This window comes from Monodon monoceros, unplaced genomic scaffold (genome assembly GCF_005190385.1).
Source record: "Monodon monoceros isolate NGI ecotype Baffin Bay Population unplaced genomic scaffold, NGI_Narwhal_1 Super_Scaffold_15, whole genome shotgun sequence".
NCBI lineage: Eukaryota > Metazoa > Chordata > Mammalia > Artiodactyla > Monodontidae > Monodon > Monodon monoceros.
In genome coordinates this window covers 30406004-30478092 of record NW_021703771.1, presented here as the reverse complement: position 1 = coordinate 30478092, position 72089 = coordinate 30406004, and the positions used below count along the sequence as shown (strand labels likewise).

The window sequence follows — 72089 nt, the reverse complement described above, 5'->3', positions numbered from 1 at the left end:
GCCTTCGGAATGTTGGGAGGGAGATGAGCCTGCAGGAAGGACTTGTATCTGGGACAGAAGAGGTTTGCAAACTTGGTGAATTATGCCTTTAGGAGCGCCTATAACTTTTGTTCCACTTTTCCTCTGAGAACCTTAACATCAGTAATCCCTGTGCATCCCCTGACCCAACAACTCTGGACTGGGGAAGTCCTAGCAGGCTGATGAGAGGAAGAGATTATTTCCGCAGTACATTTGCAACCGCTGCCTTCTGGGGAGTAACAGGCAATTTGTAGGGTACGACTCCGGCAAGGAAAGCAGTAGGAAGCTCCTCCCCTCGGCCTCGGAGGGGCGTTCCAGACGCCGCCGTGGCCCCGCCCCGCCCCTGACCACGCCCCTCCGCGAAGCCTGCTTCTCTTCCTTCCGGGTCGTGCTCGGCCAGGCGCGCCGGCTTTGCGCCGCTGAGCGGAGCCTGGGAGTCGCCCCCGCGCCCCGGCCTCCCTGCGCCGGCTGGTCGCTGGTGGAGCCTACGGCGCGCGCCTCTACCGGACCCTGCAGGGTACGGCCCTTCCATTACTTCTCCCTCCTGCGGGTCTCCGTCTTCCTCTTTCGGCTCTGGGGCTGGGCCGGGCCCGGGCGGAGCCGCGCTTCGGGGAGCCCGGGCGTCCGGCAGAGGTCCCCTCCCCGGCCTTACCGGCCCCGCCGCCCGCCTGCGCTTGCGGGACTTGCTGGTGACCCTGCAAACAGCTTACTTGCCTCGGGCGCTGCTTCTCTGCTCGACTGTCCGCCGGGCGTGAGGCGTCGCCCAGTGCGCGCGGCGCAGGGTTGTTTACACCGCGGGGTTGGCGGGTAGTGCTGACCCTGCAGCCCTGAGTCGGCCACCTGCCCGCCTGTGTACTTGCTGCCTCCTGCGCGTGCTTCCTTGATTTCTTTTTGGCACCCGATGGTTTTTACCTAACCAGGCCCATGTCTTAATTCAGGACTGCCACGAGATACCCGGCAGCAGCCCAGTTTCTGTGTTTTAGGGATATCCTTAGAATACAGTGTGATGATGAACATCCACTTGGCCTCCTTGTCAGCATGTTTGCAATGGGAGTGGTTTTGGATTTCCTTGATGGTTTCCCAAATGCTCGTTGCCACAGAGCCTCGCTTGCAGTCACTAATTAAAATATACAAATAACTAGAAAGTCAAGATGCTATAAACCTGTGGTCAGGTAGTTGCGTTGGCAAGGATGCTGTGTCTGGCTTTATGCCCCGGAGGACTCACGGCAGGTGTGGGGATCTTGCTTGCTTTGATCTGTTGGAGGACACAAGCTGCCTTTACTGCTTCTTGGTATTCTTAAGTTCAGAATATAAGTACATTTTTTTCCACTTAAAGCTCACTTCATTGCTTCTGTTGTCCTATATTACATATTGTACCTGTTGGTTGAGTAGAGGGAGATTTTCCTGAGACATCAGTGCTTCTCTAGCGCTTTATTAGATACTAAGTTCTTGGGGGAAAGGGACATGTACTTATTTTTCTAGTGACAGTATGCATGACCCCGTAGTAGGTGCTCTACTCGTTCACTGAATTGGATCCTTCTTTCCACACTTCCTTTCTGAGTACCATATCTTTTCTTTCTCTCTTTTTTTCTTTTTACTACTGTCCCAAATTTTGGCTTCTCTGAGTCCTGCATTTTCATACTCTTCCCTTCTGTTATGGACTTGAAAATCAGAGAGGTCATCAGCTCAATGTAAGATGGTTAATTCCTTTTTACTAGCGCCGTGATCCAGTAATGCAATTATAGTCCTCTGTACAGTGACATCGTAAAATGTTGCTGTTATCTTTTACTTCTAATTATGGCCAGTTAACAAAAACCGCCCTTTCTTTCTTTACTGGGTTAGTCTCATTGCCTCATCCTCTTAAATTTTGCTGTGAGCAACATAATCGGTTTTAACTTCATAGATCTAACTCTGGTATCCTCTGAAGAAAGACCTTTTGCCACGTGAATTGTATATAAGTATCCTCCTCTCTTTTCTTCTAGTACTTTTAATGGTCTTATTCTTCATATTGAAATCTTTAACCTACCTCAATTATATTTTAGTATAAGGACGGAATTAAGGCCCTTTACTTCCTCTCTTGTAGTTGTTAGTCATTGTCCCCATCATCATTTGTTGAATTCTGTTTTTCCCTACTGATGGCAAGCACTGTATTTATCTGAGGCCCTAATTCTTGTATATTCTTGGGACTTTTTCTGAATTAATGTTTAGCAATCTCTGGCTTCCTGTACTGACACCATACTGGTCTTATTACTTTAGCTTTATAAGGTGTTTTAGTGTCTAGTGATTCAAACAGTGCCTAAATATTTTTGGAATGGACACATTTAGTGAGGGTAAGTTGATTTCCTTTTTTATCCCTTCCTCCCTGCTCCACCCCCTCCTTAAAGTTTCTTGCCTCTTGTTGAAATTATTTTTTAGCTTGCCTTTCTCATGGTCAGTTGAATCATTAACCATTGTTAAATAAATCCCTTCTCTTGCTAACTCACAACTTGCCATGTTAGAGTTGCTCCTCAGAGATGTACCTAGAAAAGCAGCTTGATTAAAAATCTGCATGTCTTTTGACTTTGCATTGTGTACTAGTAAGTGGAGTGTGTCTCTCCTCATCAGCTGTGACTCAGGATGTTCTGTACCTGGTTTCAGTAGCTCTAAGGGATAAATGCCTATAGAAGTGATCCCTGGGACTGCACCATGCCCATTTGTATTTTACTATCCCAGTTGAACATCTTAAATGTAATGATTTTCAAGTGTTGCTATAATAGATACTTACAAATGTTATTAGATCATAAAATAAATGTATACGTTCTTTAAAAAAAAGTCAAGTAATACAGAAATAGCCAAAGGGGAAAGTGAAAGTGTGGTGTGCCCACCTATCTGGTAACCCCATTCCCCAGAGATCATCACTGTTTAATCACTTGTTCTCTTTCCTTCCAGACATTAAAAATACATGTGTATAAGCCTATGTGTGTTTAATAACTGGCAGTATACTACATATAATTTTCAGTAACTGCCAGTTGGTAATAATTGATGAACATCTTTCTGTGTCAGTGCATATAACATTATCTTTTTAAAGTATTTTGATATTTCATTGTAGGAATAACCCAAAATTTATTTAACCAATCCTCTGGTGATATTTAGGCTATTCCAAATTTATTTCTGTTAGAAACAAAGCCTCAGGGATTACTTTTATGTGCACATATTTGCACATTTACTTAGTTCCTTAGTGTGAATGTTTAGACGTGGAATTGCTGGGTCAAAGGCTATATACGTTTTGAAATTATGATAGATTGTTCCATATTTCTCTTCAAAAGGTTGCCATAAGAGTAAATTCATACAATTTCTGAGAATGCTGCCTGCTGTTGCTGTATCATTGCCAGGAATTGTCAAGGCTGAGTTTTACCCTACTTGCAAGCTCATAGTTTCATGGTTGCTGGTAGAAGACTTGAGATCCTGGGTCAGAGACAAAGCACAGCAATTACAGTAGCCAGAGGATCATCATTGTCTTGTGCCATTTCCTTGAACCCTAATTTCCACAGGGTGATGTGATGAGGGTCAGATGATTCTAGCACATGCAATAGATTGCATTACAAGAGAGGAACCCTGAGCTTAGGGAACCTGACTCGTTCATAATAGGCTGCAAGTAAACCTGCCTAACCTTTGCCCTAGAGAGAGACATTATCTTTATTATGCTGGATAGTAAAAAAAAAAAAAAAAAAAACCTTCCCTCTACTCCAGAGGGAGACCTCTCTTTATCTGCCAACGTTTGCTGTATAAATACCCTTGAAAGGATAGTTTGGAACAGAGATTATCAGTGACCCTGCTTATAGGATATGCAGAAATGTGAGAGACATGTGAAGAATTTTCCTGAAAACAAAATCACTGCTAAAATGATACCATTTTTTACATTTTAGTAATTTTATGGATGAAAAGTAGTATTTTTACTGTTTCAATTTTGCATTTGTCTGCTTATTGATGAAGTCGAATATCTGTAAATGTTTTGTTACTTACCTGTTCATATTCTTTGCTTAGTTTTCTGTTGAAGTGTTCCTCTTTTTCTTACTGATTTGTAATAGCTCTTTACATGCCATGCTATCAATGACCTGGTACACCATTTCTAGTATTTTTTCATAGTTTATTCTTTAAATGCTGTTTCTGGGATCTTTTGCCATGTAGAAATCTTTAATATGTATGTTGTCAGTTCTGTGTTCTCTTCCTTTATGGCCTCCTGAGTTTCCGTTCCAAGGTTTTTAAAATATTCTTTGTACATATTCTCTTATTGGATATTTTGTATTATATATTTAGATTTTTAAAAAATGGTTGCTCTGGTGCTTCCCTGGTGGCTCAGTGGTTGAGAGTCCACCTGCCGATGCAGGGGACACGGGTTCGTGCCCCGGTCGGGGAAGATCCCACATGCTGCGGAGCGGCTGGGCCCGTGAGCCATGGCCGCTGAGCCTGCGTGTCCGGAGCCTGTGCTCCGCAAAGGGAGAGGCCACAACAGTGAGAGGCCCGCGTACCACAAAAAAAAAAAAGGTTGCTTTGATAATATAGTTGACCAGTGAATAACATGGGTTTGAATTGCATTTGCTAGTATGACGTGGATTTTTTTCAATAGTAAATGCTCAGTACTACACAGTCCACTGTTGGTTGAATCTGCAGATGCAAATCTGAGGATGAAGAGGAACTGTGTATATGCAGGGCTAACTATAAGTTATACATGGATTTTCAGCTGCACAGAGGTCCCATGCACCTAACCCCTGCGTTGTTCAAGGATCAACTGTATTCTAAATTTACTTTTCTAAATGTATGGACATTTTCCCAAAGCATTTTTGATAAGCTGTCCTTTCCCTGTTTTTGGTTTGACACATTCATTGTACTATATCCTTATTTACTGTTTTCTCAAAACTGACAAATCAGTAAGCAAAATATATTAGTCTCTTACTGTGACTGTGAATTTGGTTGGATTCATCCTTAAAGATGTTTGTTCTTAGTGGATTTTAATCTTATAAAATATAAATTTTTTGTTTCTGTTTAATGATTTCTGATATTACTGTTGCCATCTCTGTCAGTTTTGTGTATACTGGATAGATCTTTATTGCCCATATGTTTCTTTCAGTTATTCTGCATCATTTTGCTTTACTTGCCTCTCTTTAAATGTAAAACATCATCTAGCTAGACTTTCATTTTTCCTTAAAACCTTCCCCCCTCCCAAATTGAAAATTTGTCTTTATTTATTATTTATTTTGCATTGTTAGAAAACTTTTTAAAAAAGATAATTATAGATTCACAAGCACTTAAAAGAAATTATACAGGAAGATCTTGTGTATATACTTCACCCAGTTTCTTCCTGTGGTAACATTGTGCTATAGCACAATAGTACATGCAGGAAATTGACATTGACACAATCTGCACACTTTACTCAGATTTCATCAGTTTTATCACTACAGGCACTTGTGTGTGTATGTGTGTTCTCTGACATTTTATGTAGATCTTGTCACCACCACCATAGTCAAAATACAGAATCACTCCATTACAAGGATCGCTTGCAAAAGGGCTTACTTCTTAATAGGAAAATTTAACCTATTCATATTTACATTTTTTCTCCCCTGCAAGTTTGGAAATTCTAAAACCATGTAGAATTGACTTTCTGTTGCCCTCACACCTCCATTTAATAAGGTGAGACCTTGACTCCTTGCCTTCCCCACATTCTTGGTTCAATTGATTTGATTTCCTTTTTAAATCACTTATCTTCTGTATTTTTTCCCTAACCATCCTTTTCAACTTTACCACTACTGCATCTGTAATGATTTAGACTTAACTATAAGGTCACTGGTTACTTGAATATTATGTCTTCCCTTTTTAAAAATTATTTACTTTAGTTCATTTGTTTTTTGACTGGAATACTTTCTTGAGTAATGTTTTTAAGAAGAGTTATGGGAAGTATACTTGCATGTCCAGAAACAGTTTTCTGTTTGTTGTTTGTTTATCTATGTGTATAAGAGTTTGAGTCAGTTCTTTTTCCTTAAGAATTTCTAAAATATTACAGTATCTTCTAGCATTTTTTTGAATTTTCATCAGCTTCAATCTCTTCTTGAATTCACTTTATATAGATATTAGGTTTCTTGCATCTGTGTTCCAGGTTACTTATTATTTTTTTCATTTAGATTTTCAATTTATTTTGAACACCATGACTTTAATTTCCACGAACTTAAAAAAATGTTTTTTCTAAATTCGCATGTACTTATTTTATGGATCCTATGCCCTATTAATTCACACTAAAGATAATAGTTATTATTTTTAAACTCTTCTATTTTTTGCATTAACTTTTGTCGGAGACCATTTGCTCTAATTACCCAAGTTATTTCTGTGTCTTTAAGATGGATAATTCTACTCATATATATAAATTCAGATCTGTAGTGACTGATTTGTTCCTGGTCGGGAATCTCTCAGAAGTCATGAAGGTCTCTTTTCTGGGCAGGTGGTCCCCAAAGGCCAGGTGAGTGGCTGGGGCTCTGAGATCAGGCTTTGCCCTGCGCATAATGAATGGGCAGGACATGCCAACTAGTAGATATCTTTCAGGGTGTGCTGGTCAAAAACAGACTAATAAGCTAGGATGCCCATAAACAAGCCAATTCTGGGATACCAAATCTCCAACTTGACTGTCTTGGTCCACAGCAAAGACTGAAAACAGAAGCATACAGAAGGGTTTCATTGCTGTAAAAATTCTTTTGCGTGGCCCCTTTGTAGTCATTGGAAGCAACCCTGTAGTCATTGGAAGCACCCCTAACTCCCTGGTGACCACTGATCTGCTTTCCTTCCCTATAATTTTGCCTTTTCCAGAGTATCATGTACATGAAATTAAACAATTAGGTAGCCTTTGTGTGTCTTCTTTCAGTCAAAAATTGCATTTTAAGAGTCATCTCTGCTATTGCCTGAATCCGTGACTCATTCCTTGTTATTACTGAGTAGTATTTCATTGGATAGGTGTACCACTGTTTATCCATTTGCCTGTTGAAGGACATCTTGGATATTTCCAGATTGGAATGATGATGAATAAATCTGCTATAAACATTTGTGTACAGGTTTTTTGTTTAAATATAGGTTTTAATACACTTGGGTGAATACCTAAGAGTGGGATTGCTGGATGGTTTGGAAAGAGTATGTAAACTTTATAATAAACTGTCAGACTTTCCCAAAGTGGCTGTACCATTTTGTATTCCCACTGGAAGTGTTTGTAGCATCCAGTTTGATATCTTAAAATTTGAATGATCTGTATTTAACTGTTCCCAGATTTAAGATATTAAACACTATCTGTCTTAGGGTTTATTCTTTTGAAACTGCTCTTAAGTAAAGCATTTGCTAGGACACACAAAAATATGTCATAAAAGACAAATGATAAATTGCCCTTAAAAATTGAAAACTTTTCTCTTTAAAAGATACTATCAAATAGATGAAAAGGCAAGGGCTTCCCTGGTGGCACAGTGGTTAAGAATCCGCCTGCCAATGCAGGGGACACAGGTTCAAGCCCTGCTCTGGCAAGATCCCACATGCCGTGGAGCAGCTAAGCCCATGAGCCACAACTACTGAACACGCGTGCCACAACTACTGAAGCCCACGAGCCTAGAGCCCGTGCTCCGCAGTAAGAGAAGCCACCACAATGAGAAGTCTGCGCGCCGCAGTGAAGAGGAGCCCCTGCTCGCCGCAACTAGAGAAAGCCCGCTCACAGCAACGAAGACCCAGTGCAGTCAAAAATAAATAAATAAAATAAATTTATAGGAAAAAAAGAAAAAAAAGGGAAGCACAGACTGGGAGAAACTATTTGCAAAAGATATATCTGATAAAGATTGTATCTAGAATGTATAAAGAACTCTTACAACTCAATAAATAATAAGAAAACAAAAAAAACAATGAAAATGGGCAAAATAGACATTTCACTGAAGAAGATACGTATGGGAAATAAGAACATGAAAAGATGCTCCACATCATTACTAGTCCATTGAGAAATGCAGACTAAAACCGTAGGGTATCACCACCCACCCACTGGAATGTCCAAAGACTGACAATATTAACTGTTGATGAAGATGTGGAGCAGCTAGAACTCTCACTTATTGCTGGTGGGAATGTAAAATGTTACAGCCATTTTGGAAACATTTTGGTCCTAGAAACAACCCAAATGTCTATGAGCAGGTGAATGAATATGTCTGTATAATAGATATGATTTAGCAAGAAAGGAACAAACTGTTACATGTAACAACAGGGAAAAATCTCAGTTATGCTGAGCAAAATAAATTAGACACAAAAGTACATACATATTTCACTTATATGTTAACTCTAGAATAAAGGACAATCTGATTTATAGTGACAGCAAGAAGATCAGTTTATTCCTGGCACAGGGAGTGGATGGGTGATTGGGAGAATAGAGATATTCTATATCTCGGTCCTGGTGGTGGTTGCATTGGTATATGTCTTTGTCAAAACTCGTTGAACTGTACACTTAAAATGGAGTACATGTTTTGGAATGTAAGTTATACCCCAAAGTTAATTTAACAGTATTACACCATTTTAACTAATGGCTCTTTTAGCTTGAATGGCTAGCAGTGACATACCTATGATCTTGTACTTGGATTTTTGTTAGGAAGGCCAAATAAATTCAGTATATTTTTATTAGGTAAAATGCTCTTTATTTTAATGTACAAATGTATAGTTAGTATTTGGCTAAAATAACTTCACATTTACTTTGTGGTTTTAATAGCTAGAGAGAGATTTTTTCCTCTTTAGTGTGTCCATTAAAATTATCTGCCACCAGATATTCCTAATTTTTAATACTGTAGGTTTTAGTTAAATATACATTGTGTGTCGGCTAGAGGTTTAGGGTTATTATAATTCTTCCCATTCAGATGGTTTATTCTTATTCATCATTAAACAATTAAGAAACATGTAAAATAGAGATAATATAGCATTAGTGACATTTGTAAGTAAGGTACTTTATAGTGTCATACCTGTGTAATTAGAAATATGTCCCTCTTTGTCACTTGTGAGATAGTATCTTGGGTAGGAAGAGGGTTTCCAGATCTATTGTATCAGAAAATCACCATTCATTTATCCTACAGTTGTGTGTGTGTGTGTTTTTAACATTGACTCCTTAATTCCTTTTTCGTGCTACTAAAGATTGCTTATGAAATATTTCGTAAGTTTAGATATGCTTGTTAAAGTCTAGGAAAGAAAGAGGAGAAATAAGACATTCTGTAGAACTAACCATTGTCAATTCCTAGTTTAAATTGATTCTAAACCTCCTTTGTTTTCTGACAAGTGTATTCCTAGTTTCACTGGTTAGGCACTTCCTGCTTAGTCCTGGCCATTTGCTCATTAACTCAGCAGAAATTTTGAAGAGCCCACTGTGTTCCATACTTTTTGTATTTTCAAAACTGACCTTGATTCCTGGAAGAGAAATGGATACTGTTTACCTCTTTGGTTTTCAAGATTTTTCCCTGGCCTTTAGGTTTTTCTTCCTGGTTGGTTCCCTTGCCTTCTCCTTCTGCTTTATATGCCTGGATTTTCAAAAAGCCTTGAAGCTGGATGGGAGGCTCTCTTCTCTCTGTTCGTCCACATGGTTCAGTTAAGAACTCAACCTGTTTATTCTATATTGGGGCCTTGTTGATTACAAACTATAGTCATAATAAAAATGTTTCAACTGGAGGAGAATTTACTTAGAGGAAGAGAGAGAAACGTGAAGTTATAATATTCAACCCCCCATAGTCTCCTCCCTGACACTGTCATATTTTTTCAATATAGTACATTGTAAGTAATTAAGGGATGCTTTTGTTTAGACTTTGCTCCTCCCTATAGCACATCTAATACCTGAACAATATGAACCTGTCTTTTTACCCTTACTCTTATATTATTGCCTCTCTTGGCCTGTCTCTTTTCTTTTGCTTGAGGTTATCCCTTTTTTGTTTAAGAACTTCTTTTTCATCCACAGTTTTTCCAGTTCTCCATAATCACCGTATGGTCTTAACATAGATTTGGAGTGTTAAAAAAAAATCATCATATTTGAGAGAATAGCTTTCTTTTACTTCTCTAATCATCTCTTTCATGAATTTTTCTTTAATTTCAATCAGAGTTTCTTTGTGGCCAAGGTCAGGTCTTTTTACGTATTCAAAGCTGCTTTTGTACTAATAGAAATTAGTACAAAAAGTTACCACTGTTTTACATTCCCTTTGAACAGTAAAATTTCAATATATATATACTATTCCTTATTGGAGGGCTTCAAGGAAGGTCATACATTTGATTCTTACCTATTGTGTTTCCGTTTTCCTTATCCATTTCCCCCCTCTTTTTCTCTATATCAAGATCTGGAACTTTTTTTGCTTCTTTTTTTGGTCTACATGTGCCTTGTATTGAAGGGTTTTATTTCTGTGTCTATTTTAAACTTATATATTTTAATTCTTTTCTGCCATCTACTCTGCCAGTCTCCCCAAAAATGAATAAATGTTTATTGAGTATATATTGGCATGTGCTAAGCCCTAAAGATGTAGTTCTAATTAAGACACATTCTTAGAACTTGAGGTGTTCGTAGTCTATTAAGGTAGAAAAAATATCTCAGCATGTAAGAAATGGCACACGAAATGTAAGAGCAAGGAAAAAGTGGGTAGTGGATAAGGTCTGAACCTTAAAAGATGAGTAAGAGGGTGCCAAGCAGAGGAAGAGCAAGGGAATTCCAGAGCCACACAGCCTCAGTGGGAGACTTCAAGATGCGGAGGTGTGAAAGCACAAGTGCAGTTGAGGCCGTGGTAGAGGTTCTGGTGGGTCTACAGGAAGGGTGGGGTGTTTAGAAGTGGAAGGGACAGGGAGAAGACTGGTCCAAGGTAGGTGGGAGGTTCTCATGTATCATGTTATCAAGAAGACAGCCTTCCTTTAATGGGACCTCTGTATATTTTAGAAGAATGAGGAGGGAGAAGGCCCAGAGAGGAGACTGAGAAGTTACCAGAGGGGTGGGAGGAGATAGGAGAGCATGTGGTGGCGTAGAAGCCTACAGGGGGCAGGCCAGGGAAGGGGGCTGGTTATGTCAGCTGCTGCACCAAGTTCAAGTGTAATTCCATTCTTTTCTTGATTGATATTTTCCTCCATTCCCTCGTGTCTTGATGTCTAGACTCAACCAGAAAAGTCCTTTCCTTAAAGCAGTGTCTCTTGATCAGTTTCATCAGGATTCAGAAATGACAGCATTTAAAGTTCAGCCATTTTTTCTTGATCTGTTACCACATTACGCCTTCTGTGACATTTTGGTAACATCCTGCGAGGCTGCCGAAACCCTCGTTTTTTTCTGTCACTTCATTGACACATCTCTGTGGGCTATTTTACAAGTAAGTATTGTGTTATGACTTGCCTTCAGTGTAGGACTCTGCCTTTTTGCCTGGCCTTTTTATCTTTCCCATATCTTTTGACTTTAATATAAGTTGAGAATCCTCTTTGGAGTTTTAAACTTGTTTTCCAGGTTATTCCATCACACCATGAACCTAGGCTTTCGAGTTCATCCCAACTGCCTCCTTTTGTTGATTTCATGAAAAGCCCTTTTCCTTCCTCCTCTTTCCTCTGCCGTCTTCTCTGCAGTTCCTGCCATCCTGCTTCTCTCCGCCTCATCGACTCCCCATCTCACTTCAAATCTCAGCAGTAAACATATGTTCTCCCTTGTCTATACCTCTTAATTTCTCTTTTCCACTGTTATTGCTTTCTCTGTAATTGTATTGTTTAACTTCGTTAAGCATTTTATAATATGAAAGATGTGGTTGAAAATAAACTTGTATTAAAATGATATCATGTCGCATAAAGCAAGTTGTTTCCCAAGGTGTATGAAAGTCTCCTGATGCAGGTTAAAATGGCTGTTGTTTTGTATTCCTTGATTGTGCTAGTATAAAATTTCAGTGAGTTGTGGGGAATTTCTTACTTCGTAATCATTGTTGACAACTGATTAGATAAAATAACTTGTAAAATAAAGATCACCCTATTTCTATTTCAGACTTTTTGTTAAATGGAAAATAATATTTTTTATGTATTGTGAGAATCCTTAAAATTAATGTAGCTTTTTTTTGTTTTGCTCAAATGTTTTATTATAGTCAAAATTATTTGAAAAGCACATTTAATATATTACAGACATTTCACTGTAAAAATGATCCTTGTATAACGTAGCTTTTTGAATGAACTGGAAAAGAAAGGTATATACCTCCCAAAAGGTATATCTTATAGTCACCCTCTTGGACAAATTTAGTGTACCAGACTAATATTTGTTTATTTGCACCAGGTGGGAAAAATCATTTTGTCTTTGAATTCCATTCTCCTCCTAAAGGGGAGTTATTGTATCTTTTGCTTTTGGTTCAGTGCCCATTGGGATATTCACTGGTTATCACAAATTGCCTCAATGCCTTGGCAAAAGTCCAGATAGTACATGGACAACTTAAACTTCTGCGTTGGTCGTTGCTGCCCACATGAGTCCTGAAACTGCAGCTCTCTTCCCTTTTTCAGCTTCATTTCCCAGGGAAAAGTAGAGTGAGCTATCCTTTCTTCTCCATATGTTCGTCCCCACCCCCCAAATACTTTTATGTGTCATCTTAGTTGACTGGAAAGGACTTTAGAATCAAGAAGGATGTTAACAATGGGTTTACACATTTCCCTTTTTTATTTCCATGCCGTGTTTGTTTTCAAAAACAGGTTTTAACTTCATTACATTTTTGCAAATAGTATGGCTGGAAAAAGAATAAATGTATTTGCTTTTCCAGTGCTTTTTATCCAGTGCTTTTTTTTTTTTTACACCGCTTTTCCTTCTTTTAAAATTTTTTGTCATTTTAGCTTTATCTCACAAAAAATTAACTCTAAAGATTATTGTTATCCATAGTTGGAAAAAATCAAGCATCCATTTACATTTCTCCACTGAGAAGTTTGAACTTCTTCATATGTAAATGTGAAAATGTAAACTTCATGTGTAAATGTAAACTTCTTTATATGTTATAAAGTTATAACTCACTTGTACATATGTTACTTCAGTGCAGAATTTTACTTAACTTTAACAACAGCTTAAAAATGATATTGCCCACACGACAGTCTTGCTGTTTTTGATATTATCCCATAATCTATGATGGTAAAAGCTAGCTGGGAAACAGTTGTAAAGTTCATGGCTTGGTAGGTCAAATAGAATTTGTCTTTCACAATTTGTCTCAACCTTTTTGCCAGGAATGATTGTGAATGTTCACATGAATGATGATATCTTATTTTGCAGGTGTTTCTTTGGTTTTATAAACTATTACTTTCTGATAAATGCAGTTTTATAAAGAAAGTAAAAGGAGCTCGGTTGCAGCAATTTATAGACTGTGGAGAGAGAGGTGATGTCCATCGATTATACAGTCAGACTCATCCATCCACCTTGGCAGATGGGTTTCTGTCCTTCCCTTGAAGATTTCCAGGAATAAAACATCCACAGTCTTCCAAATTAGCTGAGCTGTCAATTGAGTTGGATACTTGTACATTATTCTTTATTTCATAAATTTCATTTTTGCAGTTTAAATTTGTTTCATTAATTTTCTTTTAAGAAAGAGTTGGGCCAAGTAACTTCTTTAGAAAATTACACTTCTTAATTTACCTGGGGGCCTATTTTGAAATAAAGTGTATGTGGTAAAAGAAAGAGCTATTTCATTTCAGGTTTTGGTGTTAAAGATTTGATATTTGTGCATTTGTAAATTTTTTTATTTGACATATTTATACTTGTGGTAGGTGAAATGTTTGAATAAAGAGGTGATATTCTAGATAATTATTTTCCCCACATTTATAACCTGTCCTATACTTCAGCACTTGGTGTTGTATGTCCTGAGGTGAATCTGATTTGTCAACTCATGATATGTCAGCATTAGAGCATGTGCTGCAGAAACTCATTTATTTTAATACATGCTTTGTTAGTCTTTTCAGGAAAAGTCTTGTTCAGAGTGTTCTCTTATTTCTTGTTTTTAGGGTGCAAGTTCTTCCATTTAGTGTGTCTGCCTACTGACTGTCCGTCCCTGTGGTTCATTTTCTTTTACGGTCTGCAAGTTTGTACTGTGTTAGTAAGGGTTTAGTCAGTCTCGTGTTGTGGAAGCATCCCCGCAAAGAGGTTCACATCTGCCCCTACCAGTTCAGGACCACTCTTTCTTTTTAGATCTTTTGGCTTAGGGATGGTGTAGGGATTCTCAGCCATGAAGACAGTGTGAATTTAGGCCCACACTCTGCGTGGTACACGCCTAACAGGGTTCTGATTTCCCTCCGGTGACTTTCCGCCACTGCCTAGGTTGACGTCAAGTGTACTTTGGCTTCCTGGCCGATGAATTAAGTTTTCGCGTTCCTGGCTTTACAGATAGGGTGATTTTTCCTGAATTTGGCTTTATGAAGTTTCTTCGAAATGTGACCCGTGGCTTGAAATAACCTCTCTGCATGTGTGTTAGAAAGTCCCCTTATTACAACCACTAAGACCCATAATTGGTTCCCTGACTCATACTAGCTTCAGCTCCTGCTCTCCGCCCTTTGACTTTCCTCTCTGTTTCTCACAACTGTGGGTTTTCCTCACATGTTTCTAACTCAGCTCTTTATTTACTGTTTTGCCGGTTATATTTTTGTCAGGCGTTTCAGTGTGGATCTGACTGGGATTGAGAGGAAGAGGATGCTGTTATCTAATTTTAAATTATTTTAGATTTGTATAATTTTTTTGTTTGTTCATCATCTTTCTGTCAACACGTGACATATTTTGTGCCTACTGTGTACTGAGTACTTTGATAAATGAAATCTTTGGCTAGATTACTTCTTTCAAGAAACTTGGTCCTAATGTAGGCCCTTGTGGAACAAGGGTATATATCTGATACAAAGGTGGTACCAGATAATAAGCCTACTTATGGAATAAAGTGGCTGGAAAAGGAATGTAGAGGTAGAGTTAAAGTAAAATAGGAAGGGTGTTTAGAAAGTGAAAGAGTTTACTGCATTAGACAAAAAGAAATGGGTCTGGCTTGAGGAGAGCCTTGAAATGTCAAACCAAGGGATTTAGATTATATCTTGTATGTAAGAACAAAAAGCTGTTAGAGGTTTTGGGTTGGAGAGGCGTTTAATGTTTTATAATCTTAGTGTTAAGGTTTTGCTCTACTGAAGAAAAGTTGTTTTATTTTCCTTCTTTTACTTAGGAGAAATTAAACTCAAGACTTTACAGGTAGAAAAATGAATATGCTTGATTTCCCTGTTTGTGTAGACAAGAGATTACTAGTCAGTGCAGACAGGGGCCAGGCCTGTGTTGTAAACTAGTAGAGCTGGCTGGGAACAGGAGCGGCCACCAGGCCTCTTCTCAACAGGGTTTTCTGGATTGTTAAAGGTTGCAAACTCATCCAAATTTTAAAAATCACCAAATATATTTGGACCTAATATATTTGCTGGCATGGTTTGACCCATAAGCTATGGGTTTGCAACCTCTATATAAAAAGGGTTCATTAATAATATTTTTATTACATTCTGTCATAAAATTTTAAAAATATATTATTCAAAATTGTCCACACAATTCAGAAAGATGTGATGTGTTCAGTTTGAATGTTCTGTATCTAGTAAGTAGCTATTTATCTATGATAATAAACTTGTTGGGATATTTGACTTCCTAAGTCAGAAATAAAAATATTTTCTAAAACTCTTGTCTTACAGGTAAAAGAATGTCATATTTCAACATTGGTACCTGAAATCAGAGTGTAATTGCCAGGCCACATGGATGAGTGCCAACCTTTGCATTTCTGGTGTGTATCCTGTGACCATTCTATCTGGGGTGAGTGATTTCTAAGAGTAGCTGGCAACAAACCAGATGCCAGCCAGCCATGGACTACCCTCACAAATGATGCTAGGGGTTATAAATTAAACACTGTCTGGTGATCTGTGATGTGTAAGGCAGTTAATATAGTTGGTCTGGATTAACTGTCAGCTCCAGAAATCTATATTCCCATAATGTGAAACCTGTACTTAGCATGTTCGGAAGTGAGTCATAATTAACAATAGGGAATCATTTGTTTAAATGTGAAGTTATAAAATGCCTAAGATCCTTTTGGATTTACAGCAGTATTTTAGTGGTTCCCCATATATTTTAAATAATTTTAATTTTAAAAGTTCAAGGACTTAGTATTTCTTGAAGGATAGTTATAATTTTGCATAAAATAGGTTTTTTTTGGGTCATACATCTGCCATTGCCTTATAATATCAGTTTTGCTTCCCATATCGCATAAAATTATATACATTTTCAGTATTCAGTTTTCTTAAAAGTACATTAGATAAATTATACCAGAGAGTCTCATTTACGTGAATGTTGTTTTTCTCAGTTTCGTTCTGGGAAATTGCATTGGGTAAAAAGCCGTTTATTACCTTATCCATGCATTTTTCTGTTTATTTAAATTATTTTACTTCAACAAGCCATTCATTTTTTTAGAACATCCTTCGAAGAGTTCGCGCGTCTTACCGAGGACACCTGACCTTTTGAAGCTTCATAATTCACACCTAGATGCCACCAGTCTTTCCCATGTTAACAGTTCTGACTATGTTTTATTATATGTGCCTTCGGCGCCGAGCCAGGACAGCTACAAGAGGAGAAATGATGAACAGCCACAGAACTATAGAAGCAAACAGCCGGACTTCCCCTCTCAATGCAGAGGTGGTCCAGTATGCCAAAGAAGTAGTGGATTTCAGCTCCCATTATGGGAGTGAGAATAGCATGTCCTATACCATGTGGAACTTAGCAGGTGTACCAAATGTATTCCCGAGTTCTGGTGACTTCACTCAGACAGCTGTGTTTCGAACTTACGGAACATGGTGGGATCAGTGTCCCAGCGCTCCTGTGCCATTTAAGAGGACGCCGCCTAATTTCCAGAGCCAAGACTATGTGGAACTTGCTTTTGAACAACAGGTGTATCCTACAGCCGTTCACGTTCTGGAAACCTATCATCCTGGAGCAGTCATTAGAATTCTAGCTTGTTCTGCAAATCCCTATTCCCCAAGTCCACCAGCTGAAGTCAGGTAAGACTCATTTTTTAATGACCATGTTCTATGCCTGAAAGGTTGTGGTAGTTTTAATACTGGAGGTCTTTTTTCACTGGAAGCATTCTCTTAAGTCATTTAAACAAATTTGATTTTTAAAATTTTCCTTAGTTTTCTGATAGGGAAAGAAAGATCAGACATATGAAATGTAATGCATTCTTTATACCTATAAAACCTCACACCATAATAATCATGGATTGTGAGATTTGTGTGTGAATTTACTATAAATGAAAAGCACGATTTGAACTAATTGGGACATGGGCCAATCTGAGAAGTTAGTTGGAAATATGATTTCTAACAGATTTTCAAACAGACATCATATTACTGCTTTTAAATACTTTGAATAACTCAAAGTCGACCTACAGAGTGACACTTTAGAGGAAGTCTGTAGAGGATTAGATTTAATCTTAGGTGGATGTTTTCGTAACAAGTATATTCATTTAAAAATAAATGCTGGGGACTTCCCTGGTGGCGCAGTGGTTAAGAATCTGCCTGCCAATGCAGGGGACACGGGTTCAAGCCCTGGTCCAGGAAGATCTCACATGCCACGGAGCAACTAAGCCTGTGCGCCACAACTACTGAGCCTGCGCTCTAGAGCCCACAAGCCACACCTGTTGAAGCCCACGTGCTACAGTTACTGAGCCCGTGTGCCGAGAGCCTGTGCTCCACAACAAGAGAAGCCACTGCAATGAGAAGCTCGCGCACCGCAAGGAAGAGTAGCCCCTGCTCGCCGTAACTAGAGAAAGCCCGCGTGCAGCAATGGAGACCCAGTGCAGCCAAAAATAAATAAATAAATAAATTAAAATAAATACATATTGCCTTAAGTATTCATGCATTCTCCCTAAAGGCGCTCTCTCTCTATCTTTCTCTCTCTCTCGTTTCTGTAGTTCAGCCTCCTGATTTTTTAAAATATAATTATTTGACTAGGTAATATATTCACATGGTTCAAAAATCTAAAAATTACATAATGCAGTCTTGCATGTACCCTGTTCTCCATGTGCCTAGGATCCACCCCTCCCTCAAAGAAACCACTTTTATCCACTTCTTTGCATTGTTCCAGAGTTTCTTTATGCAAATATAAGCAAATACAAATGTATTTATTTTATTTTTCTTTATACACAAAAATAAGCACACTATTTGCATTGTTCTGTACCTCATTTGTTTCACTTACTGGTGTATATTGTATCTTTTCATGTAAGTGCAAAGAGAGCTTCATTATTCTTTTCTACAGTTGCAAGTAATGCAGTGTATGTGTACCCCAACTTATTAACAACTCCCCTATTGATGGGTTCTTAGTTGTTTCGATACTTTTGCTATTATTAATATTAATGCAGTGAATAACCTTGCCATGAGTCACTTCGCATGTGTGCAAGTATATCTGTGGGATAAGTTGCCAGAAAGATTGCTGGGCCAAGGGTCTATGTATTTGTAATTTTAATAAGTAGTGCCAAACTTCCCTCCAAAGAGGCTCTCCTATTTCTGTTCCCACCAGCAATGTATATGCATGCATGTTTTCCCGAAGCCTCACCTACAGAGTGTTTTAATAAATTTTAGCATTTTTGTCAATTTGTTAGGGGAAAAATGTTATCTCATGTTAACTTTCATTTGAAATGCTTTTATCATCTCTGAGGCTGAATATCTTCTCATGTTTAAGAGCCATTTATATTTCCTTCTCCTTGAACTGTCTGTCATGGTATTTGTCCATTTTTCGAGTACTTATTGATCTTATCAGTTTTTAACCTTTATATTGCTTGATTCATTCATTAAGTATTTGAGTGTCTACTATGTGCTAAAGCACTGTTCTGGGTATTGAGGATACATTAGTGAACAATGAACAAAATAGACAAAAATCTCTGCCCTTATGAGCTTATTCTAGCCCAAGGGCAGTCGGTGACACCTGTTAAACTGTAGGAGCCCAGCTGGCTGTGGAGGAGGAGTGAGGGCCCAGATCACATTGCACGTTGCATCTAACACACTGCTTCCTTGAAGTTCCTGTCCCCTCAACTCCCAGGGAGCGCCTCCCAGTCTACCAGGAAGCAAATGCAGAGTACAACTCAACTCAAGCTGGAGACTGCTGGTATAATCTTTATGTGTTCTTATCAGAACGATTTTGATAATTCACTGTGAACAATATTATTAATGGGTCAGTTTTTTTTAAAAACAGGAAACCAGCATCCTTTAATATACGGGCTTTTTTTCCTGAGAGGAAAAAAAAAGTACTTTGAGTAGGATCCTTTCTTATGTGAGAATTGTTTCATTGGACTCTGTCATTTTTTGCCTCTTTCCTACAAAGCTATCTAGTTTTTTTCTAAAAAGATGAACCAATATGGGGATAAGATCTATGCAACATGTAATGTCTTTCCTCTGATCTAAAACTTAATGTCTGCATAACTGATTTTGAGTATGAATCATGCTCTTGGGTTCCTAGCTGAGAGCTGTAGTGCGTGATTGTGATCAAAGTGACAGCTTTATTTATAGATGTATCTCTACTTTGCCTAACTGATTTTTAGCCTTATTCCACAGAAAATACCATTAACTTTTAAGAGAAAAAGAAGCTAACCAATATATATTATTGCAGAATAAAAAAGGGCCTTTTAAATTTTACTGATTATGAAATCAGTTTCAGTGTTTAAAAAAACTTGTTAGAAAATACCAAAAAAGAAAATATATATAAAAAACCCCCACAGTTCTTCTGCCCAGATTCAGTAACTGTTAACGTTTTGGTGAATTTCTTTAGACAATCAGAAACATTGATTGAACACCTTCTCTGCTCACTCACTGCCAGGAACAAAACAGAGCCAGACAGATGTGGGTCTTGTTCTTTGAGTTTTACAGGCAAGCCTGGAAGAGGGCCGTGAGATTGCAGGTTGCATGTGCGGGCAGAGGGGAATGCCTAACCTGTGGGGCTCCGAGAGGTCCTCCCAGAGGAAGTGACTTAACTGGGACCTGAGGGTTGAGTGAAGCTTTAGTTTGGGTAGGAATGGTGGAGAGAGAATACTACGTGCAAAGGTGAAACCGTGAGGTGAGATCTTGGTGTTCTAAGAAGTGAGAAAAGCCCCAGAGTGGAGAGAACAAGCTGTTGAAGGGCCACAAGCTTTGGGATTTCATAGAGCTCTTGGATCCAGTTTCCCAAAAGCAGACCTTGAGAGGACTGTTCCTCTACCAAAGGTTTGTTAAGGAAGTGCTCCTGAAGAAACTGGTAAGGAGTGGGGAAGATAAGGGAGTGGGGAAAGCACTGTAGGGAAGGGAAGAAATCAGGCAAGGATGCAAAGTCCTGTGAAATCCCAGTCAGCCTGGAGGCACAGTTGCCCGGGAGCTGGGCTCTTATGCTCCTGCCTGTCTGTCTTGGGCTGTGGGCTGGGGGAGTAGGAAGGGGAGATGGAAGTCTTCCAGGCACATGCCACTCTCAGGATGAAGAGGAGGCTCTGGGAGCCTATGTAGTTCTCTGTAGAAGGCTGCAGGTGGGAGCCCTTAGGAGCAAGCCCGCACATCTGGGACATGGGCACCAGACCTACCAGGAGATCTAAGCAGAGCACAGGTAGAGAAAGTCAACTCCAATAAACTGGCAAACATAATGGTATAAACATAATGGTATTAATAATAAAAGTTAGAGAACTGATATAGGGTTGTCAGATTATTTACTTTGCTACCAACATCATTTTTCATCACTATCATTTCATAAAAGAAACCCCAGTTTATACTGAGAAATTAGCATGCTCAAAATCTTGAATAAAGAGCAGTTGGCAGCTTACGTGTATATGTGTGCATGTCTTTATATATACCAATGTATTCTTTATTTTTTCACATTTAATCATGGAAAGCTCTATCACACACTGTGGTTTAGGAACCACTGGACTGTACTGCCTATTACTTTAATTAATTGCATACAGTTTTATTTCTCCCTTAGGAGTTAGCAAATAAGAGAGTGTGTTGGAGTAGCTCAGGAATTTATGGGAAATGAACTTGTCCCAGAACATTTAAAATTTAAAAGCAATCTTTCTCCATTTTGTCTGATTGCATTTCTTTGTTCAGTGAGTGAGGTAGGAAAGTTACAGGTAGTTCTGTAAGATCTCAGAGTGTTCTGACTTTGGGCCTAGCACTCTACTAAGAGAAAAGAAAAACGGTAATATAGAGTGTCCTGGTTCTGAGTATAAGATCTTAACAGATGCTTGTGTAAGAGTCAGAAAAAAGGCTAGTGCAGGGTTACACATGGGAAAGAGACGGAAAAGAGGAGGAAGAGAATGACAAATTGAGGTCATATTAAGGAAGCTGACTGGAATGAAGCTATTTGGGGATAAAATTTAGTGGTATGGATTTTTTTTTTTTTTTGAGTGTTGAAAGCATTTTCACTACAGAATATTGAAGTTAAGAAGGCAGGGAGAAAGAAAGTGGCCATCACAGAAAGAATTTGTTGCCAAAGGAAGTTGCTTAAGCAATGATTTCACGAATTGGTCATAGTCTGGTCCCCTTGACTTTGTGAGTCAAGAAGCATGATTTTGTCATTTAAGTCAGAAATGATCAGACCCTTTATCGGTTAGTTCTTTTTAAAGCAGATGCCACTTTGTTAGTTACAATTAGAGACAGGCTGGGAAGCAGGGAGTGAGTAGGTATACCTATTAGAGTACTTAATTTTATTCTAGTTTGTTTTCCTATTCTATCCCTTCACTTTCAGCAGGTAACATGGAACAGTGTTGGCAAGAGAACTTTCTTTTTGCTGGTTACTAGTTGTGCTTACTAACCAGGAGGAATTTTGGTTATAGGGAAGCTCTTTGCATCCATGTGCCTGGCTTCCAACCTGAATATGTTAGAAAACTTGCATTCTCCGGTTTCCATTGATGAACATCTCTCTCCCTCTCTTGTCTACCTGCTGCTTCCTGGGAGCCCTAGAGAGATGTTCTCAGTGAGTAACAACAGGTCAGCAGTTACAGAGACAGAGTGCTTTGTGTCCAAGCACTGGACATATAGTAGGCATTCAGTGCAATCAACAGAAGGAGAAATAAGTGGGCTGGTAAAGAGAATGCTGGTTACCAACCCAGAATTAAGGGCTCCAAGTGCAGACAAAGCGCAGCCTGATAGGGATTCCATGCCGAATTTTGCACATGATACTGTAGATTTAAAATACTTACAAAGGACATTAGTGTTTGTCAGATTTGTCCAGTAGATGAATACAGTGTGTGGGCATATATAGTCAGCACGTAAACGTGCAGACTACAAAGGCCATGACTTAAAGCAGTTTAATCTCATCAACACTGTTCTGGGTCTAGAGGATTAAGAGTCAGGCTATCTCATGGAAAATTGTGTGTGTGTGTGTACACACATGCATGCACACGTGCATTTGCTTGTATTTGCTTATTTTCACTGACTAGCTTTTTAAATTCTGGCATTAATTTTCTAGAATAAAAAGAGATTGGCATAGGAAATATAGCCATTATTTTATAATAAACTTAAGTGGCATCTAATCTGTAAAAATACTGAATCACTATGTCACACACCTGAAACTATTATAATATTGTAAATCAACCATACTATAATTAAAAATTAAAAGATTGACATATTCTCTTGTTGGATAAAGTAGATATCTTTCTCTTTCTAACTTTAAAATAATATATTCTAGTTCTATTAGAATTTTAAACAAAAACACCTAAATACACATACCCCCAAATCAATTTGTATTGGTCTCAGAGTTAATGTTAATTTAATTCAACTGGCCACAGATCTATAAAATAATTTTTCCATCTTTTTACCACTTTTCTTTATTACTTCTTAGGCTATCAAGAAAAATCAATGATGAATCAATGATGAATATAAATAACCTAATGATACTTGAATTTTTTTTATGTTTAGACATTTAAAAATATTTCTAGGGCTTCCCTGGTGGCGCAGTGGTTGAGAGTCCGCCTGCTGATGCAGGGGACACGGGTTCGTGCCCTGGTCCGGGAAGATCCCACGTGCAGCGGAGCGGCTGGGCCCGTGAGCCATGGCCGCTGAGCCTGCATGTCCGGAGCCTGTGCTCCACAATGGGAGGGGCCACAACAGTGAGAGGCCCACGTACAGCAAAAAAAAAAAATATTTCTAATAACTGATAAGGTTTGATATTTTTCAACTTTAAGTATGCTCTGATATTTAAACTTATATGTATAACTAAATATATAATGTTTATGCTATATAAAGTCAGAAGCAAAAATGATGCTAACATAGCATTAAGCATTTAAACATGCTAGAAATGTTAAGGAAGTCATTTTAAAGCATCATCTTAACCTTGTCCATTATGCAAGGTAGAGAGAGAGAGAGGACTTTAGTAGGTTAATACATTATTACAGTAGAATATTTCTGCTCTAATCAGTGCTTGGCAAGGGACCTGGCAGAGGAGATTTCTGTATTACATTTTCAGTTTCTGTTAAGGCTCATAAAAACTTCTAATTGAAGCTAAACAATAAAATAGGCTGCTTTAGAGTCCGCATGTGTTGTGAACCAGTACAGGCAGTTATTTCACAGGGTCCTGAGTGGTCCTTGTTTCTTGGACATGAGACATTCCTCCAGCATCATTTCATGTCATTTTTCAGCAGCAACAAAAGGATGAGTAAAACCACAGTTTGAATTTTCTAATACCTTCCACCATTTACCCCAGGATTCTTGGAAATGTACTGTTCAAAATTAGGAGTGCGTTTTCCCACGAACATTGTTTTAAATGTTTCGTACTTCTGTTCTTGTATGGCTAGCTCTATTTAACGGTGTGGATTTTCAGTAGAGTGTTCAAATCAATTCCACTGTTAGAAACCCTAAAGATTTTTGCATTTAGGCTTTAGGGGCACTTCTTAGGTCTAGGCTGGCATTCTAAATTTGCTTTTCTGCCTTGTCACAGAAAGTGAGAAGATGCCCAGCTAGCTTTCCTTTCCTCCTCAAATCTGCCGCAACTTGCTCTGTTCCTTAGAACTCTTCCCCTGCCTCCCAAGATTGGATGTAGAGAGGGACCAGTCTCTCCATTCCTACTTTCAGGTTGTCTCTGAATACAAATACTCACAGGTTCTTTATACGTTTGATGGGTTTTATTCCTAGTTTTCAGGAGAGAAGTAGCAAATCTAACAAATATGGGGTGATTATAAGGGTTCTGTTAACTGCAAAATCCTACTGGTATGGTTAGTGATATGTTTACTGGAATCTCATTGAGTTTCTGCCTTGTGTTTTTATTCCTAAACGTAGATATTAACCAAACTTCCCTTCTCCTGAGAGTGGTGCTATATGCCGTTCTTGCCCCCATCTTGGCCTAAAGACCATTATGGTACTTGTATGTCGATGACTTCTATAGTCTCAGCTCAGATTTCTCCCCTGAGTTTCATACTCTTCTGTCTATTTCAGTTCCCTAAATGCCTTGCTGTAATCAGTTTTTACCTGGATCTCAGTAGGCCATTGGCTTATCAAGAAAAAGAGGGAGAGGACTCAAATCAATAAAATTAGAAACGAAAACGAAGAAGTTACAATGGACACTGCAGAAATAAAAAGCATCCCAAGAGACTACTACAAGCAATTGTATGCCAATCAAATGGACAACCTGGAAGAAATGGACAAATTCTTAGAAAGGTATAACCTTCCAAGACTGAACCAGGAAGAAATAGAAAATATGAACAGACCAATCACAAGTAATGAAATTGAAACTGTGATTAAAAATATTACAACAAACAAAAGATCAGGACCAGATGGCTTCACAGGCTAATTCTATCAAACATTTAGAGAAGAGCTAACACCCATCCTTCTCAAAGTCTTCCAAAAAATTGTGGAGGAAGGAACACTCCCAAACTCTATGAGGCCACCATCACCCTGATACCAAAACCAGGCAAAGATGCTACAAAAAAACAAAATTACAGACCAATATCACTGATGAATATAGATGCAAAAATCCTCAACAAATACTAACAAAGAGAATCCAACAACACATTAAAAGGATAATACACCATGATCAAGTGGGATTTATCCCAGGGATGCAAGGATTCTTCAATATACGCAAATCAGTCAATGTGATACACAATATTAACAAATTGAAGAATAAAAAACATATGATCATCTCAATAGATGCAGAAAAAGCTTTTGACAAAATTCAATACCCATTTATGATAAAAACTCTCCAGAAAGTGGGCACAGAGGGAACCTACCTCAACATAATAAAGGCCATATACGACAAACCCACAGCAAACATCATTCTCAATGGTGAAAAACTGAAAGCTTTCCTCTAAGATCAGGAACAAGACAAGGATGTCCACTCTCGCCACTGTTATTAAACATAGTTTGGGAAGTCCTAGCCACGGCAGTCAGAGAAGAAAAAGAAATAATAGGAATACAAATTGGAAAAGAAGAAGTAAAACTGTCACTGTTTGCAGATGACATGATAGTATACACAGATAATCCTAAAGATGCCACCAGAAAACTACTAGAGCTAATAAATGAATTTGGTAAAGTAGCAGGATACAAAATTAATGCACAGACATCTCTTGCATTCCTATACACTAACAACGAAATATCAGAAAGAGAAATGAAGGAAACAGTCCCATTCACCATTGCAATGAAAAGAATAAAGTACCTAGGAATAAACCTACCTAAGGAGGGAGAAGACCTGTACTCAGAAAACCATAAGACACTGATGAAAGAAATCAAAGATGACACAAATGGAGAGATATACCTTGTTCTTGGATTGGAAGAATCAGTATTGTGAAAATGACTATAGTACCCAAAGCAATCTACAGATTCAGTGCAATCCCTATCAAATTACCAATGGCATTTTTTACAGAACTAGAACAAAAAAATCTTAAAATTTGTATGGAGACACAGAAGACGCTGAATAGCCAAAGCAATCTTGAGGGAAAAAAATGGAGCTGGAGGAATCAGACTCCCTGACTTCAGATTATACTACAAAGCTACAGTAATCAAGACAATATGGTACTGGCACAAACACAGAAATATAGATCAGTGGAACAGGATAGAAAGCCCAGAGATAAACCCACACAGCTATGGTCAACTAATCTATGACAAAGGAGGCAGGGATATACAATGGAGAAAAGACAGCCTCTTCAGTAAGTGGTGCTGGGAAAACTGTGGACAGCTACATGTAAAAGAATGAAATTAGAACGCTCCCTAACACCATACACAAAAATAAACTCAAAATGGATTAAAGACCTGAATGTAAGACTGGACACTATAAAACTCTTAGAGGAAAACATAGGAAGAACACTCTTTGTCATAAATCACAGCAAGATCTTTTTGGATCCACCTCCTAGAGTAATGGAAATAAAAACAAAAATAAACAAATGGGACTTAATGAAACTTAAAACCTTCTGTAAAGCAAAGGAAACTACAAACAAGACCAAAAGACAACCCTCAGAATGGGAGAAAATATTTGCAAAGGAATCAACAGACAAAGGATTAATCTCCAAAATATCTAAACAGCTCATGCAGCTCAATATTAAAAAAACAAACAACCCAATCCAAAAATGGGCAGAAGACCTAAATAGACATTTCTCCAAAGAAGACATACAGATGGCCAAGAAGCATATGAAAAGCTACTCAACATCATTAATTATTGGAGAAATGCAAATCAAAACTACAATGAGGTTATCACCTCACACCGATTAGTATGGGCATCATCAGAAAATCTTCAAACAACAAATGCTGGAGAGGGTGTGGAGAAAAGGGAACCCTCTTGCACTGGTGGTGGGAATGTAAAATTGATACAGCCACTGTGGCGAACAGTATGGAGGTTCCTTAAAAAACTGAAAACAGAATTACCATATGACCCAGCAATCCCACTACTGGGCATATACCCAGAGAAAACCATAATTCAGAAAGACCCATGCACCCCAATGTTCATTGCAGCAGTGTTTACAATAGCCAGGTCCTGGAAGCAACCTAAATGCCCATCGACAGATGAACGGATAAAGAAGATGTGGTGCATATATACAACAGAATATTACTCAGCCATAAAAAGGAATGAAATTGGGTCATTTGTAGAGACGTGGATGGACCTAGAGACTGTCATACAGAGTGAAGTAAGTTAGAAAGAGAAAAACAAATGTATATTAACGCATATATGTGGAATCTAGGAAAATGGTACAGATGAACCGGTTTGCAAGGCAGAAATAGAGACACAGACGTAGAGAACAAACATATGGACACCAAGGGGGAGAAGCAGGGAGGAGAGGGGGTGGTGGTGGTGGGATGAATTGGGCGATTGGGATTGACATATATACACTAATATGTATAAAGTAGATAACTAATAAGAACCTGCTGTATCAAAAAAATAAAATTCATAAAAAGTAAATAGACCATTTGGGCAATGAAATGAACTGACAATATATTGGAGGGGAAAAATTTGATATGATTAATAAGCATATGAAAACATTTTAAGTGTTATTAGTAGTCAGCGAATTATAAATTGTGTCACAGAGACCTGGGTCACTGTGGAATTAGAGATTATTTTTAAAAATAAAGAGTGCTTTCAGTGATCATTCTTATATATTGTTGGCATAAGCTTCTTTGAAAGCAGTTTGTAGTATGTATTGGGAGACTTAAAAATGTTCTTAATCTCTGACATAAAATCTTTATGTAAAAGTTCTGCTAGCTAAAGTAAATAAATAGAAATAGAAGTATTTATTGAAGTATTTTTGTCTGTTTTTAACTTTCTCTGTTATATTAGAAAACAATATTAGAGAAATGGTTATTTATGCCATATATTGGAGAATATTATATATCTAATGATGCTATGTTACAAAGAATCTTTAAATAATTTTGGAAACTAATTTTTTAAGAAGACCTATATAAAGACATGGAATATGAGTTAGGCCTTGAAGAAAAGATGGGCAGATAATTGTAGGTTAGGCATTTCATTGGGAGGGGAGGACAGCATGAGCAAACACCTTCGTGTGGAAATAAGTTTATTATCTGGAAAGTAATGATTAACCTGGCTGAAAAGTAGAAGTTCATTTTGAAGGAATAGGAGAAAATGTTACTCACCTGTTACGTGTTAGCTACTTGCTATGTACTGAGGATACAAGGATGACTAAAAGATGACAATAATGGAAACTTAGGAGAAGGGCATATATGAGACAATTTCATGAAAACTCTGATAAAATTTAATGACTAGATAAAAGAAAATCAAAGAAAATGATAGTTTTGGGACTTCCCTGGTGATCCAGTGGTTAAGACTCCGCACGCTTCCAGCGCAGGGGACATGGGTTTGATCCCTGGTGGGGGGATCTAGGATTCCACATGCCATGTGCTGTGGCCAAAGAAAAATATAATGAAAGTTTTGAATTTGTATGGCACCAGTAACAGAAACAGAGAAGGAGACCTTCGTGAGGCAAGGTGAGCAGTTTAGTTTCCACAGTTGGTTTAGGGCATGCACACGGGAGTGCTTTCTACTGTGTGCGTTAATACTTCGTGTTTACTTTACCTGTAAAACTGAGTGTTGTTCATGTACCGCTGACTACCTATTCCAGTTTTTAACTTACCAAAGTGAAATCTGCCAAAAAGGACTTTCTAGGGAGTTGTAAAAATAATTTAAGTAGTAAAAATATTTTAAGTAATAAGGTCTATGTCATTTAGGTTTAAAGTTTATTTCATGTCCTGGAAACAATTCTTGGTTTGATCCTATCCACCTTGTTTAATGCTTTTGCTTCACACTGTAACGTATTGGGCTGGGCCCCTAACATTAAGGTAACAGTAAATCTCATTCTAAACTGTATTATAGGGAAGTTTCTTTCTTTGGCAGATGGGAGATTCTTTGGTCAGAGAAACCTACGAAGGTGAATGCTTCCCAGGCTCGCCAGTTTAAACCTTGTATTAAGCAGATAAATTTTCCCACAAATCTTATACGGCTGGAAGTAAATAGTTCTCTTCTGGATTATTACACTGAATTAGATGCCGTTGTATTACATGGTACAAAGGACAAGCCAGTGCTTTCTCTCAAGACTTCACTTATTGATATGAATGATCTAGAAGATGACTATGAAGAAAAGAATGGATGTGGAATGGACAATCTGAACAAAAAGTTTAGCAGTATTGCCCTCAGGGAAGGGACAAGTAATGGATATTTTGATAAACTACCTTATGAGGTAAGCCAAAGATATTCAGTAGCATTATTGGACATACTATCATTTTAAAATGTTTAGATGTTAATGTTTATTTTGCTAGATGTCAGAGAAATCGGAGCATTAGCAAGGTATACATAATCTGATGTATTGTGTATTTTGATTTTGGAAAGACTAGACAAAATTGTGTTCAGTAACTTCACCACCTTTGTTTTGGATTGACTTTAGTGATTCTGGATAAGCTATTAAATATATGTTATTTTATCACTGATTAACAATAACCAAAATACATAAAGCAATGATAAATTACAGTCCACTTTAATTCATAATTACACAGTGTTAATATGAGCAATATGTGCTTAACTTGATACCGGTTATATTAAAGATGATTTGCTATGAAAAATAAGAGTATTAATTAGACTGTGAGAGAAATGCTAATTCTGTTTAATAGTGCGCAGTTTCTCCAAGTGTCATATACTCTTCTATACTAACTCTATTCTATATTCTAACTAGCTATGATTTTTGGTCTAGGCAGGTGTAGAGTGCCTTTTACCTAAAGTCTTGTTTTCAGTGTGTCACTGCAGGGGTGTTTCCAGGGTATATTTAGCACTCCTGGCTCCCAGGCATCGAATGCCATTAGCACACCCCCTGGGGTGGGAGTAGGGCCAGGCATTCCTTCCCCTGCTGAGAAGAGCTGTGTGTGGTTAAAAATAATATAATCAGATCTTTTAAAGAAAAATTTTATAAATTTAAACTTTAACCAGTTCAACTATCCCCCTTCCACACTGGTGGGTATTTCAGGTTTCATTGTAATAATACAAGTAGCTTAACTTGCATGGAACAATAAGGTAGCCTCTTGAGTGCCTAACAGGAGCTATAATGCCTGTTCAACATTTCACAATTCAAATGCTATGGTACATCCTGTGAAGTAGCTAAAGTTGCCACATAAAGATGAATTTAAGGATCTAAGGTAATTCAGTCAGTAAGCCATGGAACCAGGATCCAGCCCAGGCCTTCTAGGTCAAGTCTTGTGTTATGGAAGGAAGCTTCATAGGTGGACAAGACACCCTGGCCCTTAGAGGGAGGAGGGAGGAAAGATGGAGGAGCAGCTGAGCTGGGAGAGAGGAGCGTGGGATGTTGACGGTGTTGTTCCCTGGGGCTTCAAGGAGGGTCTGTCCTGGCAGCAGTGGCAGCAGCTCATCTGGAGGAAGCTCACTTCCTTGATTCTTACCCGTTTCCTAAAACTACAGTATAGAGATTTAAATTCAGGAAATGTATTTTAAAGAGTTTGTTGAATTTTATCCAGACCTGGTAAAATGCTTAACATGTCACATTCAAATGAATAACGGGAACTTCAGGCAAAGGGAAGAGAGTGTCCAAAGGTGAGAAGAAGTGAAACTGTGTGACCTGTTTGGGAACTCCAGTATTTCACTGTGGCTGGAATAGGATTTGATAGCAGAAGCTGCAAGAGATGAACTTGGACACAGGCTCAGGGCTTGCCTCGGTGCATCACTCCATAGGCCACCATCCACACAGATGACAGTGATTGGGACATCCCAGCCGTGGCAGTGCACAGCCCACCCTGCCACGTTGTAGAGGGCTCTGTGGGTTTTACCAAGAGGTTTGCATTTTCTCTCTTCAGCCAGTGGTCCTCAGGCTGCTGTGTCTCTCCTGTACACCGCAGAATCATTTGAGGGGAGTCATAGAGACCTTAGATTTTATAAATCATGTACTTTTGGTAAAAAAATTAGAACAAATCCAAGATTATACCTGTAATAATTTCACACTCACTTTCTTGTGTTCTCTGAATTCTTCATATGCTTTTTTTAGTGGGAGAAAAAGATGTGGAATAATAGCTAGCATTCCAGAAATTATCCATAACATGCAGGCATTTTTGCACATGCTTTGGCCCACAGTTAGAATGATTGCCCAGGTGTTTGGCCTCATGTAAAGTTTGTTTTTCGTATGTGTCATGGTATGAAGAAGATTGTGAACCTTTTCTGTAGCCAGTAGGGAAACATTGAAAGTTTTATTTACTTTAAAAGAAGAATAACAAAATGAGGTTTCCTTCTTAGATTATTCTGTTGGTAAATGAAGAATAGACCAAAAGGAGGTCAGGGTGAGAAGCAGAGATACCAGTCGGGGAGCTACTGCAGAAATGTAGGCAAGAAGTTATGAAGCTCTGGGTACTGGAAAGTTTGGAAAGGAGGTAAGCCGGAGAAGTATTCTAGAGATGCAGAAGGTAGAAATCAAAGTAACTATTGAATGTGGACATGAAGCAGAGCATCACAAGGACTTTTAGGCTTCTGGTTGAAATGACCTGGTGGATGGATATGCCATTAATCATATACCAGTGGGTGAAGGTGGAAGGGTGCATTGACTTGGAGGTGCCTGTGATTCATCAAAGCCAACTTCTCTGATTGAGAAGTTGACAGTAGGCAGTTGCTATTTGAGTTTGAAACGCAGGAGGAAGGTCTGAGTTTACATTTGTGTGAGTCTTCTCAGACGAGGAGAGGGCTACCATGGTAGATGAAACTGACCAGGAAAACTCTGAGGGTGTGAATAAAGGGCCAAGAATAGAATTCTGGGATTACTGACATCTAAGAGTCCAGGAGAGGAAGACAAGTCAGAAAAGGCACTTGGGACAAGGATGAGATTGTCTTAAAAACAACGATAGGAAGCTAAAGAGGTATAGAGAACAGAAAATGGGTGTGGTTGGCCACACCGCTGCAGAGAGCTCAGTGACGAGTGCCCACTGGTTTTGCTCATTGGGAGATCTCTGATAATCCTTTACCATTATCGGTTCAATGGAACTATGACCATAGGGTGAGAGATGAGAAAAACCTTACCATATCTGGTTAAGGCATCAAGGAGCGGGGGAGAAGCAGAGACAAAAAGTGTTTGCTCTCTGAGCGTAAGCAGAAAAATATTTCTATTAAATATACACCAATCATGGGCAAGACTGTCCACCAATAGTGAATAATACTTGGCATCCTAACACTCCACCCCTTCATGTCACACTCAATAAGGCATATCAAAATGAGGAAGAGTATGAAATTATTATAGATATTATTTGCTCTAATTTATCTTTTAAAAGGAGAAGAGACGAGTGGCAGAAGATGTAGCAGGGTGGGAAGGTTTCTCTTTGTGATGCAAGCTGGGAGAGATTTCAGTATGCTTTTATGCTGTAGGGAAGGAGCCAATAAGGAGTAAAAGCTTCCAGTACATGCAAGGGGTTTAATCAATACAACAAAATCACATAGACGAAACCGAGAGATAGAATCAGTCGTCCTGAAGGACATTAATTAGCCATGATGAAAGCAGTACAATGCATAAAGAGTTGATGCTGCAAAACACTGAATGATCTCACAGTGAGTAAAAAGAGAAACTCTTTTTTTAAAAGTTGCCCAAATTATATAATCCAAGTTATTTAAAGGAAAAAAAAACCCCACATTTAAATATGTCAAGTGACATAATGTTTCCTTAGTTGAAAATAATTGTATTATGAGTAGAGTGGGTTTTGAGGGCAGATCAGCTGTGTTTTGAGACATACAACATCCTACATACAACATCTTACTTTCAGCGTGGTGTCAAATGGTACTTTAGGCTAGGATACCCCCATATAAAAACATCTTTTGACAGACACTAGATACTAGATGAGTAATAATTAATAGGTATTATCTTGTGGGCCTGAAGCCTGTTATCTTTTGCTTAATCACAATCCAAAAGTGCTTTTACACATGCCAATGTCATGGTCTCAATAACTTCATTATTCTTTTTCTACTTGGATATTTGCTTAAAATATAATATTAAGGATCAGAAAATGTTTTCACACAATATACATCTTTTAATATTGGTGACTTTGGAATGATGCCAGCAATTGCTGGGAGTTATTTAAATTATAAATCATCTGGAAAAAAGTAAATTATTTATCCTCTGATACATGGATATATTTAACTGTTAATGCCTCTTTGCACTAACTGCTTAAAAATTTTACTGAAATACCTTTTAATATTGTAGTTAAAACAACAAATTTTAAATTCATTCTACAACTATTTAAGGTCCTACGGTTGCCAAGCCCAGATGGCTCATAGGTTCTTTCAGACATTTAAGAAGTGATCAAATCCTGTATTATTTAAACTCTTTCAAGGCATAAAGAAAAAGGAAAGTTTTTAACTTCTTAGTGAAGCTGTTATAATACTCTAGCACATAAAAATAAAATTACAGACCAATTTTACTTCTGCAAACAAAATATAGTGAATAGAATTATTTTAAAATATAATACAGGGGCTTCCCTGGTGGCGCAGTGGTTGAGAGTCCGCCTGCCGATGCAGGGGACATGGGTTCGTGCCCTGGTCCGGGAGGATCCCACATGCCGCGGAGCGGCTGGGCCCGTGAGCCATGGCCGCTGAGCCTGCGCGTCCGGAGCCTGTGCTCCGCAATGGGAGAGGCCACAACAGTGAGAGGCCCGCGTACCGCAAAAACAAAAAAAAAACTCAACCTTCTCTCTCATCTAAAGATTTTTTTACCATTTAGCAAATATTTGATATTTTTTCTTAGTATTTCTTGGTTCAGAATAGACTATTTAGCAGTGATTCTTTGAAAATTAGTTTAGGAGCCCCGACTGTTCACCATTAAGAAAAAACAAATCTTGAACTAGTTCAAAGAAACTATTTTAATTAGAGATAAAAATCTTTTTGATTCCTCCTCCTTAATACTTTTTTGTATCTGTTAGCTACTCCCTAGTCACTGCCAGTTGCCTTAAGCAGGCCCCTGATTCCTCTTCCTTGGAATCTACAGTAGCCGCCAGGCGGGTTTCCCTTCCTGCCTCCGGTAGTGCCCCCTGCAATGATCTTTCTAAACCATAAATATGACTCTGTCACTCTGCAGTTACATAAATCCCTTCAAGACTCCTCATTGCTTTCAGAATAAATCCAGGCTCCTCGGTGAGGCTCTCTGTGATCCAGTCCTTACCACTAACTAATCTTTCCTCTCCCCAGTTTTGCCTCTCACTCTTTAAAGCTGAGCCTTGCTGGTCCAAGTCCGCTTTCACTGAGGTTAGGCCTGTGTCTTGTGTCAGGCTCTAGTAGCAGTCTATGCGTCTATCCAAGCTATTAAAACATATCATCGTACTTACCAGTCCCCACTGGACTCTGGAAACCCTGAAAGTGGGAGCTCTTCTCACCAGTGTTTGACGTGTAGTTGATGTTTAGTATATGTTAAGTATGTGAAAAATTGTATTATTCAATAGATTACCAAAATATATCTTTGCACTGTAAAAAAAAAAATAGTCGACATGAATTGAATATACTTTGAATGCTCTTGAAATGTAATATATATTGCCTTATGTATGTATGGTTACTACTGATTTGGATAATTCTGTTGAATTATTTAGTATGTGAAAGTATTGTTATAAAATGTATGATACTATTGTTCTTTATTAGATCATATCATATGCTTCAAAAAGTGATATTGTTTTTTCAGTCTGGGTGATCTTGGTTTCTCTGTTTTATGTAGCTCATTCAACTGATTCTGAATCATCTGACACTACCAGACCTGTGTAGATTAGCACAGACTTGCAAACTACTGAACCAGCATTGCTGTGATCCTCTGCAGTACATCCACCTCAATCTGCAACCATACTGGGCAAAACTAAATGACACCTCTCTGGAATTTCTGCAGCCTCGCTGTACTCTCGTCCAGTGGCTTAATTTATCTTGGACTGGCAATAGGGGCTTCATCTCTGTTTCAGGATTTAGCAGGTCAGTGCCAAGCCTTGTTGAGGTTATTTAAATCAGCAGGCTATACTTACTATGTGGTAGTTTCGATAATAAAAGTTTGAAATTATATATCGTGTACTTTAGATCATGTTCAGAGTGCTTCTGCTTACAGAAGTGGATGAGTTAGTTTCACCATCCTCTTCAGCTAGACTTCACAAGATGGAGGGAAATTATGCCCTTTACCTCATATTTTTTAAATCCCAAGGAACTTTCAACAGAGCTCCTTTTTTTCTCATATTTTCAGCACAGATGATTAACACATTCTAGAAACTATTTCCAAATCAAAATCTACCTCCCTAATGTGATTTGTCAGAAATGGAAAACAATTTATTATAGAACATTTTTAATTAAATCTTAATTACATGTGCAATACATCACCCAAATTTAGAAGCTCATTTAAACTAATTATGTTGAAAATGCAATTGCATGTTAAATAGGCGACCACACTTGCAGACCTGCCCAGGTGTTTCTGCTCCTTTCTATTTAAGCATTTAGTTTCCTTACTATTAAATTGTCACCTGTTAAACATTTGAAAGCTTGCACGAGTACATATTCATTTAGTAATGCCATAGTCATTTTTCTTGTGAAACAAACAGGTGTTTTTCTCCTAACCTTGATGGTTATTCTCATTGTATGTTACAATATAATCCGTTTCATTAAGTTAAACAACGAAGAAGTAGACACTTTGGGGAAATTACCTGTTTGTTTGTTTGTTTGTTTGTTTTTTGCGGTACGCGGGCCTCTCACTGTTGTGGCCTCTCCCGTTGCGGAGCACAGGCTCCGGACGCGCAGGCTCAGCGGCCAAGGCTCACGGGCCTAGCCGCTCCGTGGCATGTGGGATCTTCCCGGACCGGGGCTTGAACCCATGTCCCCTGCATCGGCAGGTGGACTCTCAACCACTGTGCCACCAGGGAAGCCCTACCTGTTATTTTTGATAAACGAATAATCTCCTATCCTGTTTTTAGAAGTAAGAATGAACTACAGCCCTCCCTACACGTATCCCCAGTGGATACATTCCTGAACAGTGGTTTATGAATTAGAAATCTGTATTTTGAGCTTTGTTCCCCTTGACTTAAAGTATAAAAATAAAGATGCAGTTCCAGAAATAAATATTTGATACCATTAGATTCAGATGAAGTCATGTTTGAAATAGCACCAATGTGTTCAAAATGCTAATATTGATAGTTTATGCATCAAAGTAAAAAATAAACACAAGCAGTAATGGCTTATAGCACATGTTGAAACCATGGATGCACTGAGTTTCTTTCTTTTCTGCCAGAAATAGAGCCAGGGGAAGGGGTTCTTAGATAAAACATGATGGGATCGTGGGTCAGAGTCTAAAGATTTTACAACAGGCTATGTATACAAAATTCTTTTTTATTATGTAAATTTGCTTAAAAGGGGATATATATATTATATATATATATATATATATATAGTAGAAAAATTAGGCATTTCTTTTTGGCAGTGTGATTTTGGTAAATTTTTATAGAATCCACATTTTGAAAATTGCTGGATCTTTGACAGCTCTCCAGTGGAACACAAGCTTAGTCCTTTCTACTTCCTTTTGCTGCAGACACACACACTTCATTGGCTAATTTTCCTCGCTATTAATGGGACCAAGAAGAACTGAAGCTAATGATGACTGTGGGTATTGAGAGCATGCACTATAGATCATAAACCAAGACTAACTGACTCTGAGAGCAGATAGAACCATTGGTATCAGTAAGCATTATTTTACGTTGTAAGGACTTTTGGGTGTTTTAATCCCTCATAGCTCTTTTTTCAATGTTTCCCACCATTAGGAACTTACTGTTTGTTTTCACTCTTGGTGTGTAAGGCATTATGGTGAGTGTCGTGGGCCATGTAAAGAGATAGATAAATAGTTCCTGCTACAGAAAAGATAAAGATATAAGAATAAACATTTAAACATATCCTTCCTGTATTTTATAAATAAAATAACAGGGAGGCAACTAATGAGTTAAAGAAAATATTGGTAATGAATGGCTGAAGTCCAGCTTCTTTGGCAAAATGTTGCATATAACCATGGTATAATGAATAAAATGTAGAGATAGTATTAAATCAGTTTTTAAAAACTTTACGTAGCTTCTTCAGGTGCATGAGCAGAAACATAAGTTGTGAGAAGAAAACTTCGCAATGCTATTGTTAACATTTTAGACACGTGATGGATAAAGATCTTCTTTTATGAGGTTAAAGCTCCAATCTACTTTCTCACCAGCAATTTCTCTTCCATTTTCAATTCAGCCATTTAGTTGCCATGGGGCTGTTTAAATAATCACAAAAGTACATACATTAATTTAAGTTTTCCATATTTCACAGGAATATTTCAGCCAGTAAAACCATAAATAAATCTTGATAGCATTCCTTTAAGTATAGTCATTGTTCTCATTAAGAAAATAAAAAGGTTAAATAACAGGGAGAGAGACTCTTTTTTGGGTGGGAGATACTGGAGTTTTGCCTACTGATTGCTGTTGGCCCCCTTGACCTGACTGCTGAATTGGTAGTCATTATGGCTTATAGGCAGCATTCCCAGAATAAACAATAAATATTCATGGCTTGATTATTAATGAATAATCTATGAGTAAGTATGGTCTATTTATGCTCATTACTGTGAAGAAGACTTACTTGTAATACTTTAAAGAGAAAAAGTACATTTTTAAAATAGAGACCAATGATGATGAGCTTGCTTTTTTTTTTTTTTTTTTTAAAGAAGATGTTGGGGGTAGGGGTTTATTAATTAATTTATTTATTTTTGGCTGTGTTGGGTCTTCGTTTCTGTGCGAGGGCTTTCTCTAGTTGTGGCAAGCGGGGGCCACTCTTCATCGCGGTGCGTGGGCCTCTCACTATCGCGGCCTCTCTCGTTGCGGAGCACAATCTCCAGACGCGCAGGCTCATCTGCGCGTAGTTGTGGCTCACGGGCCTAGTTGCTCCGCGGCATATGGGATTCTCCCAGACGAGGGCTCGAACCCGTGTCCGCTGCATTAGCAGGCAGATTCTCAATCACTGCACCACGAGGGAAGCCCGAGCTTGCTTTTTGAGTAAGTCTTTGGGAAAAGTTTGATATAGTTTATTTTTGTTACCTAAAAACCTTATCTTCACAAGCTGGAATTGTTTCACTGGATTTTAAAGAACTTAGGAATTTATTTTATTCAAAATAACAGGGAAATTGGAATAATAAGAACTTAAAACTTTTAATCAGTTATTAAAACCCTATCTACAGATGTGTGATTTGTAACTTCAAGTACTGCTCATTTATATCATTACTCATTAAAATCACATCTACTGTAATTCCACTTTTCTCTTATAATACACTTCCCTAAAGTCTTGGATATGCCTTTGCCTCCCTGCCTGTTGGTGCTCTGAGGCTTAATCATATCATTCTAATGTTCAAAAAGTCTTAGGTTCTATTTATTTTTCCTCTATCGTTTTTCTTCAGGTAGTTGCTCAAAATAATCACCTTGAGCTCCACCTCAGTTATGTAGAGATTTGTATCCCTCACCCTTCTACTTGTTCCCTTCAGAAAACATTATTGGATGCTTTCTATATTTAAGAACTTGATGTTTTGACACAGAGCTACAGTTTTATGGAATAGAGAGCTTTTTGCTTATTCATATATTTGTTTATACAGTTGCCTGCCTGTGTTTTACACTGTTGTCTCTTTTAGATGGTCAATTCCTAGAGATTAAAGACAATTTAAGACTTTCTTTTCCACTTCCTTCTACCATTGCTAGATAGTACCGTACACAGTTAAGCAAGAAGTTTTGTTTTTAATGACTTTATTTTGGATCGGCTATAGTAAATAATGCTCCAGCTATTTGGGATTAAAATTATCTTAAATATACTGTCTTATAAAACTCAAGTGAGGGTCAGCTAACAAAACATGAGATTAGCAATCAGAAGCCGTGGATATTTATACCTAATTCTCCCCTTTACCTTGATACTTCAGGCAGCTTGTAAGGATTAGTGCCTTTTATTTTGTGATGAATAAACTCAGATTAAATCATTCATTCATGTGATGTTAATTATTTTAGGGTGCAAGTCACCATTTAGTAAATTACTTTTTATGTACTTATATTAATCTGGACAAATGAATTCACCTCATAAAGATAAGCAATTTATTTCTCTCTCCAGAGACTCCATTTCTCGTAGTAAGAGACCTCGTTTGGGATTGTTTATCTGAACTTAGGTCTTCTCTTAATATCCTCAATATCAAGAAATACTTGATGAGAATTCATAACATGGTATGAACAGGCTGCAGGAAGTAGACAAGCTATAATTCTCCTTATCACAATTGAGATGAATAAATAGATGACCAAGACAAAAACATGTATGTAATTATGCATTAAAATAAAACTTTATGAGGAGCATTAAGGAAAGAAACAAGAGTTGTGTTCAGCTAATTAATTGATTCTGCTGCTAATTCTGCCTTCTTGGAATGGAAATATTATGAAAAAGTAGGTAGTGTAGATCTTGTAAGTTTAGGAAGAGAGACTATGGGGATATTGACCAAATAATCTCAGTAAAAATATGCAATATATAAAAAAGAAGAGAGAGAGTCATAAAGGTAGATAAGCATGATCATTATCTTTATTGTGCTTCCAAATTTTTTCATTCATTCAATCAATTTGGGATGTTTTCTAAGCTATTAACAGTTGGCTTTCTGGTGATTTACTTTCTATCTTTAGAAGGGAAAAGTTCATTAATGAGAGCAAAGAGAAAAGAGATGTCAAAGTATTCCAAGTCCAATACCAAAAAGAATTGTAGAACAAAGTGCTTTGCCAAATAATGAAGACCTTCAAGAGATAAGATGCCTCAAGATTTTAATTTTAAGAGTTAATATACTCATTTAACTTTTGTAATCTGCAAATAATTTTAGGAGTATCAAATCAAAATAGGATACTCCAGATCTCTGACACCCTACATTCATTTCTAGATTGCTAGCTTATAAATAGTGAAGAACTAGCCATAACTACGATGTATACTCAGAGTAAGGTAAAAATGTTAATTTTGTCATATTTCTTAGGAGTTTGACCCTCTTAAGGGAAAAATTCTCTGAGTCCATAAAACTTAGTTTGTTCCAGAGTAGAGGAAATTGAAATTCTTCAGATGAATTTTCACCATTGGAAGATTTATTCAACAAAGTCATCCAGTGCTTTTTACATGCCTGACATCATGCTAAGTACTGGGTACACCAAGAATCTGTTTCAATTGCTGAAGGATTTGAGGCACCTTATAAAACTCAATGTAAACAAATCAGTATGTAAGGAAACTGGTTAACAGAAAAATAAATTATGGTTGAGAAATAGGTGAGCCTGAGTTCAGTTCAGTATGAAGAAGGTATGTCATAATGTAGTACACACTGCCTCCCTTTGAAATTGATCCTGAGTCTGAATATTGAGTACAGCATTCAGTGCCACCACCGGATCCAGTGCACCATCCTCTCTTCCCTGAATATGGTCGTGGTGTCCTGAGGGTCCCCCTGTTTTTACCCCTGTTCTCCTTCAGTCTGTTCTCCACACAGAAACCGGAGTGACCCTGTTAAAATACAAGCAGATTGTGCCACACCTCTGCTCAGCACCCTCTGATGATTGAGGATACCACCTCCCTCAAAATAAAAGCCAGAGTCTTTATAGGACACACACTCTGAACTGCCCTTACCTCTCTGATCTGCTCCCCATCTTCCTCTCACTTTGAGCCTCCTGACAGTTCCGTACTCTAGGCATTGTCTGAGCTGTCCTGCCTCAGAGCTGTTGCGCTTGCCCCTCCCTTTGCCTGGAGTGCTGCTTCTCCAGGGAACTGCTTTGCTCACCCCCTCACTTCCTTTGGGTCTTGATTCACCTTCTCAATGAGGCTTCCCTTACCACCCTTGACACTTCCTGTTGTCCTTCTCTGCTTTTATTTTCTCGTTGGCACTTTTCACTCTCTAATATACTATTAATTTTACTCATGTAATTGATTTGTTTATGATCTACCTCTCCTACCAAAATGTAAGTAAGCCCCATGAGAGCAGGAACTTTGCTTTGCCCACTGCCAACTTCCAAGTGCCTAGAGTAATGCCTGGGTCATAGTTGGAGCTCAATAAATATTTGTTGAGTGAATGAATTAAGGTGCTTGATGCAAACTGGCAATTTAGCTATTATAATACAAAGGACACAGCAGTGAGACAGGTTGGAGGAATGTAAGGAGGGAATAGCGAGAGGACTATCTGAGAATTTGAAGGAAGGTGAGGGCGGTTGTGTGAAATGCCACAGTAAATCAGGTAATACAAGGACTGAAAAGAAAGGCAGTTTAATTTGGCATTTAAAAGGAAAGGATGAATTTAGGGAGAGCAGAACATACGCTGCAATGGATTAAGAATAAAGGGATGTTCTTGGATGTTTGGGTGTAAATAAGATGTGTGGGCTACTGAGTTATTTGCAACATTTAAAATAAATTTATAGCAATTAAATTTTTTCATTGTTGTTTGAATGTGTGTTGGCCAAGATTTCACTTTTATTTTAACGTTCGTGGGGTACTTTGGTCTTTGCAAACTGCTTTCACATTATTGTGGGATGTTCAAAACCACAGTGTGGTGAATGCTGTTAACATATTTCTAGTCTGCCTTCCACATCTGAGGAAATGCTGAGACTTGGGTAAATGCCTTTTCCAAGGTCACATGCTAGGAAATGGTGGAACAGGGCAAAATATCCATCTTTTGACTTAGAAATCCAGTGCTTTGCTTGCTTTACTTTCATAAGTGATTGATTTAGTCAGTTTTATTTTACATGTGTTATTGTAAGCTAATAATTAAATCATGTAGAAAAAAGATGCGGCATAAATAAAATAACAGTATGTGACTGATGTGACACTGAGATGGGCAAGAAGATGTCAAGAGACCTGGATGGGGATGAGTGGTGTGTTTGTTTAAGGGATAAACAGGCGCCCCGCTTGTTGATAAAGTTTCAGGGGTGTGGATACTCGTAGGCTCACATTTTACTTTTATTATCAGATGATGATTATGGAAAGGCCTGTTTTCCCCCCATCTGTAACGTAATGAAGATAAATATTGTTATTACTACTCTGATAAAGGGTTTTGTGTCCTCCACACGAAGTTATTTCTGTGTACTTTGTGTGAAGCTGCAATTGAATATCTTGTAATAATTTCAACATCAGTCTAGGCATTAAATAGTATCAGTTACAAGGAACATATCTCAACAGTAGAGTGAAGCCAACCCAGAAATTTTCTTAGTTGAGAGGAGGCTAGTCTGATTTGTTTTCAGGTCATTTAGAGATGACACTTTGTGTGCCACATTCAAAATAAATTATCCAGTCCTGAATGGGTACTGTTTAGGGGGAAATAACTTCCAAGAGTTTAGAGTTTTGTTATGTTTTGTTTATTGGCTCTCCCAGCTCAGATGCGAATTACAGGTAAGTAGATGAAAAACACCCTCTGCTTTCTTAATTTCCCACTTAGCAGTAGCTGACTTTTTATGTGATGTGAATCCATTTTATCTTCTTAGGTTGATATATTTTAGCCTACCCGTGCCTGTTTTGGCATGCAGTAAATGAGAATTTAAGTGAGACAAGTTTTTTTATTTTCCCTGATAGAAATCTGTTCTTCTGAAGGTGTCTGCTTAGAGTCGATGGAATATATAGTACTTGATATATAAATATATAGTACTTGATATATAAAAGATATAAAATATCTTTTAGTTTTATGAAATTCACATGGAACATTGTTTTTACAGGTTTCTGAAGGTCTGTGGATCTGAATTAGTGCGTCTTGAATTATCTTGCAGCCACTTCCTTAATGAAACTTGCTTGGAGATTATTTCTGAGATGTGTCTAAATCTACAGGACTTAAATCTCTCATCCTGTGATAAACTACCACCTCAGGCTTTCAACCACATTGCCAAATTATGTGGCCTTAAACGACTCGTTCTCTATCGAACAAAAGTAGAGGTAAGATTTACACCTCTGCTAGTGTTAATAGCCAACCGAATATTTAGTTACCTGTAATTGCTCATAATAATGTGATTTCTGATTTTCAAATAGTTTAAGTATATGATGCAACCTGACTATTCTAAAATCATTAGAGCTGGCTGATTCAGTCATTTCAGAATTAGTCTATTGTGTTGTGGGTTTTTCTCATTTTAAGAAAACGTTGTCCTCTGTGCTCTTAGAATTTTTGTAATGCTGTTCATGTTTGTAGGTAAAGAAGCAAGCAATGGGCTGAGGTGAGCCGAAATGCTGGCAGGGAATGAATTAGAGAAAGAGGTGGGAGGAAAGTATGTAGGAGAACATTTGCTTGGAGTGGGAGGAAGCAAAGTGGAGTTTATTCAGGACCAGACTTTGGAGTTAAAATCCCTAATACATAGTTTAGGAGTTTATCCAGGACCAGACTTTGGAGTTAAAATCCCTAATACATAGTTTAGGAGTCTCATTAAAGAAAAATATTTATTGATCTGCTTGCTTTTTTTCACATAGCTCTAGGACATCTTACCAGGTCATTACATATACTACCACCTGACTGTTTTCATTTTATTTTTTTATTGGAGTATAATTGCTTTACAATGTTGTGTTAGTTTCTACTGTAGAACAAAGTGGATCAGCTATATGTATACATATTACATTTTACCATAATCTACTCAACTGTTCCCCAAATGGTCAACATGTAGGTTTTTCCAGCTGTTTTTCTTTTACAAACCACCTAACGATAACATTATTTTGCACAGAGTTTTATATGTACCGGTTACTATTGCTATTGGATAGAGTTCTGTAAGTGGTATATCTGGTCACAGTATGTGCCTGAGCCCCTGTGATAAACATCCACTTACTACCATATACTTGTTTCCTCTACTCCAGCAATGTTGGCCTTCTTTCTATTCCTTGAACATTCTGATCCAGTCCCAGCTCACAGCTTTTTCTCCTCTGCCTGTCTGGAATATCCTTCCAGCTCATTACATGGCTGGCCTCTTCTCAACTCAATGTCCAACTTAAATGTTTTTTTTTCAGAGATGGCTTCTTAGACATTGATAAAAGGTAACCCTCCCCCGCTTCTAGTTTGCTTCTGTCATATCACCCACAGTGTATTTTCTTTTTAGCAACTTTATCACTATGAGATTATCTTATTGGTTTTCCTACTATCACCTGTCTCCTCACATCGGGATATAAGTTTCATGAAGGTAGGACCCTTGTCTGTCTTTTTCATTGCCGTGTTCCTGGTATCTAGTATCATACTTGGTAAAGATTGGCCATTCAGTAAAGATTTAAATGAATGCATAAGATAGCCAAATTACTTTTCCAAAATGGTGTACCCCACTCTAGTGACCCCTTGCCTGTCTTGAATGTTGCCTTGGCCAAGTATTCAATCTCTCTGTTTCCTCATATCTAAAGTGGAGATAATAAAAATACAGATCTCATAGGGTCATTGTGAGAATTAATTACATTTAATGTACTTAGAGGGTGCTGAACACATAGTAAACTCTCAATAAATATTAGCTACTAATAACAGTAGTAAGACTATGGCAGTTTTGTAGTATGTTTTACTATGTGTTAGGAAAGTCTCCCCTCTATTCTTTTTAAACTTAAAAAAAATCCTTGTGTATTATTCTTTCAGATATATCTTTCAGCAAGGATTTTATTAGCAGTGCCTTTATTATATTTCATTTTGCTCTTTAATAAGGTTTCCTATCTGTTCATATAGGTCTTGTTTTACATCCAAGAACATGTTATAGTTTTATTCACTTAGGTTTTATATCTTTCTGGTTAAATTTAACCCTTCTATTTTTTAGTCTCAGATACTATTTTATTTAATTTTAATTGGTTATTGTTAATATAAAGAAAAATTGGGCTTTTGTATATTTATCTTGTATCTGCTCACCTTACTGAATGCTTATAACTGTTCTAATAACTTACGTCTTTTGGTTTTTCTAATGATACAGTTATACAATCTGGAAATTAATATATTTTTTCTCTCTGTTCCAATATTTAAAGTGTTGCTACATTAAGTAGAACTTCATAAATAATGTAGAATAATAGAGTCACAATAGGTATACCAGTTGTATTTCTAATATAGAGGGAATTTTTTTTCTGTTTTTAATATTTATGTAACAAATATTTGCATGCCTGTTACGCGCCGGGCACTGCTCTAGGCACTAGAACTTCATTAGTGAACTAAATAGAAATTCCGCATGTAGCTTACTAATTTTATATATTGTTTGATGTTTCCTTCTGATAAGTAGTCTTTATCATTCTCATTTGATTAAGAATATTTTTATCAAAAATGTATATTGTATTTAAAAATTTTAAAGCCTCCATTACCACACTGATCTTTTTTCTTCTTTTATTTATTAATATAATGACATGTTGAACAATCCTTACATTCCTGCAGTAATTCCTACATTTTTTTTTTTAACATCTTTATTGCAGTATAATTGTCCTACATGTTTTTTTTTTTTTTGCGGAACGCGGGCCTCCCACTGTTGTGGCCTCTCCCGTTGCGGAGCACAGGCTCCGGTCGCGCAGGCTCAGCGGCCATGGCTCACGGGCCCAGCCACTCCGCGGCATGTGGGATCTTCCCGGACCGGGGCACGAACCCATGTCCCCTGCAGCGGCAGGCGGACTCTAAACCACTGCGCCACGAGGGAAGCCCTGTCCTACATGTTTTAACTTAATACATAGCTGGGTTATTTTCCTAATGTTTTGGAGCCAAGCTTTATCACTTAGAATCCAATATTTTGGATTCTAGCTTTATCACTTACGAATTATGTTACCTTGAGAAAGTTTCTTGACCCCTTGTGCTTCAGTAAAGTGGAGATAATGATAGTATGCCTTTCAAAGAGTTGTTATGAGGATTAACTGATTTAATATATATAAAGTGTCTACAACAGTACCTGGTTCATTGTAAATATTCTTTAAGAGTTAAGACTTATCAATAGTTTTTACATCTGCTTTCTTCAATGAAATTGAGCTGTGTTTTTCCTTTTCATGCCATTTTATCAGGTTTGGAGCTGAGATTATGACACTTTAGCAAAATGATTTGTGACATTGACATCTTTTTCTTTGATCTGGAGTAACTTTAACAAATGAGAATTATCTGTTAGATAGAATTTATCTATAAAACCATCTGGGTGTGTAGCATTTTTTATTGGTAGATCAGAGTAGATATCTTTAGCTTGACGTAGTTTTTAAACTAATCTGTGGAAGTCTGAATATAGTATTCCTGGTTTGGGGCAAAATTTTTACCTAGAGTTTAACTGGTGACCTGCTTTGTTGGAAAGAAGACTTTGATTCTAGTTCTGGCCCTACCAGTGACAAACTTAACTCACATAGTCTCTCAAATCCCAAGATTCTTTCTTTGTAAAATGAGAGGACTATTGTCCCTGAATGCCAGTTTAAAGATAGTGTTAGCCCATGTTTTCACTGGTCTGTGGTGAAATGACTCGTCATTTATGTGGGTGTAAAATTGTCAGCTATCTTTTCTTGGGTAGACCTATCTATTCTGAAATTATGCCACACCTGCTTTTTACTGGTGTATTTACTGTTTTATATTGCTCTGTGTGTCTGATATCCTCTGAGCAAGATGATGCCTCATTTTAAAATATTCTGATTAAATTTAACTTTAAGAAGAAATGTAGCATAGTTCATTAATAAGTGAACCTTCAGGAAGAAAAATCGGGTAAAAACCAAGAAATTATATCAACTTGCTAGGCATCTTACATCTGTGATGATTTGTAAAAATGTATTCCATGTGATGCTTTTGAAATGTCATAAATTAACATGATCTAAGTGTCAGGGAATCATTACATAGTCCACAGTTTTCTTCCATTTACCACAAGAAACTGATAGAATATGACTACATATTTTTTTAAAAGTGTGATTTATAGGAATTGAGAAGATTTCTTCTCGAGTGGAGACCTATACATATGCATCCAAGTCTAAATAGCATCAGCTCAGCTTCCCTCAGTTACTTAAACATAGATGTGAAGTCACTGTATGACTGCATTAAGTAAAATTTGGTTTGTACCATATGTTACTACCTGTTAAAGTTTGTTTTTATTAGTCTATCTGCTAAAATACCATAAAATCATTTATAAACTTACCCTACACAATTTTTCTGACATTTAGTACATAGAAAAAATTATAAAATTGATTTTCATTGATCTACAGTTGACTTACAATAAAATAAAAAATAGTGTCATCTTAGTGATATAAATGGCAAAATTCAAAATTAAGAAAACCCTACCCAGGCAGTGTTTACTTTTACAGCTTCCCAGGTCTCTCTGCCTATACTTTATTCACTTCTGTTATCTTGTCATTCTTGGGATCTGCATCAGACTCCCCCACGGGCACCAAGTAACTCAGAGGAATAAAGGGAAAAGACAACACAATCAGCTGGTCTCTTTTAAAACAAACAGAAGCCACAGCATAAGCACCTCCCTTGTCACTTAGGCAAAGCATTATGTCACCCCCTTTTCCCTTCCATATGTTCAGTGCTTCAGTCCTGCACTCAATGATGTTGGTGGATGGGAGAAAACAGAGTGAGAAGACAAGATTTAGGGGATTGGCTTCTCTCTAAACCTTCCACGTAATCGCTGGCAGTACATTCAGATGTTATAAACTGTCTTGGAAAGAAGGAATAGCAGTTGACTTCAGATGCCTCTGATGGCTCTAAGGAAATATATGAGGAGAAAAAGAAGATATGAATTTGAACTTCCTGGGAGAGGTTTTTGTTTTTAAAGAATACATATTATCCAGTGCCACTTTTACCCTTGTTTTTCTAAACACTACATAATTATAAAATAAGAAAAAATTAGTATTTCAAAATATTGACTCTATTGTAGTGTATAATCTTCAGAGAGGTCAGATTTATGATGTAGTAGAGTTATATTTATGTGCCTATATATAATTTACCTTAATAAATGTAATGTATTTATGCCATTTTATAAGATTGAAGCAAATCTGTGTGCATAGTGAATATAGCTTTAGAGGATATTGGAGACCTGGGTTTTAGTCCCAAAGTTTGGGAAAACTTACTGAATACGTTGTTTGCTGTCCTAGACATTCCGCATATTATTTAATCCTTTACACTAGTCTATTGAGAGTAGGTGTTACTCTTAAATCTTACAGATGATGAAATGAAGGTCCCAAAAGATTAATGTTTCCCAGTGGCACAGAGCAATAAGTTAGAGTCAGGATTTGAACCCAGATTTGGTGGCCTCAGAGTTACAGTGAAAATTGTAAGATACATAAGAGCATAGAATAGTAGTTATTCTAATAGCTTGGCTGTCTATCTAAAATAGAGCTTTTCTCTTTACTGCTTAATCCTTTTCTAATCCATAATTGGTAAGGAAATATAACATTGTAAATAAGATACACAACATTTTGATCCAGTGTAAAATGCAAACTATTAAGTTATATTCTGTAAACATTTTCTAGTCTAAAATATCTACTACAGACAAATGGACTTTTGCCTTTTATTTTTATTATGAACAAACTTAGTTTGAAGTCTTAGTTCTGAATTCATAATAACAGTTAGTTATTCAAATTACATTTAGTATAATTTAAGTAATAGTTTGTAGAGTCCGTACTTAATGAACTACCTCAAGCACATGGTATATATATATAGGCCAACTCTCAATATTACACTATAGTGGGGAGCAGCATTGGAACATATAATTTCCCCAAATATTTTAGCATGTAAAGTGGTGCATTGTTGATGTCCAGGTAGTGTGTTCTTAAGTGGTTAGGTAGAGCCAGACATATTGCAGGTCTGGTTACTCAATAAGAATGAGAATGCGGAGAACAAAACTATAGTAGGGTCAGAATTGCCTTATATGCAGGTAGGTAGATCCTGGTGTGCTGATGTGGCACCTCCCTGAGCCAGTGGTGAAACAGGCAGTGGGCCCAGGGCACTGGGCTTCTCTGTTCCTGACATTTTACCAACAAGGCCTGCTGCGTTGACCACTGAGCCTCATGTGTAACCTTGTCAGACACAGGCTGTATCCCAGTGCATTTCATTTGTACTGCTTAATTGCTGCTTTGGTAGTCAACTGTGTGAGAGCAACCTTAAAATAAGCCCCAAGTGTCATTGTCACCAATTTTTGAGCCCAGCCTTTTATGACCTGGCCTAGCTCGTTAAGATTTTTCTCCCCAGCTCCACTAGCTACTACCATAGCTAGTACCCTACAGTGAGAGGAAGCAGCAATAGGATCTTGTTCAGACTTTAGGTATGGTTAAAACTGCTTAGCAGTGAGGTCTGGGTGTTGATTCAGACATTATTTGATAATTTAAAAGCTGGGAAGATATTTGTTATTTGGTCTGTATCAGAGATCAGTGTCAAAAACCTCAGTCCTAGAGAGTTCCAAGGTGATGGAGGAGTAAGAGGACGTGGAGTTCATCTCTCTCTACGGATGCATCAGGAGTACATCTACAGATGCAACAGTTCTCACAGAACACCAGCTACACACTAGCAGAAGACCTTGGACACTGGGAAAGACTGTAAAGATCCCTGTATAACTGGGTATGACAAAAGAAAGAAGGGAGAAGGAGGAGGAGAGGAAGCGGGACGGACCTGCACCCCGGGGGGTGGAGGGGTGGGCAGCTGAAGCAGGGGAGAGATTCCCGCATCCGGGGAAGCCCCCTCACTGATGGGGAAATCGGCTGGGACAGAGGGAAGCATTTGAGGCTGTCGGAGGAGGGTGAAGCGACCAATCTGTGGCAGATGGGACAGAATGAAAAAACTCAGTCGTTCTCTTGGCTTTCCCACTTGAAAGATTTATGTGCTCGGGTAAGTCACTTATACTAAGCTAAAAGTTTATTTATCTGTTAAAAAAAAAACTTACCCTATCACATAGGCTATTGAGAAGCCCAAATTAGGTCGTACATGTAAACAACAACACACTTTATAAATTAGATGGACTTGAGTAAATGTGAAAATGATAGTATAGGTTTACTCAGCATAGTCCTATGCAGTCATTCCCAACTTTGTGAAGTATTCTTTTAGGTCTTCCTAAATAGGAATATCTTTTCCATCATGTGCTAAGAGAGGTTTAGGCCGAATTACTGCTTTCACACTTATGATCTGTTTCTGGTAAAAGGGATGTTCATTCCTAACTTATAAACCCCCTAATGGGAGGGACCATGTTTGACTGTTTACTTTTTACAACCAGTACGTAGAACAGTGTCTGGTATTCACTATAGTGAATATGTCTAGTAGATATTCAGTAAACTTGTGTTGAATGAATGAGTGATAACTCTCGCTTGTCAATTCATTTTTTCTTTATTTGCTAAGTTAGTAAGCATAAGTTTGTCTTTCTACAGAATAACCACATCAACTAAGCAGAGGGGTGGGTGGATCTACAACTTGGAAAACTTGTAAGAAAATATTTGAACTGTATTTGTCCAGAAATTTTAGCTCTAAAAAATAGTGAAATATAGTTCTATTTGTTTGGTTAGTTTATTTCGTGAGATCTTTTTCTTTCTTTAGGTATGTTTAGGATTGTGATGAAAAATCGCTTCATCAGAGAAATAGCAAATGTCTTCTTATAACATCAACCAAAAAAAGAAAATCATTAAATAACCTCTTTTCAGAGTTAGGGGTATACATTTGTTGGATTTCAGCAGTTGCGGAGCAGTAAATGTATGCCTGGTGAAAAACAAGATAGTACTAGGTGATGGAGAGACAGAAACGACCCTCAAGCTGAGATTTAGACCCGTTTATTGCGTGATCCCAGCATAACTAGTGAAATGAGTGGTTAATTGCAGTAATTTTCTTTTTACTGAATTTGGTAGATCTTTTAGAATTGTGTAGGCAAGACTTTTAGGCAAAAGATGGGAACTTAAAACAAACAGGAAGGAGAACTTTAGTTGTACTTAGTTTCTTCTGCCATTCGTGACGAAGAAGTAATTATAGTAGAGTGAGGTATATAATGATTGGAAAGACTTTAAGTACCTTTAGTCCTTTTCATCTCTATTCACAAGATTCTTATTATTTATGATAAACGTTAACTGCAAGTACTTCTTTAGCCATACATGATGATGTATTCTCATGAGAGGAGGGTTATAGAAATTTAACTCATTAAATAGACTTTTAAATACTTAAAAGGAAGAAGCTTTTATTTTGAAATAATTCTAGGCTTACGAAAAGTGGCATAAAAAGTAGATTTTCCTACTATATGCATATTTTTTTCCTGAACCATTTGAAAATAAGTAGAAGATATAATTCTCTTTTACCCCTGAAGGGACATATACGTGCAACCTATTCGTAAATACTTGTGCCATGGGCTGAATTGTGTCTCCCCAAAATTCATATGTTGAAGTCATAACCCCCAGTACCGCATAATGTGACTGTATTTGGAGATAGGGCCTTTAAAGAGGTAATTAAGTTAAATGAGGTCATTAGGATGGGGCCTAATCCAATATGAGCGGTGTCCTTATAAGAAGAGGAGATTAGGACACAGACACACACAGAGGGAAGACCATATGAAAACACTGGAAGGAGATGGCCAGTTTCAAGCCAAGAGGAGAGGCCTTAGAAGAAACTAACCCTGCTGACACCTTGATCTCAGACTTCTAGCCTCCAGAATTGTAAAAATTAGTTTCTGTTGTTTAAGCTACCCAGTCTACGGTACTTTGTCATGGCAGTTCTAGCAAACTAATACAACTTAAAAAGGATAGCATAAGGATAACTTTTTAACATATTGCATAAAAAGTGACTTCAAGAGAAGTCCGTTGCATTGTCTAAAACAATCTGGATTAGTGTTAGGAATTTGAGCCTATTTACCTTTTCTTTGTTTGGGAAAAAATATCTGAAGTTGGGGGTGAGATGGGGCATGATAGGAAGCTCAGTAAGAATGTCATTCTGTTGCTTAGCAGCAGACAAGAAAACCAAGAGTGTTTTTTTAAAAGTTGGAGTTATAAATGGAACACCTGCATCCAATTTTGATTGCCTCACTTCAAGAATGATAGAGCATAAATTGAAAGAATCTGAAGTAGTGCAAAAACTGATTATAGGTATTGTAGGGGACTAGTATATGACAGTAATCCATAAATGTGGTTCAGCAACTGTTTACTTGGCCTGCTAGGCAGGGATGACAGTTTCATGGACCCCACTGCCTTCATCTGCATGAACTAGAAGACAAACAAAAGTAGCTGATCTTTACTTCTGTTGGATATCAACACTCTCCTCCTAGTTTCTTTTTTCTGTGCCAGTTTATTCAGCAGAGTGAACATATAAGTAAAAATGCATACCACCCTGTCTGTTAATGAAACCACCTGAGCTTTCCTACAAACGATACATAAATGATTTGATTTAGTGCCACGAATTTGCTTTCTGACACATAGATAATGGTGTTCTCCTGACTGCGTTCTTATTTGATTTAGAGAACACATTCCTGTATATTGGTAAGTAGAAGCAGGGATGGTCTTTCTTTTAGTAAAGCAAGTGCATTTAACAGACTTAAGGAAAGGAGTGGCCTCTCACCAGAGCCGCTGCTGATTATTAACTAAGATCGAACAATTGAAGCAGGAAGAACCTACTTTGGTCACCTAAATTGACTAATGCAGGCTGTCATTAGCTGTCACCTAAAAGGCAGTCCATTTCAGACAGATTTGTTTAGCTAGACAACATATAAAACAAAGATATTAATAATTACTTTGTTCTTAAACAGAATCAAGAATTAAGATTTTAATAACTTTTACTATATTATATTCTAAAACTAACAAACTTTTAAAAGTCTTTATGTCTCCAGGCAAGAATATGTCTATACTTCTTTTCTATCCTGGATTGCTTTATAGAAGTGCCAGTGGGAAGTGCCAGGCTTTTTGGTGGGATTGAGTGTGTGTGACTTGCATGATGGGCTATGATTCAGTCACAGTTGAGAAGCTTCTTGGGGGTCAGATTCATTATCATCCACATTCATGACAGTAACCAGTATACCGGGTATAAGAAGTCTACCTGGTAAGGACACATTCATTAGAGATAGCTGATTAACACATTCTCTCACTGTTGGCATGTCACAGGGGAAACCAGATTACAGTTATAAGACCTGTCTGGTGAGTTCAGAATGAGAACAGTGAGCATTAGTTATGTGACTTAAATGCTTAAAGGCATCAACACAAGACAGATTGATACCATCCTCTTAACAGGAAGGAAAGACATGCTTTTGGAAGAAAATAGATAAAGTCTTTGGACCAGTGCACCCTCTTCAGCTGAGCATCGTTTAGATGAACAGTGTCAATCAACCAATGTGTGCTTCAGATTCCTATGCTCCCTTGGTGGTCCAACCCTTACCCCTCTGATCAAAATATTCTTTCTTTTATATAGGTAATAAGGTTACAGTCAAGTCCAGCCGGTGTGCAAACTGCCATGACTTTTTGACTGCACATCTCTGCCATCATCCATCATGGGTTGATATGGAAATTGATCAGTTTAGTCATCTGTGAGCAAAGATGTATTCAACTGTATTATTATAGGAGAGATCCACTACAGTGGTAAAAATAGGCTCTGAAAGGAGACTGCAGGGCAAGGCAAATGTGTGTGATTTAGTCTTAGGTTTTGTTCTTTCACACATATGGCTTTTTGGAATTTAACACATTATTTGAACCTTATGCTAAAATTTCTGAGACTGTGGTCTAGGGTGGGTCTACAGTTAGGTTTAGAGAACTTTCCTTTTTTTTTCCTCAAAGGCATGTATAAGAGTTTATTAATTTATGTCATTTATGATCTTGAACATTCTCTTTTTAGAGAACAATCAGAAGTCTTACTTTTCTACCACAATGCTGATCTTCAGGTTTAACCTATAAAAGACAATATTATTTTCAAGTTGTGATTATGTATCAGTATATAAACTATACCGTATTATATATTTAAACTGTATAAAAGGACAATTTGGTTTATAGCAAATATCTATAAAGTAATTGAATTGAAATATTCTAAATATAGTTAGTTTCAAGTACTTTAAATAGGTCTTGAAATACTTCAACTTTTACTCTATATTTCCCTTCCCCAAATTTAGAGATTGGAACACTGGGGCAAAAAAAAATTAAATTAGAGAAAGAGAAATTCATACATATATGTAGATGGATCTTTAATTACAATAATTGAGTGATTGTGTTCTTAGGATTTCTTTGGTGGTATTTCTTATGTAAATTTATAAATTTTCATTTAATGAGCATACTTTTATAAAATCCTATCTCATTACTTGTAGTTATTGCTGTGATATGTTTGAAATACATCATCGGTGAAAGTATACTTGTGATCAGGTGATGTCACTAGTCTCTCTGTTTTAGCTGGTGCATGTCTGTGATATATAAACATCTATTTCTTTAAGATGCTTTCTAGGAATCATGGTTTGTTTATTTATTTGTTTGTTTGTTTTCTGCCGTGCCATGCAACATACGGGATCCTAGTTCCCCGACCAGGGATGGAACCTGTGCCCCCTGCATTGGGAGCACGGAGTCTTTTTTAATAAATTTATTTATTTATTTATTTACTTATTTTGGGCTGTGTTGGGTCTTCGTTGCTGCGTGCGGGCTTTCTCTAGTTGCGGGGAGAGGGGTCTGCTCTTTGTTGCCGTGTGCGGGCTTATTGCAGTGGCTTCTTTCGTTGTGGAGCACGGGCTCTAGGGGTGAGGGCTTCAGTATTTGTGGCGCATGGGCGTAGTTGCTCTGCCCCATGTGGGATCTTCCCAGACCAGGGCTCGAACCGGTGTCCCCTGCATTGGCAAGCGGATTCTTAACCACTCAGCCACCAGGGAAGTCCCGGGAGCCCGGAGTCTTAACCACTGGACTGCCAGGGAAGTCCTTAGGAATCAGGACTTAGAGAAATACAGACTTGGGATCCTATCTTCCTATACTGAGTGTTACAAGTAAGGGTTGTATTCTTTATTAAAGATAAGCAACAGTTAATTTTTAACTGCAAGAATTTTTAATTGCAAAAATTATTAATTAGTTATAATAATTATAAACCTGTATTAATATAAAATATGAACACAGTATTGCATATGTGGTTTATGTAAGGTCTCATTATAAAATGTATATGGTATGCATAATTATAACTCTACTAAGTTACAAATCTGGAATATCTAAACCATTTATGTGAGTATAAAAGTATCAGTTATCACTTTATTAAGTATTTTTGCTTAGCACTTTAGTAGTGTGGAGCATAGGAGATTTTGAACTTTATGGGTAGCATCTCTTAAAAAGCTGCCAATGAAAATTTGAATTCCTGCCTTCTTTTACCTCTTAATAAATTTCCTTGTAACAAGTAGAGGCAATAATAATTCTCTATAACTTAATAGTTATCCATTGGATTTTGAGGCTGCTGAACAGAGTTAGTAGGTAAATTTTAGGTTGAATATAAAAAGGTTCTTTATTTCTTTTTCTAAAAAATATTTATTTATACTTTGGCTGTGTCAGGTCTTAGTTACAGCACACAGGCTCTTCATTTCGATGCGCGGGCTTCTCTCTAGTTGTGGTGTGCGGGCTCAGTAGTTGTGGCACGCAGGCTCTCTAGTTGTGGCTCACGGGCTCAGTTGCCCGGCAGCATGTGGGACCTTAGTTCCCCAACCAGGGATCAAACCAGCATCCCCTGTATTGCAAGACGGATTTTTAATCACTGGACCACCAGGGAAGTCCCCAAAGGATTCTTTCTTTATGAACATAAATCCTACTACCAGGTGCCAGCTTCACCTAAAGTATGTTTTGAAAATTTTGTAAAAGAAATTAACATGGAGCCAGTCACTTCTTAGTGACTCCGGTTCCACAGTGATTTAAATAAGGTTGGCCTTTGTTTAAAAATTGCAAACTCATTTGAAAATGAATCTGCTGCATTGCATTATTAAAGCTGCTAACTATTTAAATTGTGTTTTAATTTTATAGAGCTACTCTTGTGCTTATATTGAATTTTACAGGTCTAACCAGCAGAATTTGTCAATTTGGGAAGCTAAAAGATATCTTAAGTAAAAGGTTCATAAAATTGTTCAGTTTTTATTTCTGAATACCTTTTTTTGTAGTATGCTTAATATAGGTTTAATCCATCTATTTGTGTGTTCTACAAGGGTAAAAGTGATGCAAGTACTCGTTAAGGTAGAATTGTTTTCTTAAATTGGGGGTGGGTGAATTCTTTCTGCGAAGGGCTGGATAGCAAATATTTTGGGCCTTGCAGGCCATATGGTCTCTGTCATAACTATTCAGCCCTGCTGTTGTAGTGTGAAAACAGCTATAAACAATACATAAATGAATGGGTGTGCCATGTTCCAATAAAACTTTATTTACAAAAACAACCAATGGGCTGAATTTGGCCCATGAGCAGTATTTTCTCAACTGCTTTAAATCACTGAGACTGTGGTCTCTCTAAAATCAGGTCATTTTATGTCTGGAAGTGAAGAGGTAGTTTCTCTCCTTTTTGCTTTAGCATCAATAGTAGTACTTTAATTCTGAATACTAATAGCATAGAGAAAGAAGATACTAAAGATATTCTAGGAGGAAATCGGTTAGCTGGATTTGGAGAGATTGCAAGCTGATCTATAGATGTGTGCTCTATACCTGGGTACTCCCACCGTCTCTGGCTTATCTTGAGCTCTGCTGGAGGAAGTCAGGAAACTGTTAACTTGTGCTTTCTCACCTCAGTGCTACCAGTCAACCCTTTTATTTATCTCTATTTGACTCCTTGTTATATTCCTCACAGCACCCCTTCCAAGGTCATCCTTATCCCTTTATAGCTTGGTCTCAGCATTTGATCTCACATCTCTTATTTAGCAAAGATGTGTGTTATTCAATATGAATCTCTTATGTTCTATGTTAGTTCCTTTTTTAAGGTAGGAATGAAAAATGATAATTCTACTACTAAATGAATTTTTTTTTATAAATTTGTTTATTTTTTAAATTTTATTTTTGGCTGCATACGGTATTTGTTTTTCTCTTTTTGGCTGCGTTTGGTCTTCGTTGCTGCGCTCGGGCCTTCCTTAGTTGCAGTGAGCGGTGGCTACTCTTGGTTGCAGTGCATGGGCTTCTCATTGCGGTGGCCTCTCTTGCTGCGGAGCACGGGCTCCAGGCATGCAGGCTCAGCAGTTGTGGCGTGCAGGCTCAGTAGTTGTGGTGCACGGGCCCTGCCGCTCCGTGGCATGTGGGATCCTCCCGGACCAGGGCTCGAACCCGTGTCTCCTGCATTGGCAGGCGGACTCCCAACCACTGCACCACCAGGGAAGCCCTAAATGAATTTTTAATTCTCAATTTAATATGCAGGCTGTGTAAGTTATTGTAAAATATTTGCCTGAATAAGTATAATAGGCCATTAATTCCTCTTCTACGACTTGAAATGCATCTACCCTTACATAGGTGTTTTTTAGATACATAATTATGAGAATATTAATTCAAAAGTGATCATAATGTATAGTAAAGTTATGTAATTTTCAAGCATGTTTTTAAACCCTGAGTCATGATAAAGGTCACTTCTGAGAAAGTATGTGAATGGATGGAGGGATACACAAATAGAGTAGATAAGCAAAGAAGGCAAAATGTTAAGATTTGATAAATCTGAGTTGTGACTACATGGGTGTTTATTGTCTTGGACTTTTGTACTTGTCGCATATTTGAGGTTCTTCATTGTAAGGAATTTAAAAATAAATGACCAAAAAATTTCCATGAATCATGAATGAGGTATATGTATATGTATTTTTTTAATTTAAAATTTCTTATCCACAAGAGTATGTGGAACCCTCTCTAAAAATTCTCTACTATGTTCTGGATCTTGCTCTGGGAAAATCTTATAAAACAACTTTGTGATAAGATCTGGTACTTTAATAAAAACAAACCTAATGTCATTTTCCCATCAGTAAGTTAAAATAGCTAAGTATTATGGAGAACCTGAAACTTATCTTCATATACCTCTTCTGATGTCAACATTCTGAGAGCTACATGGCATTGTCTTATAAATGTTATAAGTTGTGTTGAAACTTAAGCATAGAATCAATATAAACTTTTTTTTTTGCTTAAATTTAAAAAAATGCACAACAGTGAAACAATTAGTCTTAAGTTTGGTACCAATCTAGGGCCTATTATAACTACTATTATTTTATTTTTGCCCTAAGTTTATTTTAAATGAAGTACTTTGTTACTTTATTTTCTCAATAAGAATCTGAATAAATGTTTTGTGTTGTCATTGGCACATTCTTCAATCCCTCCCCAACTGATAACTTTTTCACTTCTGAACACTTGGAATAGATTAAACAGAGGCTGTATAATATCATCTTAATTTTGTTAGATATGATTTATTTAGTTCAGATGTTTAGAAAGTTTGCCACATGTTTGTGTAGTATTTTTTTTAATTTATAAAAGAAAAAACTAAAAATCTGAATGCTTTGCATTGCTCGTTTTTAAATTTTTCATGGCAGGCATGTCATCAAGTGAAATTTTGACTGTTCAGAGATATTTCAGGAACCATGATTATGTAGCAGTCTCGGACACCTTTGGGTTTCTTTAGTGGTGAGACCGTTTCCACTGCACAGGATGGATGGGCTGAAATGGCAGGAACATGACTAGAAAGTGCACGTTTCAGTCAGCATGGTGCTAGTGACAGGTGCTCGATGGTTGTTGGGATCCTTGTCAACAAAGAGAATTCTTTGACATTAAAGTCACGGGCTCAATCCTGATTTGGGGTGGCTATTGGCAGTTCCATCAGCCTGCAGCTGATCAGTGAATGTCAGAGCTGCCGCTGTTCTACAGTTGTCACCAACCCTTGATGCTTTTTTTTTTTTTTTTGGAGGGCGGGAGGGATGGTTTAGCTTGTCTTGTTCAGCCTTCAACAGGCTTTCAAATTGCTTACGTTTGGAAAATGCACTGAGAGGTCATAGGGAATATAGGTGTCTTTAGGGCATGCAAAATCATATACAGAGTGACGACTTACTACGTGGAGACGAGTAATGATTACCTTGACTCCAAGCCAATCAATGGTGTGAACACCTGGGGACTCATTAAATGGCATTTGTGGTGTTTGTAACCGAGGTTTTGAGCTCTATTTCAGGAAAAGCAGTGACAGCCTTTAATGTCTAATTGACCTCTTCTCTTTGTTTCACTTTCTTGTCCTTTCCTTATTTGCCTCTGATGTGGTTCCTGATGGCAGCAAACAGCCCTGCTCAGCGTTTTGAACTTCTGTTCAGAGCTTCAGCACCTCAGTTTGGGTAGTTGTGTCATGGTAAGTATTGGAAAATTCTTTATTCTCAATTGCTGCTTCCCTTTTTCTTCCCATGGGTGACTTTTATCCTGACCCTCCCCACACCCACCCACAGCTTTTCAGATTTATGGATAACTATGTGCAACCCGCTTTAGAACATTTTTCTTAAATGGGAGAATTTGTCTTTGAAGCATTGACATTATTTATCTGTGAGAACAAGGAAAGGAGTATAGTGTGGTGCAAAGAGTGTGGTTCTGCCTTAAGCCAGATGTTATCTCAGACAAGCTATTTGCTCTCTGGGCTTCTTTACAAAATAATATATCAATCATACCCAAATGCCAGTAGTCTGGTAAGTTTTTCACAAAGCTAATTTTAGTTTTTGAGTTCAGAGATTATTTTCTGGAAATGCTGATGATAGTAGATAGGTTTATTTTGTTTGTTTTACTGTCCTTACTGAGTAAGATGAAAAGATGGACACCAACCTATGTTGGAGCTAATTTCTTAAAAACGTTACTGGTCTGTGAAATCCAAAAACCTAGGGACTGTTGGAATAAATAATCTTGAAAGTCCTTTCAGATATAAAATTATAATTTATATGTCATTGGAAGAGTTCATGGGATGAATTAAATGTTTTTCAACTAAATTACATGGTTAATAAATAAGACTGACACTCAAGGGACAGTAGAACTCTGTGTGCGCGTGTGTGCATACGGGTGAGCCTGTGTGCGTGTGTGCATGCATGCACACTCACAGGAAATGCATCTCCCAATATAACTGACTGTGGAGCGATCCATTCCTCTTTATTTTCTTACCTGCCCCCCCATACCCAAAGCAGATTCAGGAGATCCTAAACCATTCCAGTTTTGCATCCACTTATTAGGAAGACCTGAATAAGCAGGATGGTTGCAAGATCAGAGAAGTGTTTAGGCCTTATTAAACCCCATGTATGGGCTCAGGCCCATCCCGGTCTCTGGAAACAATCTGAGAGCCCATAACAGCATTAGGTTTCCCTTCTGGTCAACTTTTTACGTTAGTAAGGCATTTCATGGGCTTCTGTTGGGTCCTTCTAGTGGCTCTTCTAGATGGGCTCAGTGACACTCCATGGCACTTTCTGTGACAACATACCAACCAGTTACTGTCACTTGGACTTTGCTTATTGTTAGCCTGCCTTCTTTAGATTGGTAAGGACCCTGCTTTGACTTTGGCCAGAGGTATCTTATTCTGCCTGTTAATTACCTCCCCATAACCTAGAGCAGCATTCTCTAGAAAAGCAGGCCTCTAATCACAGACACTTTCGAGTTGGAATTATGTATGTTTATAGTTGGAATTAGGTGTAGTTGAAGTCAGCATTTTCCTAAGTTGACCTGTGGAACATTAGTCCTAAAAGATATTCAAGTTAAAAAGTTGTGTATTGTAGGGGGAAAGAAGGGGGAATAGGAATTCTGGGTCTAAATTAGGAAACGATGCTCCTATATCCTCCCCCTGGAGTTTTCAATGGTATGTCCTACAATAAAGAAACAGTTTGCCTTTGCTTAAGCCAGTGTTTTCCAACTTTACCTGACTAATGAACCCATTTTTTCACGTTACATCTATTATTATGTAATATGGTACGGGAAATGCTACTTCAGATAAACAGGCCATTTTTAAATTAAAGTATGTAGTTACCAGTATTGTTACAATTGATATTTATTTGCCAGGAAATGAAGTTTTAAGGACTTGACATCCGAAGTTCAGAAATACTGCTAATATTGCTGATACTGCTACTAACGTGATGATTGAAACATTTCATACTTGTCACAGAAGTACTGTTCTTCACAGCAGGTCTGGGTTCACCAGGACAGTAACACGGACAGCTCTTGGTTGATACTTTAATACCATATTTATTTCAGTTTCTTTCCTGTCAGCTGACCAAAAGGCAGGATGATTCATTTGATATTTTATTTTTGACTATCAAAATAATAGCAATCAGAATCATGGGTTTTGGAAAGTTTTTAATTTGCTTCTTCCCAAAGGAGCTAATTGGCTGCACTAAGGATCAAAGCTACAGTTTTGTGTTGTTTGGGTCCACTCACTTAAGAAGATAGTTGTATTTACCCAAATCGATTTCTCGTGGTCTTCTGCATGATTGTTCCTGAAGAACCTTAGAAATCATCACCACTGTTTCTAATCTATCAGCTCTTTGGTTCTGACTCAAAATATAGCCCCCAACCTGTCCACTTCTTCAATGCCACTGCTTCACCTTGATCCAAGACCCAGCATCTCTCCTCTGCGCTAGTGCAGGCCTCTTCACTGGGCTTCCTCCTCCATTCATACCCACCTTAGACCATCCTCCAGAGCCCGGAGGGGTTTTTGTTTTAATGTGAATCATATTTGTTTCAAACCCTCCATCGATCTCCTTATAGTTAAAATAAAAATTCAAAGTCCTTCACGGCCTGATGGCCTGGCCCCTGCGTAGCTCTCTGGCTTCACAGCCTGCCCTCTCTCTCACTCCCCTTGGGCGTGTACCCATCGTATTTCTGTTCCTTGAGTGAGCCACGCTCATTCCCGGAGATCCCGGCAGCCACCACTCCCTCCCTCAACCTCTGCCACTCTGATCACTCTCATGTCACCCTGTTTTATTGTTTTACTTATCACTCTCTGAATTTATTTTGCTCATTTATTTGTCTGTATGTCTTTCCAAGAAATGTGAACACAGTCTTTTTTTTTTTTATTCACTGTTGCTCCTAGCATCTGGAGTGATGCTGGCACATCGTAGATGAAAATATGAATAAACAAATGGACAAAAGGAAGTAATCATGGGGAATGTTTGCTGTTTTGTTTCCTTTTGACTTCTGATGATAATGCTGATACCTGATTATAACAAAATCAAATGAAACTCCTAAAAGAATCTGTTTAAAGAAACATTATTAAAACATTCGAAGCCCATGAACTGAAATGTTTAATTCTTGAATAGTAGAAGCTTATCCCACGATCATGAGGTAAATCATTGGACACCTCCAATAACTGACAGCAGCTAACTTATCACAATCTAAATTATTTTTCAGGTTGCATTTTCAGTCCCCAAATGCCTCATTTAACCCAAAACTAGTACCCTTATTAGTACCATCAGCATATTCACTTACTGTTTTAGAGCCTAGCTAAGTGCATCCCTTTATCAGGGAGATCTTACATATATCAAAGTAGCAACAGCACTGTCAAAATGGGAGGCATACAAGGACAATACATAATCCTCAAGTTCTTTAAGAGGGACTGAGGATTTCAGACTGCTTTGGGATTTAATTCATTAATGTCCTCTGTCTGGAATTCTGTTAAATGGATTTTTAAGTAAGTGATTACTCTCGCTGTTTTACGAAACGGTGGCAGGTCTGTGAGATGAGTGGGCACATCTGTGTTAATGGCAATGTGGGTATGTTTGCACAGAAGCAAACAACAGGAGATGATTAAGAATGCTTTAACATGCTCAAAACAGTTTGTGTTTCTGAGCATAATGTGGGAAAGATTGAAATTATTTGATTTCCAGATTGAAGACTATGACGTGATAGCTAGCATGATAGGAGCCAAGTGTAAAAAACTCCGGACTCTGGATCTGTGGAGATGTAAGAACATTACTGAGAACGGGATAGCAGAGCTGGCTTCTGGGTGTCCACTTCTGGAGGAACTTGACCTCGGATGGTGCCCTACTCTGCAGAGCAGCACCGGCTGCTTTGCCAAACTGGCACGGCAGCTTCCAAACTTGCAGAAACTCTTTCTAACAGCTAACAGGTCTGTGTGTGACACAGACATTGAAGAACTAGCATGTAATTGTACCAGATTACGCCAACTGGACATATTAGGTAAGGATACAATCTATAAATTTCTTTTAAAGCCTTGACATAAAAACTAACCTCAGACTTTTTATAGGGAGAAAAAAAATTCTTGGATACAATAAAAATGTTGTCCTGATAATTATAACTGTACTTAAGTAAAAGAGTGAGGGCAGTAACAGAATTTTATAGTTGAACCTACCAGAAAGTTCTAAATAACCATAATTCTTGGTCTAGTAAGAAGAGTGAGAATTTGTGTGAGCTGTGTTCTCTATTATTATTGACAGATAAGAAGTTAATCCGTTTGTTTAATGAATTCAGGACACACACACACACATATGGCTTCTTGATGTTAAATTCTTGATTAAGGAATCTTGTGAAATTTCCATCCCTGATGATTCTAGTTTTTAGGAATAGTTCTACCCTAAGGCAGAGCTATTGAAAATCCTTCCCAGTGCTGGGATTCCTTGTGTCTTTTTTGCAATTTACAGCCAGAAACCCTGTGATATTTTGTTACTTCTGACACTGGCCAGAAGTGCTAGCAATGCCACGGTTATAATTGCCCACACAGTGGTGAACCCAGATAGCACTTGCACTGTGTTGCTAGTAATCTATTAATACTAACAGATTAGTCCTTGAAGTGCTAATTATATCCTTTACTGTTTATTCAACATTCAACCAAAGGGAAACCTGAAGATTTTCAACACTTATGTTTGTAGTTTCAGTTAAAATCTCTCCACAGTCCAGGCTTATGGGTACATTTGTAGATGTTGCTTATATAGTTGCATGCTACTTATTCAAGTTCCTTGTAGGCAGAAATTCTTGCTTAAAAATTTAGGAAGGGGAAATTAGGCATATGGGATTAACAGATACAAACTACTATATATAAAATAGATAAGCAACAAGGATATATACGCTGGAATTATATCAAGTATCTTATAATAACCTATAATAGAATATAATCTGCAAAAATTACTGAATCACTGTGCTGTACACTTGAAACTAACACAATATTGTAAGTCAGCTGTACTTCAATAAAAATAAATAAAATTTTAAAAATCAATAAAAACAGTTGACTGAAAACAAAACCTTAGGGAGAAATTCTTGCCTATTATATGTACACTTTAGGCTAGATACTTCATCTGTGTTATATGCTCCTTAATCTTCATCGCTCAGGAAGCTGGTATCATTGTCTTTTCATAGATGAGGATACTGGAGCCAGCACTTAATATGTGGCAGAGCAAGGGTTCACGTACAAGGGTTTTGTCTCCACGGTCAGTACTGTCTTTTCAAAACACCACACCACTTACCTTGCTTGTTTCTTTGCCTGCCTATCTACCTTCCCCCTTGAATTAGCCTAGACTTTTTTTAATAAGGTAATTATTTTGAAACATTCAAGAAAAAGTCATGAATTCACAGGGACAATGAGGAAAGGCAGTCAAGGGCCTTTTAAAATGATCACTAATTGCGTCAGGCTTCACTTCAGAGGATGGTGCCATTGTTGTTTAAAATCTAGTTTACAATTCTCCCTCCAAAAAGCCCTCAAATAAACCCAAAAAACATACACTTGAGATGGAGAGTAGCCAGTATCTGAAAGATGTGCTACCAAAGTAGTCGGTAACACTGATCCCAAAACAAAAGCACAGTTGTGATGAGCAGTGGGTTCAGTTGTCGGGTGGCCTAAGTTTGGTCTGTAAATGTATGAATTACTTGACAGAGACATAAAAGAAAAGCAGGTACGAAGTATAAAGACTTCTTTTTGAAGACATTTGTGACTTTCATGAGCGTAAGAGCAAGGCAGTATCATTATTTATTATGTCAAATCTAATTACCGATGCAAGATGACTGTCATGCGAATATATTGGAACATCTTATTTCAAATATAAAGAGCACAATGAAAAGTAATATCACTAGTAGTCAATAATTAATATTGTTAACAACAACATGACTATGTGCTTTATACTGTTCTGAGCATATATTAACTGATTTAGTCATCACAACAACCTTATGAGGTAGATATTATTATTAGCCACAGAGGAGGAAACGGGTGGAAATAGGTTAAGGGATTTGCCCAGGGCTCATAACTAGTAAGGAATCTGGACTTGAACCAGAGTCTATGCTTCTAACCACTGTGCTATATTTTCTTTACTTTTATTGTTGTTTTTTGGTCTCCTTTCATCGTTTAGTGTTAGAATCCTTATTTTTTTTTTAAAAAAAGGATTCTTAGTTAAACCATGCTGATATTCATTATTTTATGTGTCATTTTGTGATTAGCACATATGAATGTTAAGTGGCAAATCTTCGTCATACTAAACGTACTTATCGATCAGTACAAAGCCGAATAAGACACAGTGCCTGTCTTCAGGAGTTGAAAACCTAGCAAGAAGGAATAAAACTAGCATATAAATAACTGTAATGCAAGCCAGAAGCAAGTCCACTTTGATGGGGCTCAAAGAAAAGAGAGTATATATATGATCAGAGAAATAAGGAAAAGCCTAATTTAAAAGGCTAATAGATATTTGAAAGGTATCCTTAAAAAGTGAGCAGGAAATTGGGGGAGAAGGGCATTTTAGGCAGAATGAACAGCATGAAACGAAAGCAAAGGTGTTAAAAGTACAGAATATCTTTAGAGAATAGGCAGTCTAATTTGATCTAGAATGTTGGTATAATGGAGGGTATCCTGGAGAGTTTTGAGCACCAGGATGAGAAGTATGCGCAAAATTAAACAAGGAAGAGGTTTTACTGGGTTTTAATTAGGGATATGAGTGATATTATTTAGAGCTGTGTTGTAGGAATACTTATCTGGAAATGAGTAGTAGGTGAATTGGAGAAGGAAGAAATCAAAATCTAAGAGATCAGCTTCAATAATCCATCTCATGAGGGTCTATACCAGGGTGATGGCATTGGACAGTTAACCACCATTCCTTAATTTTTTCATTCATTACACACTTATTGAGCATATACTGTGTTTGGCATTATTTTAAACACTGGAGATATTCAGTGCCCTGAAGGAGCAAGCTGACTGAAAACAGAATTGTGTCCTAAGTGGATAACAAAACAACAGCACAAAGTACCCTGGAAACATAGGACAGGTGACCCTAGCCCAGTTAAATGTTCAATCTCTGACTTCCTTCCCTGGCATTCTCTTAGGCTTTAGGAACTCCTAATTTATCAGGAAACTCAGATTCTAATGACCAAGACTGGCAAATAGAAAAAAGTCACAGCCCTAGGTGAAAATCTCCACAGAGCTAAATGGCTTAGGTGAGGTTCTCTGATCTTATATAACAGAAACCCCCTCAAGATAACTTAAGCATACGAAAAAGGCGATTATTATGAAGATACAGGTGTCCATCTCAGATCCCATGGGTAGAAACTCGGTATGGTCAGACCTCAGGAGAGACTGGAAAACCATCAAAAGGCGAGGAAGCTTTTTTCTCTTTTTCGTTCCTTCTCCTATCCTGCATACTCAGGCCCCTGTCCCTAAGCCACACCCTCTGCCGCTGTACACTTACAGAGACGTTTGTGTCTGCTTCTCCCTTTGGTTTTGCTTTGTGCTTTTCTTGTCATGCTGGCCATCTCTGTTCCTCTGGGTACACATGGCTAAATATAGCAGCCCTGACCCAGTTTTCCATGTCTTTAGTTCAAGAGATCAAATGGGCACTGGAGGCTTCACTGAATCCCAATTCTAAATTCCCAGGAGAATCTGCATTGGTTTATCATGGGGCCAGTCGCAGCCAGGGTAGCAGTATAGTTACAGCTTCTGGTAGAAGTATAGTTACTTCTCCCTTCTCATGGCAGGGAGGGGCGAAGAAAGGATTTCTCAGAGAAAAAGGCATAGACTAGTGTTTCAGAACATTTAATCCCCATCCCAGGTATATATATGTAATACGATTGTGATCATTTTTTTTTCTCCTTAGAAAAGCTATAGTTACAACAGATGACATCTTAGAGCCTAGTGATATTTGGTACTTATTGAGTGCCTGCCGTGCATCAGGTGCTTTACATAATTTATATGATTTATAACCCATCCAAATATCTCATAATCACTTCAGATTTAACATGGGCTAAATAGTACTCATCATCCATCATTTGTCTTCCAGTAATGACATTTTATACCTACCGCTTACTGTAGAACTTATCAAATTGTGTTGTAGTTATTTGCTTTCAACTCTAGTCAATGAGTTCCTTAAGGCAGACACGTGTCTTACTCATCTTTGTATCTCCAGTGCCTGAAACAGAAGTTTCTACAGGGTAGTCGCTCAGTAATTGCACTGCGTGGAATTAGAGGTTGAATCATTAAGTATTGCTGTCTGATTTGACCCATGGGTTCAGGAAAATGAGATGTGTAAACAGTTTTGAACTGGGGTGAACAGAAATAGGAAAGTCTGGAGGAGCTGATTGGAAAGGGTAGGAGGTAGGAATGAAGATAGAGTGGGTAGAGATTGAAAAAATTCAGGTCCCAGATACCAATTTGGCTGGGAAATTTTATTTTTTTTTAACAGGACTATTTCAGTATGAAGTCTTGTTTTAAGAAATGTTTTTAATTTGTAAAAGTCTATTTTAAATAATAAAAAGGGGCTTTTTCAGGATATTATATAAATGTTATATAATATTTTGTTTGGTTTTTTTTTAAACAGGAACAAGAATGGTAAGTCCAGCATCTTTAAGAAAACTCCTGGAATCTTGTAAAGATCTTTCCTTACTTGATGTGTCCTTCTGTTCACAGATTGATAATAGAGCTGTGCTAGAACTCAATGTGAGCTTTCCAAAAGTGTTTATAAAAAAGAGCTTTACTCAGTGACTTCATATATGTCTTATAATAAAATTAATGTGCTTTTGTAGGGTTTTGTTTTGGGGTTGGTTTTGTTTAGTTTTTATAATGGTGGGAATATCTTAAGACATTTGTGGATTTTAAAGAAAAATATGGAAATGTCCATTAAATCATTAAATCAGTGATGTAAACAAATGTTTTCACAAAATATTGTAAGCACTTTCCTTCAAGAATATGTGAGTGGCTCATATTTTTTTTGTCTTATGTTAATCAGTGATATTGTGCTTTAGTCAATAACTAGATGTTTAATAAGAGAGTAATATGGAAATATTTTAACTTATTTTGAAAGGAGCACTTTGAACAATAAAATATCATGATATTTATGCAAGAATAAAGTTAATTTTTCACACTTCCATGTAAAGATGCCTTATTAATTATAAGCCTTATGACCTGGCCAGTATTTCTTTTGGTATGTACAAAGTTGTCAGAGTTGGTTGGAGAAAGAATCTTACTTTTTATCTGTTAAGATTATTTTTTACGTTGATATACTAATTCTTCAACTTGAAAGTTTTCAGTTTTTCCAGTTTTCTTCTGATATATTTATCTATTTTACTACTGGATAATAACAGTAGTAAAATATGGGCATAATCAAGAACAAGAGGTAAACTATTAAATGAAATGCTTTTCCAGCTGTTCAGCAGATGCCTTAAAAATTTGCCAGAGGGAAAGGTTTAAGACTTCTGAATTATATGTGGATTTTATTTTATTTTATTTTCTCTGCCCCAGCACCTTAAATAATTAGAAATCAGGGACAGTGGAGAAAACAAAGCAAACAAACATTGTTTTGTCAAATAGTAAATCGATTTAGTTCTGCTGCTAAGAAAGTAGACAGAAAATATTTTGTGGAATGAAAAGGCAGGGCTGTTTTGAATAGCAAACTAATACTAAATATATAGTGTAACAAAATTTATTTTCCCACACAGGGCAAAATGTTAATTTCCAATATCCACACATCCTAGAGTGATCCCGTAGAACTCTGCTGTCCAATACAGCAGCCACTAGCCACATGTGGCTATTTTATTTAATTTTAGTTAAATTTAATTAAAAATTCCATCCCTCAGTTGTACTAGCCACATTTCAAGTACTCAGTAGTTACCTGAAGCTAGTGGTTATCATATTGGACAGCACCAGTCTAGAATTTCTTGCTATAAGGTGTAGTCATTTAAGAAAAAGCATATTTAGTTTAAAAATTAGCACAGTTAATATATATCTCTAGGAAATTTTTGAGGATACTCTCAATAGTACATATATGAAAGCATTTTACCCCCAAAGTAAAGCTAGTGGATTTATACATATGGAAAATAGTAGGCATTCAGTAAATGCTGAATGAATAAGAATATATTATTGAATTAAGCCATATGTCAAATTTAAAAATTATAAGTGTTATAAATTACTAGTAGTACTGTGTTTATTCTTCTATAGAATATAAAGAATGTAATACGTGACATTTAAAATATTAAAATAGTAATCCAATCTCCTCCACGTAAGAAACCATTGTATGAGAGCTGCTGTCTTGTTGGTATGCCCCACGATGTCTTCTATTTGATGGCAGAAGCAAAGGGCAGTTGGAAAAGGGCTTGGTTATCCTCTATTATTAGCTTCATGCATTTGGATTTTCTTTTCACCCAGGAATGTATGTAAACATCTTAAATGTTTTATTCAGTGGACGTTTTAGGAGGATGAGATTTATAATTGGACTACCAACGGGGTGAAGCAGTGCTTTTGTCTTAAGCTAACAGCTGCCATTGAGTTAATGCTTACTTTGTGCCGGGCACGCTTTCCTGTGTTTTGCATTTACTAACTCACTTAGTCCTCTTAACAACCCTGTAAAATAGATACCATTGCTTACTCCCATTTACAGGTGAGGCAGAGAAAGATTGAAGAACTTACTCGTGATCCCACAGCTGCTAATGGCAGACCAGCAGCATACAGACTCAAGCCATCCAGCTGTAGAGACAGTTCATTCAATCCATGCTTTTAAAAGTGTCCAGGTAGTATCTGGTTCTAGAGCAGAGGTCAGCAAAAAATTTTCTGTAAAGGGCCAGATAGTAAATATTTTAGGCTTTGTGGGCTAAGAGGCAAAATGGAGATTATTATGTAAGTACTTATGTAACTAAAGAGAAAATGAATTTCCACAACATTTTTATTGACAGAATTCAAGACATAAGAATAATTGAGAACAGTTTTTTGTATTACAGTTCTACTAAGAAGAAATACTTTGGGGGAGGATATTTCACTTAATTGGGATTCAATGTTAATATTTCCTGTCATCAAAATTGATTGTACATATTCATCTGTTAATGTTGATCTATAGTAAGATTTTACATATTTTGTTTTTGAAAATATCTTTTCATACAGATAAGTATTGCCAGATACTTACATTAATCCATGAGAAAATGATTTTCATGGAGCGTATTTATCACTTGGAAGGCATTGAAAGAATTCCATTAGGTTCTTTCTTCTCTTGATATTTTTCTTTTAGAATGTTATTACATTGCAGATTACTCACTTCCCGACTCACTTCCTGGTTGAAGGTTAGGTGGAAGCTCCTCAATTGCATAATTGAATGGATCTTGACAAATGGGTATTTCCTTTACACTTGCATTGAGGTCCTGAACATATCCTTTGAGCTCAGAAAGTATATCTGCTGCCAGTTCATGTGAGAATAGAGCTCCTGCCGCTTATCTTACCTTTGATAGCACAGGAAGTATATAAAGCAGCTTGACATGACTTCATGATTCAAACACTGTTAGTTGTCATCAGAATTACTTTACTGTAGTCTGTTTCACATCTAAGCACTGTTTTGCTGGCTTCACCTCCAGAGCTTCTGATTCAGCAGAATTTGCATTTCTAACGATAGTCAGGTGATGCTCATGCTGCTGGTCTGAGGGCCACCCTTTGAGAAGCACCACTCTACAGTCCTTGAGTCGGAAGCTTTTCTCTGAATCCCAGTGAATCCCACCTACAGCGCGAGTAGCTATTCTCAGTGTTGCGCACTGTTTCAGTTTTTGGTTGCATTCAGTACAAAACATTATCAAGGCTGCAACAGAAGCTAAATTACAAAGCCATTCAGTATTCTGTAATATTGGTTGAGTGCATTTCTTCTGGTTCCGAAAAATCTCAGGATCAGCTCCGATCTCAAAAACTCAACAATAAAACTACCACTGCTCAGCCAACAGACTGTTGTGTGGGAGGGCAAATCAGGATATTCAGCTTCTACATCTGATGAAAAAAAGCTGATGACGGTAAGATGAAGTTCACCATTGACACTGCTAGTTCAGTAACATAAGATTGAATCATACATATTCCACAGAGCACCTGCAGATGAATAATACCATAGGTTTTAAACATTGCATTTTCACAAACTTTGTAAATTTGACCAACTAAGCCCTTGTTTACCCCACACATATTTTTACCACAAGTTGTAACACATCTTCGCAGATTCTACTTCAGGTTATACTGAGCTCGTGTTTTCTTAACTTCTTAGAAAATAGTCTTGTCCGTAATTGTCCTATGCAGACAACTCATAGAAACCAACTCTTCAGTCACTTCAACCTTGGCATTGACTCATCAAATAAATCACAATAACTAGGCAGTATCAGTGACACCTTTTGACACATCAAGAGCCAAGGAGAACAACTCAGAATCATTTGCCTTGGTTTTTTATTGACTAATGATGTTGTTCTCAATGTTCTCAATTCTTTGAGCAACTGTTCTTGCCAAAAGGCTAATTTAATAGTCTTAAGCAAGTTTACTTTGGACACATTTCTTTAGCTGATGAATCAAAAACAATTTAACTCACTATTGGTAAATGGCTTTCCTTGCTTGGCTAACAAATGAGCCACTCAGAAACTTACTTTGGCTGTAGCTTTAGTGTCATTTTTTAATTTTTGTAAAGAAATTCTGCTGTGATGAGATACCTTGTTTTAAATTTTCTAACTTTTCTGGCCACTGCATTCCTGTGAATTGAGAATATTGTGGTGAGTGCTTAGTGTGGTAATTCCACCGTGTATAATATTCTTTCAGAGCAGCTACAGGGTCTTTGCATTTTAGACACAATGCTTTGCCATCTAATTCGATAACAAAATAATCCATACTCCTCCGTGCCTTAAACACATGACACTTGAAGTCTACTTTTTTGTTGTTCCGACATTATCGGTATGCACTGGTAATAAAAAATTTTGAAATACTGTGGAATGACAGTATGTGTGGCATTCAAAATGTTGGTAGTAATAACTATCACTACAATTTGTAACGTGCTGAGCAGTAGTGCAAAATGATGAGAGCACTGCATAGGTCTCTGCTGCTACAGCTCAACTCTGCCATTGTAATGCGGAAGGCACCATAGACAAA

At 37.6% G+C, this 72089-nt stretch overlaps 1 protein-coding gene across 2 annotated transcripts; it reads left to right on the top strand.

Annotated features, from left to right (window-relative positions):
* Window positions 1-15699: 15699 nt before the first annotated feature.
* On the top strand, window positions 15700-68085 carry FBXL4 (F-box and leucine rich repeat protein 4). Of its 2 annotated transcripts, none has more exons than XM_029224332.1 (8): window positions 15700-15817; window positions 16469-17052; window positions 28829-29171; window positions 34665-34909; window positions 42676-42889; window positions 59052-59123; window positions 62623-62935; window positions 67543-68085. In XM_029224332.1, exons 2-8 carry the CDS (start codon window positions 16541-16543, stop codon window positions 67704-67706), a joined length of 1863 nt encoding a protein of 620 aa, XP_029080165.1. In that variant the 5' UTR covers window positions 15700-15817; window positions 16469-16540; the 3' UTR covers window positions 67707-68085. The 2 variants fall into 2 exon arrangements, with proteins under 2 accessions (XP_029080165.1, XP_029080166.1); XM_029224333.1 differs by having other exon boundaries at window positions 15731-15817; window positions 42727-42889; window positions 67543-68064.
* The last annotated feature ends 4004 nt before the right edge of the window (window positions 68086-72089 follow it).

Coding starts and splice junctions, on each gene's coding strand:
- FBXL4 (XM_029224332.1), top strand. CDS start 16,541: ATGCCACCAGTCTTTCCCATGTTAACAGTTCTGACTATGTTTTATTAT. Junction 59,124..62,622: donor GTTTGGGTAGTTGTGTCATG/GTAAGTATTGGA, acceptor TTTGATTTCCAG/ATTGAAGACTATGACGTGAT. Junction 62,936..67,542: donor ACGCCAACTGGACATATTAG/GTAAGGATACAA, acceptor TTTTTTAAACAG/GAACAAGAATGGTAAGTCCA.